Source organism: Cornus florida, unplaced genomic scaffold (genome assembly GCF_030987335.1).
Source record: "Cornus florida cultivar Cherokee Brave unplaced genomic scaffold, ASM3098733v1 CherokeeBrave_3.0.0_Hap2_Chr09, whole genome shotgun sequence".
Taxonomy (NCBI): domain Eukaryota; kingdom Viridiplantae; phylum Streptophyta; class Magnoliopsida; order Cornales; family Cornaceae; genus Cornus; species Cornus florida.
The window spans coordinates 33,107,094-33,179,182 of NW_026775579.1; the positions used below are offsets into that span (position 1 = coordinate 33,107,094).

The 72,089-nt window shown below is 36.4% G+C and overlaps 2 protein-coding genes and 1 pseudogene across 3 annotated transcripts in view; 2 read left to right on the forward strand and 1 right to left on the reverse strand.

Annotated features, from left to right (window-relative positions):
• Positions 1-10,811: 10,811 nt before the first annotated feature.
• LOC132272468 (rhomboid-like protein 14, mitochondrial) lies at positions 10,812-11,579 on the forward strand (annotated as a pseudogene).
• Positions 11,580-12,178: 599 nt separating this feature from the next.
• Positions 12,179-46,334, forward strand: LOC132273650 (DEAD-box ATP-dependent RNA helicase 50). 2 transcript variants are annotated; one of them, XM_059774634.1, is made up of 8 exons: positions 12,179-12,699; positions 14,091-14,707; positions 27,005-27,199; positions 37,951-38,138; positions 43,063-43,276; positions 45,128-45,289; positions 45,397-45,572; positions 45,764-46,334. In XM_059774634.1, the coding sequence occupies exons 1-8, from the start codon at positions 12,318-12,320 to the stop codon at positions 45,996-45,998; spliced, it is 2,169 nt and encodes a 722-aa protein (XP_059630617.1). In that variant the 5' UTR covers positions 12,179-12,317; the 3' UTR covers positions 45,999-46,334. The 2 variants fall into 2 exon arrangements, with proteins under 2 accessions (XP_059630617.1, XP_059630618.1); XM_059774635.1 differs by having other exon boundaries at positions 12,180-12,699; positions 45,158-45,289.
• Positions 46,335-72,070: 25,736 nt separating this feature from the next.
• The window catches only part of LOC132273651 (PHD finger protein EHD3-like), a 10,344-nt gene continuing 10,325 nt past the window's right edge, over positions 72,071-72,089 (reverse strand). Inside the window, exon 7 of the mRNA XM_059774636.1 lies at positions 72,071-72,089. This exon is cut by the window's right edge and continues 1,359 nt beyond it. The gene's annotated coding sequence lies outside the window, so the exon portion shown is untranslated.

The window sequence follows — 72,089 nt, forward strand, 5'->3', positions numbered from 1 at the left end:
TACACCCCAAGACCTTTCTCTCTCTTGTTTACCTCATATTATTTTATTTAGTTAAATTCAATTTAGGTTAATCAACCAACTAACCAATTGTGTGATCACTCGACCTACTAACCCTAATTACCATAGTTCACAATTCGATACACCATCAAATCCCTTGGGACGATCCCTACTCGCCCTATCTATATTTTATATAGAGAAAGGTAGTAGTGGCTTTTTATAAATGTAAAACTTGGCCACCTCCTAAACACACACAACTCTCAAGCTTTGTTGGTTGTGGCGACTCCATCAAGGAAACCGACAACAATAGTTATTATGAACGTGATTGTTTTGGACACTTGTTTAATACTAGGTTTGGGTGATATTTAAGTTAGGGTTTAATTTGTAGATAGATAAGTGGTAGCCGACATAATGAGTCGTGGAATTAGGATTAGGGTTTGATAGAGCCTATATATATAGAACAATTTATGTCTGCAAGGGTTTTGAGAAAACCCTATTCACGTTATATCTGGAGAGGGGAAAACAAAGGTTCTGGAATTTGTTTTGAGTATAAACAGATGGGGGGATTTAAGAGATGAAGTAAGGGAATTGCTCGTGGTGAGGCAAGAAGTAACAGAGGTAAAAGGCAATGACCAGAGGAGGTTGGGAAGGCCTTCAGTTTGCTGGAATTTGCAGACGGAGGTTGAAAGGTTTCAAACCGAAACCTAAAGGCAAGTTTCAGACTATCTCTTTCCTGTAAACTTGTGTTCTGTGCATTCTTTATAGTCTCTAGGGTTAATTCAACTTTAAAACTAATGGTTGATGCATGTGTAACAGACTGTAATTTGTTGTGTTTAAAAAACCGAAATCGGTTTTCTGCATACTGTGTTTGTGTATGAATTGAGAATTTTGTAAATTAATGTATAGTGGAAGGTGAAGAGTTTCTAGGACTTTAGGAACTTAGACGGAACCCTAGGAATGTAATTAAACTTTAAAACGAATATTTATGCATAATCAACCAAGCTGAAATCTGTTTTTACGTTTTTGTGTTTCTGAAATTGTTCTTTGCTTCAACTGTTGCGACAAGGATTTAAGCTTTTGTAAATCAAATCCTAAGGGGATGTGAGGAGGTTCTAGGACTGTGTGGATGTAAATTGAACTCTAGGAAGTTTAAAATTTTGTATCAAAGGTGGGACAGATGGCTGGAATGGCGCCGAAAGCGAAGACGAAGGTCAGAGACGAAGGAGCAGGCTCTCAAAGAGAGAAAGCCGGCTCCCTAAGTGAGGGAGCCAGCTCCCAAGCAAGTAGAGCCAGCTCTCCATGGGGGAGAGCGGGCTCTGGAATATAAAGAGCTGGCTCCCATTGGGGGGGAGCCGGCTCCCTTGAACAGATACCCCTTCGGGGGTATTTTCGGCATTTTGCTGCCTTTGGGGCCTTAAATGAAGTTTCTGGAAAGTAAAGGGGGTTCTAAATACTTAAAAATTTACCTATTGGAATCTTTAAACAGTTAGTTTATGCTAGGGTTTAATTCTAAGGGGCATCATGAACATAAACATTATTAATGTGTATGCCGTCCGGAAGAAAGGAAGGGAGACGGAAAGGCTAGTTGTTTCCGCAAATTCAATGAACTGATATAACGGATATTATTGGGATTTTATAGCAATGATATCTAGGATATATATGAGTCTCAAGAAGGTTGGTTGGGTTGTGGTTGTGGTTGACATGTAATTTAAAGTATATATAGTTGCATGGTGTAAGAAGTGGAGGAAGTTCTAACTACTGGGTTGTTTTCACCAGTTAAATGGGCTAGTATATTGTACCATTGGGGACTTCTATGAGGTATAGTTTGACTTCTCTGTGTTATACTATATCAAGCACAGGTTTTAAGTTAGAGGATTAAAAGGATGTCATACGATACAAACATAAATTTTTATACCGTCAGGGGGTTAAGGAGGTTTGCATCACTAGTCTTTGTTTTAATGATTGAAATGAACTAGTATGAGGGTATAGTTTTGGTTGAATGGTATATTGTGCTCAGTTCATAAGTCTGATAATCATTATACCCTGCTATGGTTGTTAATTGATGAACTGATTTAGTTTCTGTTTTGTCAATTGGATGGATGTGGATAATTTAAATTGTTTAACAGTACTATAACAATTTAACAGGAGCTTTATAATTATAATCATATACTGGATGCATAATAAGATCTTAATAATACCTGTTTTCTATTATGTTAGTTCATGGATATACTTGATGTTCTAATGAATGTGCATCACTGGTGGATCATTTGCATTATATGTACCGGTATGGGACGGTGACATATCAGGGATGGATTAGATCAAAAAGCTAAGTCCTACCCCTTCATACATACGGAATGGATTAACTAAAACAGTTAAATCCTACATGGATGCATGTCCTGTCAACTAAAACAGTTGAACGACATAACGGATGTTTGTTTTATCTTTCTGCATTGGGAAGGAATTTATATATATATTTATGGTACCGTGATACGAGCTTGAGTCTCCTGATCACAGTTAGGGTGCGTATATTACAAAGGTTGAGTAACTAGATATAGCTAATGTTCCCTGGTAGGTCTAGGTACTTGGCCGCTAAAAAGCGTGTTTTATATGTCACATTCTACCCAGGCTGGACTATGTTATAGGCTAGTGAGCATCCTATAGTATGTATATATATATGGACTATTTTAGATATTGTCGAGCTATCTAGGATGTATCTGCGTATCGGGTTTATGTACGGAATGTAGTAGGATAAAACTTGCATGTGGGCCTGACCCACCTTTATTTTTCAGGTATTCGCCAGTACCAGCTTAGAGTTTGATCGTGTTGATACAGATACAGACACTCACTCTTCCGGTTACATAGGATTTCCTTTCTATTATGGTTTTGGATTTTAATTCTGTAAATTTATCTAAAGATTTGGATTTAGGGGTCCACTAGGTGGATTCCCGAGTTGTACGGATTTAAATTATATTAAATTATTATTTAAGGTTTGAGGATTTTCATTTTAGTATTCTTTCTGTTTATTATTATTTAAATCTTATTTCAGTTTTATTCCTGCTTGTTTACATATTAATTGTCTGATATCCCTCGGATCTGTACTCGGACTTGATCACCCGTGGCTCTAGAATCGAGGGGTATCACACTCTTCCTCTTTGAGAGCCTCTAATCTGTTCTAGCTCCGTTTCTGACCGTCTGCTTTGACTCCGGCCTCTTCCAACCATTCTGTTTGTTTTTAAAACTAATCTTAAGAGTCCTAAGTGTGTCCAGTATCATCCCCACCCTTTGTTTATAACAGTGAGAACTAATTCAACAATTAAAACAGTACCAATTTATATGCTTTAAAACAGACGACGAACACCAAACTCGCAAGAATTGTTTCAAACAAATTTAAAATACATATAGATGATCAAGTTAACGTGTAATAAGCATGCAAGATTCCGTTAATGAACCATTAAAACCCTAGAGACTAAGTTTCCAGTAATTATTGAATACCATCAAGCCTCCTACTGCTCCGGCTCCAATTTACAATCAACCTCCTTGGTCCTCTCTGTTTTCCTCCTTGGTAGCCCTAACTGATGCCTCTGTTCTCTCAACCCTCTCTTTATGTGAATAGAACTACGTTTATGTTTTTAAAACCCTAAGCCACCGTAATGATATATTTATAGGCTTAAAAACATATAACCCTAATTCTAATTATGATCTGAGAAGGAAAAGATGACAATTAAATGTGTAAGCTAAGTTGGCTAAAGTGTGACCCCTAACTGACTAAAACTCTAATTAATTAACAATACTCATTTAATCCAATTAATTCCATTTAAATTAACTAACAAACCATTTAAAATAATTAAGACAAGTAACTTAATTAAAGAAAATAAAACAATTTAAACAAACAATCAAAGTAAAGAAATTAAATAATTAAAGTAAATAACAATTAATCAGTTAATTTAAAATACACAAGCACATAAATAATTAAATAAATACTAGAAAATAATTATTAAACAATTAAACAACCAAAAATACCCGAAAATAAATATTAAAATACCGGGACTTTCCTTTTAAAATTAGGGGTATTACAAGTTTTTCATATTAAATATATACTTGAGTAGATCTGCTTGGACGTTGCATAACTTGTTTTAATATGGTTTAGTATATTTGAAAATGTATGCTTGAATGTCATATAACATGCTTTAACATTGTTTAGTATACTTGAGCATGTATACTTGTATGTCATTGTTCATTTCAATTGCATGAGTAGCTTAGGATACTCCCTGAGTCTCATCTTGACATTGACGTTAGGTGGCATGAGCCCCTTTGACTTGTTTCACCTTAAGGTGATAATATTGTAAAATGCTAGGTCTATGCATGCTCATCTCCTACGAGTAGCTTTAGGTTACTTACCCTAAAGTTATCGAGGCATTGTTCAGGTACGAAGACTTGGTTCGTGATGTTCATCTTTGCTTGGATGATTGTGGGCTTGAAGGTTTTAGTTCTTGTAAAGGTTGGCTTGACATGCCACTTGTAGCCTTATTTGTCAAAATGTGTATATTTGATTCCATATATGTAATGTGTACATGAGTACACTCTTTATAATGTATTTGACATGTATGAGATGAGGTCGGAGGCCAATGACATGTATTTTGTATCCAATGTAACTTGACTTTATGAAATACGATGAAAATATTAAAAAAAAAAAAAAAATGCCAAGTTATTGTTTCACTATGTTTGCATCGGGTGTGGGAATTCCATTTTCATTCTTTCATAAGGTCTTATTAATCATGTATGAAGTGTGGCCAAGGGCCAAATGGTAATTTAGAACCATTTCATAATTTTGGATTTCAAAATTTCCATTTTAAGTTCATTTTCGCCTTTTTGGCCGTCGGGGGGTTGGATTTTGAATTGGCCATTTTTGAGAGCCACAGACCATTCCCGCGCGCTCAAAATCACTAGTTACGTCTGTGTGCATGATCATTTTCAAGAAAAACTCTTTCGTTGGTGAAATAAGCCTCCTATGGACTCATTTCACATTTTTGTTAAAAAATGTTGCTTAAGGGCATTTTGGGGATTTCTTTTGGGAAATAAATTCCAATTTTGACTTTGTCACATAGAAAATGTGATTTTGGGGGGAGTTTCTTCACGACATTTTTTAAAAAAATGTCATCTTGGTCTCGAAAATCGCGTTTCAAACTCATTTTTTGCATTTTTTACTGTTTCTGCTGCATTTGTTCAATTCTGGTCAACTTAAACCAGTTCAAGAATGTTGAAGCGGTTGAAGATGTGATTTTGGTCCAGCATGGGTGTACTGCCCATGTTGAACCGATTCAAGGAGGCTAAACCGGTTCAAGTCTTGCAGCACTATTTTGTAGGTTCAGCTTTGGTCTTCCAACTTTGATCTGACTTAACTTCTTTGTTTCAGCGCCGAACTGGTCCATTCTTAGTCTAAATTGACTACGTCGAAATAAGTTTTCCAATGGTACCAATTTCAATTTTAGATTCTTCTCCTACCTCAAGATATCTTTGTTTTAGTGAGAGGATGTCAGTTTTGATTCGAACCGGGATTGGGTTCATTTGGGATTGGATGTTTTTGATCTCATTTAACTTGTTGGAAGTCAACTTCCTTCCTCTTTGGGTAAAATGACCATTTTACCCTTGGTCCTTCTTTTGGTAGGGTTTTGATACCCTTATCTTCATTTTGCTTCGTTGAGTCTCAAAATTCCTCGAAGGGCCATTCTTGTGTCTTAGGGATGATGTACATCTCTAAGGACTTATTTTTGTTTTACTTCCACATTTTGGATTCGCTTTGGGTCATCACAAGACACACTAGGTTGAAAAATCTAGGGTCGTCACATGGAGAACTCTCTTTTAGATTAATGAAACTTTCCCCCAACCCGAAACTCATCACACATAGACGCTACAGTGTCAAAGACTTGGGCAAACCCAAAGCTCTTTGAAACGGTTAAGTTATGGTAGGCAACTTGTTTACGGTATTTTTCTGATGTTATAATTTTGTGGCAAATCACACATGAAAGGTTTTTTGCATTGTATTCTTGATTTGTATAAAATTATAGATATTTGGTTATTAGGAGAGTTGAAATTGTATCTTAGACATCATTCAGTTGGATTATTAAATTTACACAATATAGTTTGATTTGTAACTTTTTTCAAATTCATTTGTTTGAAATGTAATCAAATTAGTAGTCTATTAATAAGTAATTAAATATATTGTTTATATAGGCATGTAAGAAAGATTGCACTCTTAGAATGAATAGTCACATATAAAGAGTTATGTCAGTTGATAGAACCAACACATCTCTTCACGTATGAATTGAAACGGTCCCAACCCTCACTATATATATATATGCGTAATAGTCCTGGAGTCCATCATCCAGTTTTGCAAACATAAGAAAGGGTTGCAGATCATTTCCGTTGTAATATCTTCAAGCTGAGTTTCTACATCTGGTATGTCTCTTCTTATCAAGTTTATGCATTTGATCTATGAGTTCTATTTATGTTAGATATTTCTTACATGTGGCATCAGAGCCTACATGGACTCTAATGCATAAATTTATTTTACGCATGAAATTTCTCTGCAATATATATATGGAGTTTATTGGAGAAGACAGAGAGACTTATTAATTAGAACACTATTGTGTCTTCATGTTTTTACACACTGAAATTAGAATTTTTATACAAAGAAACTAGAGATAATTATATGTGTCCAATTTTAGTAAAAGTGTACGACATGCGCTTGTATATAATTGATCATTTTTTTTTTTTTTTTGTATATATGTTATATATTATAACCAAAGAGATAAGAAAACTTTTACAATTCTTTGAAATTCCTATTATATATTTGGTAATTGTGGTTGGTTATTTATTAACCGACATTTGGGATGCAATATATATAAATTCTTATTATATATTTGGTAATTGTGGTTGGTTATTTATTAAATGACATTTGGGATGCAATATATATATATAACCAAATATATAATAGGAATTTCAATATATCTATAAAGAAGAACACATAATCAATTACGATTTTCTCTGCGGTGTTGTTTTACGAATATACCCACTAATCACAACGTATCACGCTACATATAATATACGTGCATATGCATGTACTCAAATATGATATATATAAACCAATCTTTACAAGAATGTTTTAACGTGAATGTGTTGGACAACAACGTGATTGTCATTGTGTGTTCATGGGACAAAACAATTGTGGGTGTTTATGGGACAACAACAACGTAAATATTTTCCATTTTCCATGGACGGTTAACATGCTGATGGTTATGAAGGGTCATTTGTCAAAATTGCATGTTTAAGTAAATGGTTATTTTATAAAATCATATGCATGTGCGTTACACATGCAATTATTTATTACAACAAGTTTTCTGGGTTATTCAATTATATGGTTTCTAGGTTATTCAGTTATATGGTTTGATTGGTTATGTAATTATTAGTTCACGTGCTATTAGATTTGGTATTTGAAATAACAATTAGTCCATGTATGTAATGTTAGACAGTAACCTGAATGTTATGTGAATATAACTTCTATCACGTTACACAACAACATAAATATCTGACATTTATGTAGCAGTGTTATGTTGAATAATATACAGAAGTCATGATTGTTCATGATAGTTGGAAGTCAAACAATACCACCCATTCAACATACCATTGTATGCTTTTTGTTTGGGTTACAAATATTCTCAAAAGTCATAACTTTTGGAGTTTAAACCAACAAATCGACATGTCTTTTTGGATTTGAACCAATAGTCATGTCTCTATACAGAGTCATGTATACACCCGTAAGTAGGCTTTGTGGTCTCTGCACCAAGAGTTATGCATATGGTATCCTAAATGTCTTCGATTATAGACTCATAGCAAACTCAATTAGAGTGTGGGTGATTATTCTAAAAAATAATTACATGACTGATATAAGATTCATAATTCAATTTTAGTCCCAAGATTCTTTTTATAGCATGTATAAATTGTATAAAGTTTGAAATCTAATTTTGTGCCTTAGTAATCTTTCATAAATATTAATTAGTTATGTCATGCATCACTATTTAAATATTTTATATCTTTATTGATATACATGGCATAATTAATGATTAAATATTTAGTCTCATAGCATATATGAATTGTGAAATTACACATGTTATTGAAATTATATACATAATTATGCACGTGTCTCATGTTTCATATTATTGCATAATATGTATATAATATTTTGATTCATTCAGGAAAATTGAATCATTTTGCAATCCTAAGCACAAGTGTCATTAAGTTTGATCGAGTGTTTAGTCATCAAAGTGGCACACTCATGAAAATTTTAATGATATTTGTAACTAGTGACAAAATTATTATTTTGTTAAAGTTAAAAGATTGTGTTGGCGTTTAGCAGAGACGAGCAGTGATCAAGCCCAAAGGTGGGTCATTGAGTTTGTCTAACTAAACGAATTGAGGTAATTGGTATAGAAGACATAACTGATGACTCATTACGCCCAAAGGAGTATAAGTTGTTATTATGTTTTCTATAACTAATTAGTTTCAAAGGTGAAAGTTATTTCACCAGTAGGAGACTAATATATGATAATTTTGGCCCAAAGGAAAGATTATTATATGCTATGTTGATCCCATTTAGAGTTAATTGTTTTGACATATTATTTAATTAACTCTGGAGAGTTTAGTAGACATTCCCATCAATTAAACTGTAAATGTGTGGCCTTAGTTATTCTCAAAGTCAGTGGGAGTAAAATTAATCTTTAGTGTTAAATATGTGGATGACAGTGACATTATTGTACATGAGATTAAACAACTTAACTTTTCAAATATTTGAGATGAAGGTGTTGGTGAAACCTCTTTATTGGCATTAAGTTTCACCTAAATGAATCTTGTGAAATTCTTGGATTGTCACAAAGAACATACTTAGATAGAGTTCTAAAAGTACTTGACATAAAACACTATAAAGGTGAAATTGCACTAATTGTAAATGTGAGAATTTGTTATTCCAATGGTCGAAAAATACCTAAAACAAAATTAGATAAAAACAAAAAAGGCATTTCCTATGCCTTTGGGAACCTAATGTATGCTCAGGTTTTGTATATGGTGAGCTATAATATAGCATTCACTAGGCAGATATCACATTGATCCTGGTTTGGATCTATAGTGAGCGGCAAAGAAATTTATAAGGTATGTGCAAAGGATTAAGAACCATATATTTTATAATAAGACCGATATGTTTAGAGTAGTGGAAAAACTGACTTTGCTTGTTGTCATGACAGTATAAAATTCACTTTAAGTATTGTTTTACTATTATGATAAGTGATAGAAGCGGATTTTATTTGCATGTTATAAGGCCACGTTTCATGCATTATAAAATATCAGTTTTGGACTTCAGGTCAATAATTCCGCTACAGTCTAGTAGTTAAAGAAACAACAAGAGTTCAAGTTAGTCTAACATATGACCGTTAATACCTTGTTATGAAATAGAGGAATCAGAACCAGCTACTGTTTGATTTAGCACACTGATACACAACAAAATATTGTTGATCCCATGACTAAGGGTTTGCCACTAATGTTGTACAGTAAGCATGCATATTTCTTTTTGACAACTAATTTTCTTAGTTAGTGGGAGGTTGTATTTGGCTCAGGTAAAGACAGTTTTATTTTGTGATCACATTTTTTTATCCCTATTTAAGTACTAGATTTTCCATATTAGTGCACGTGTACGGAAAATTTGTGACTTAAGTGTCCAGTTTTGAGACACGGTGTGTCCTTAATGAGACACGGTTGGACCGATGCATGACATAAATATGCGGTATATATGTGACTTTAGAGTTGAGTTTGTTAATATCAGTGACCATTAGTGTCTTATATTATTAATGATATAATGACGCCCTTGATCCCATATTAGTAAACTCGAAGGTACTCCAAATTGATGGTAGAGGTGTTTCTTATAAATATACGGATTAACTTCTGTAGTACACTCAATGATCATTTTGATATAGAAGTGATTGTAATTAATTATTGTTAGACTAAGTGGGAGAATGTAAGAAAATTAGTAGTCTATTAATAATTAATTAAATATATTGTTTATATACGCATATAAGAAGGGTTGCACCCTTAGAATGAATAGTCACATATAAAGAGTTGTATCGGTTGATGGAACCAACACATCTCTTCACGTATGAATTGAAACGGTCCCAACCCTCACTATATATATGCGTAATAGTTCTGGAGTCCATCATCTAGTTTTGCAAACATAGAAAAGGGTTGAAGATCGTTTCCGCTGTAATATCTTCAAACTGAGTTTCTATATCTGGTATGTCTCTTCTTATCAAGTTTATGCATTTGATCCCTCAGTTCTATTTATGTTAGATATTTCTTACATGAAATTGTGGCTGTTAGGTAGATTCGGTGAGAAGGGTTTAACACAAGCTTATGATTAACAAGAAATCATGGGTGGACCTTCTGCAAGTTTTAGGATACTGCATCTTTTCTCCTGCGATGCTGTTGCCACCATAGCCTATAGTCTATAGACTTTGGCTTTGTTATTGCATGTCATCACTACATTGTTATTGTTTTCATTTTTTACTACTTTTATAGAAAATCAAGGAATGAGTTGGTTTTAGCATATACACAAGTAACACAACCATATTAGCAGACCACAACAGATGATAATATGAGATGACATAACTTGGTTTTGCATAGTTAAATGTTGAACAACTTTCTGAGGTGATATCATATATAATTTTTATTCCATTTCCTAATACCCTTTTGCCATTGGTTGAGCAGCACAGGACCTCAAGTGTTTCTTTCTGTCGGCATTCTATCACGTAGATAAATCTCACCTGTTCTACAACATGATGTCACTTTTATGGAAGGGATCCAATTGGAGACCTTGAGGGGGAGTTTTAAATTTGCTTCTATAGTTGTTGCACTTCTTGGTATGTCCCAGGGCATAACACTGATACTGGCCAAATCCCTTATGTTTTTTGATTTTGGGAGAGCTTATTACCAGGAATATGTTGTTGGATTTTTTGGTGTCCTCTTTGCCGTGAAAGTTGTACTCAATTCCCAGTCAGAGAACTACACTTACATCCATGGACTAATGATACCCTCACGTTATGCTGCATGGGCCGAATTGATTCTCATCCAAATGCTTGTTCTTGGTGTCTTTTTCCTGGGCCACGATGGTGGAATACTTGCTGGTATTCTCTATCTCCGGGTTAAGGCTTTATATTTAGGCGGGGATCCACTAACAATTATCCTTGGAGGTTTTTCCATTTGTATTAAACTGGCCTCTGAGGCTCTTGCGGAACTTGTGTGCAGTGGCAAATTTCTAGTAGGAGACCATAGGTGGGAGGCAGATGAATACACCGAGCATTTGGACATGCCGAGCTTGTATGTTCGATAATTCCAGTTGGTTAAGTGTGTGTGAGATGTGTGCCACTAATCGTGACAATGAGCTGAGAGATTTGGTAGATGATTCTTCAAGTCAATTTGGACAGATGTCTCTGAACAATAGAAGATCAAAAACCTCCAAAATGCTCGTCTCATTCTTAGAATGAATAGCAGTGGTGATAGCCCTGGTTGCGGTCAGGTTACCTTGCTTACTCGGGGCTAGACCCGAACACCTTTCGAGTCGCGCATACGACGTGATACCGGATTAAGAATTGGGTCTGACTCTGATACCAATTGTAAACTTAAGCTGTTGGGTAATGCTGTATACCCATCCATTTATACACACTTTAACTCCATCCAAATCCGACGTGGAATTCCACTTGAAACACAAGAGTACCTCAAGATAATTGAAGTTATAAAAAAAAATTTAGGAATGCATAAAAAGTTGATAAATCAAATTGGTCGGCTTGGCTTAGTGGAGATTTTAAAATTTTCAATTTTTATTTTTTATTTTTACATACTCGTAAATGATTCCATTTTGGTTTCGAATTTTATAGAATCAAATTGAACTAAACAGTTCTTTCATGACTCGGCTCCATGAATTTCAGAGTTTGATTTTAATTTTATTTTTAAAACTCTTAGGTTTCATTTTATTTTTATTTTTAAGTGTTAGGCTCCATCAAATTTCAAAATACTAATAATTTGGTCCTATTCGGCCTCAGAAAAATTAATTATATCAACAATTTAGCATCGTGAGTGGGGATGAGGCCCTGAGGGTATTATCCGATATATTTATAGCCAGCCAGCGGTAGCAGCAGTATAGTAGCTCTTTCTTCATGGTCAGCTCCTCTGCTAAACTCTTTTGAGTGAATGTGTGTGCTTTAATTGTGTGAACGATAATCAAAATGCCGCTGCTGGCTAAGGCTCCTCCTATAAACTTGTCAGAACGCCTCAATCTCACCTGCTGCTGCTATTCGCCTCCTCCTCCTCCTCTTCCCTTCCACAGTTTCTGCTCAAGAAATGGAAATGGAAAAGGAAACCTTTTCATCTCTCAGTTTCCGCAGAGACGGACTAGAGTTGGAGTTGTGATCAGAGCTGGTTATAGTCGGAGGCCCATGGATACTCCAGGAGCTTATCAGCTCATCGACGACGAGACAGGTGAAAAGGTCATCGTTTGGGGAGGAATCGACAACGCTCATGATCAATCTCCTATTCCTTCCAAGGAGGTTCTCTCATGGAGTAGGAGATCAACCACCACCAACGACAACAACACCACCACCAACCCAGGTTATTTCAATTTTCTTCTTCTTTTGTTTTGAAATTGAAATTGAAATTGAAATTGGAATTTTTATTTTTTATTTTTCATGTTAGGAATTGATGTCAAATTGCAATTTTTTAGTATATGAGGGAGATAGATACACACCTCCCACTCCTTTCCTTTGTTCAGGAATATAGATTGTTTTAATTTCACCTTATATTGGAAAGCCCTCAGTGACTTCTGTTTAGATGCACAGGGGGTGCATGAGCACACACAGGTAGGTTATGATAGGATCATATGTCCTTCATAATCCACCTACATTTTTGATAATGTTATTGGGGTTGGACAGACACATGAATTTTGTTTCATCACACTCTGCTTAAATCATATTTTTCTTCAATTTCTCAATCAAACTTAAATTTCGTCTTCCCTTCCCCCTAACGTTATCCTCGATGTGATCACTATACCATTCTTTACTCTCTGTAGTTATTGAATATTGCTGCATATGGCCAAACCATATACTAGTTGTTTGTTTGTTTATATTTTTTTCCTTGTTTAATTTCCCATGGGGACTACTTTAACCTGTTTCATAAATGTAACTATTTCTGAAAAAAAATAAAAAAATTCGACCACATATCCATCTTAACATTGCATTTACACTACACTTATCTTATAAACACGTTATTTCTTAATCACTCAATATTTGGTTTCAAAATGTAGTAGTTTTTATATGCTTATCATCGTATATTTAACAAACCTATATTAGCTTTGAGAAGGACTAGATAGGCAGCCGGTGTCACTTAAATAATTAATATATGTACTGTAACTTCTTGCTGACACTTAAAATACTTGTTAAGTAACTATTGATATTGACTGTCAAACTTGTTGGCAAAACTCAGACTACTTGCTAAGCAACTACTAATTACTAACATTGACTGTTATACACATAACAATTATTCAAATAATTTAAACATGCCCTCCATTTACATGATAGTTGTCAAAATCCAAACAAATCCAGTTTGCCACTTTTTCACCTAGATGCTTTACATCATTAATTTTAAACCATTGAGCCTAGCCATAATCTTGAAAAGGGTGATTAGGAGGACTGGTCTACCACAGTCCTTGCCAAGGTCCTCAAAGTGAACGCCTAAGTTATTGATCTGGTAACCTTTCATTCAACTAGGATTCAGTTGTTTTTCAGATCCACATAAATGCTAAAACACTGATTTAAACCAATGATATGCATTTCATTTTTCTCATTTAATCCTGGAGCCAGATAGTTTATTTCCAAATGGAACTTCTTCTAAAGAGTTTTAGAAAGTAAAACTTTCAGGTGCATTTATCTTAGCATCACATATCAGTCTTTGAACTTCGATTATTCTATGCTACACACTGTTCTAAAGTTCTTTCGTTTTGACAGCATTTAACAGGGGATTAACAGGAAGTTTTGGAAGACTAAAAGCTCAGAGAGTAAGAGATCTTGTCAAACGAACTTATCGGACGAAGCAAGGTGTCAACAAGCTTGATTCTGATGGACTTATTGTAGAAGATGCTGCTTCTCACAGATCTATCGATTCACACTCAGAACCTGAATTCTTGGAGAAACATAAGAGATTAGATGTTCCTAAAGATGGAAAAAATGTTTTAAGAGCCTCCCTATTGCAAGAAACCAAAGATATGATGCAAAAAGTCATGACAGGAAAAGAGTTGGACCACTCCAAGATATCTATAAAACATGGAGTTGAACAATTGTCGAATTATCAAACTACAGCAACAGAATCTCAAGAGTTTGATAATCAAATGATAGAAGCAGATGCTTCTGTTTCAAGAGTTTCTGCGGCTTCCTTAAGAGGATGGGGTAATGGAGAGTCAATAAAGAACCTAAGGTCTAAGCAAATGGACAATTTAAGCCAAGGGCAGAAATTGACAGCTGACAATGATTTTTTTAGTAGAAAGTCCTTTAGAGATCTGGGGTGCAGTGACTACATGATTGAATCTCTAAGGGGTCAGCTTTTCTTGCACCCTTCGCGTATTCAGGTACGTAACACAATATCTCAATAGAGCATCACCATCGTGATTAACATTAATAGTGTTTTGAATGGATAAAAAAGAAAGATCGATTCCATAGCTCGTGGGGTAGAATTGTATTGGTCCATATTATAGAACTTGTCTGGTCCATAAAATATTCAAATATGTACTAGTATGCACTTTGCACATGTGGGGGAGGGGAAAACACAGAGGGGTTGGAGCTATCCACTTCCAACACTTTCCACTCTCGACATACTTGTAAATCTTTTTTTATTTACTTTTTATTTTTTATAGACCATACTTTGTGATCCAAATCATGTACTTTGTTTTGCTGATAGTCCGATCTTTGAGTTGGTTAGCTTTAATAAAGTGTATAGGATTATATGTGATGATTTGTTGGCTATGTTTGATGTCTCTGTTGATTATAATATTGCATTACCGATCTTGGGATGTTGCTGTGTGTCAGATATTGTGCATCCATGCTTACTATCAGTTACCCATGTGATGTACGGAAAAGTAACAAAAAGATTTGTTGCATAAGTGATTGTAGCCTTTACCATACAGTGCACTTTGGTTTTAACCAATTTATTGCATTCAAATAGCTCAGAATGTAGTATTATGTTGAAGGATTAACTTTTACATTCTAGACTTTCAGATTATACATAAATTTGATTCAATGTTCAAATATTCTTAAATTACAATTTTTGGACCTTTATATCCATTGAAATAAGGAAAATGTCGTGACACTATTAGAATCTAATTAGTTCCACTTCCCCATGACTATTAAAAACATGACTATCAAAGTTCGAAGTGTTAGAATGCTTTCGTTTTGTCAAATTTTTATTTGTTCAAAATTTGAAGATTTAGAAAAAAATTTATTTAAAGCTTTTTTTTTTTTTTGAGACATATAATTCACTTCATTATTTTAGTATAATTTTCATTCTTATTACTTATCAAGTATTCCATTTTATGTATCTTCTTCTTTGAAAGCAAAAGAAGAATTAATGTGTCCCTCCTTTTTTACTACACAAGCAATGATAAATTTTAGTATTTTAGGAGAATAAAAAACTTTACGAACTAATTCTTTTTTATTTTATTTTATAAGGTAATATGTATTAGGACTTCTTTAGTTTTTCAATCTTAGTGTTTGAGGTAAGAGGGCGTACTCGATTAATCAACAAATCCTAAACCACTCTCATATCCTATAGGTGTGTAGTTATCCTTCCATTATCTAATTTTTCAGTTCCGTTCATGAAATTTCAAATAGAGTCTTTCGATTTTGCTAAATCAATTACAAGTTTTCAATTTTAAATTGTTGGAAATCATATCCATAAGTTGACTCAATGATTGTAGCAGATTTATTGGGTCTTCAATATAGGATAATATTTAGGGATTTTATTTTTATTCTAATTTGATTTTATTCTCTTTATTCTGATTTGATTTTATTCTCTTTCCATATTTGTAATTTTCCTCTTGTATATAATGATAGTCAGACTCTCAAATTGAGTATGCCAATTTTACCAAGTTACTTTTTGGTATCAGAGCCTTAAACCTTCGCCTCCCCCCTCTCTCTCTTTCACCGCCTCTTTTAATTTCTTTCTCTATCTCGTCACAGCCCATTCCCTATTTCTTTTTTGTCCTTTTCTTCACAGACCCTCTCTCTTTTTTAGGCCGCTGTTGCGACAGTCCTAGGGAGAGCCAATCTCCTCTAGGTTCGACCCCTGTAGGGGTATTCTCTTAATCTTTTTCATGCACTAAGGGTCAGAAGACATGTTTGTAATTTTTTGGGGCTGCCGGGATATTCGGCAGCATTTTCGAATCAGACCGCCGTGTCTCTGGCTTCTTGGTTTGATCAAAATCAGGTTTATTCCTCCTTTATTTGAAATTATTGGTAATCTGTTGAATAGTTCTATTTAATATTATGGCTGTATCAAGTAATAATAAAGAAACTCTCTTTTTGGCGCAACACACACCAGCTCAACGAGTTACTAGTGTGCTGTTGAATGGCTGTAATTTTGCATCCTTGGCTCGTTCCCTCCGCCTCTATGTTGGTGGAAAAGGCAAATCAGGGTGGATTTTGGGTACTGAAAAGATGCCAGATATTAAAGATCCTAAATATGCTCAGTGGGATATGGACAATTGCACCATTTTAGGATGGATGTTTAATTCTATGGAGGAACGCATTTATAATATATTCATGTTTTATAACTCTGTTAATGACTTGTGGACTGCTTTGAATCAAATGTATGCTCATTCTAGGAATGATGCTTGTATTTTTGAATTATACCAAGATATTGCTTAGGCCTCGCAGGAAGGCCTGAATTTGTTTGTAGCTGATTATTTTGAGTATTTGAGATCTCGCTGGGAGGAACTAGCTCAATATGAGCCTCTCAGTGAATTTCCTTCCGAGGGAGCCTCTCTTCTTGTCAAACGTCTTGATCGTCAGCATACCTATCAGTTTTTGATGGGATTACGCTCAGAATTTGAACCACTAAAGTCTCAAATCTTGAATGCATCACCAATGCCATCCCTGTTGGAAGCCTTTGCTACTGTTGATGCAAAGCATGCAGGCACCGTTTAATTCAGCCCTCACTTGTTCCTCTACCAGTGTCTGAGCCTGCTGGGGATAGTATTGCTTTTGCAGCCAACTTTGGATCACGAGTTTCTGGAGGTCAGATTATTTGTCACCATTGTGGAGGGGTTGGACATGTTAAGGCTCGTTGCTTCAAACTTCATCCTGAACTGAAGCAAAAATTTTCTAGGAACCGTTTATCTGGAACTGGTTCTTCTCGTACTGCGGTTGTTCCAGAAACTCCTATTATTACTGGTGGATCTATTGTATTTCCTAAACTGAGCCAGCTTCAGTCTTAGATTGGGCAGATCCAGGACCAGCTTGGCTCCTTTGCTTCTAGTGTTAGAGCTCCTTCAGCTGCTTCCACTGCCACTATTGCTACAGGTACTCCTACTGCATTTCATGTTAAGGCCAAGCAGCTGGTTCTGGATTCTGGGGCTAATGATCACATGACTAGTGAGTTATCAGTTTTTTCTTCTAATGTCATACCTGTTACCCAATCTGTGTATCTTGCGGATGGCTCTACATCTTACATTCACAGTAAGGGTGATGTTTGTCTATCTCCTGATATTATTCTTTCATCTGTCCTTCATGTACCTAAACTTGCCTTTAACCTTTTATCTGTTAGCCGGCTTGCAAATAACCTCCAATGTGCAGTTATATTCTTACCAGATCACTGTTTGTTGCAGGACCTTTGTTCGAAGAGGATTTTTGGCAGGGGTTATGAGCGTGATGAGCTTTACTACTTTGGGGAACCACCAGGAACGAGTTTTCAAGCTTCTGTCCTACCTACTTCTAGTGTTTATGATGTTTCTTTTCGCACCTTTAGTCTGTGGCATGCACATTTGGGGCATGTAAACTTTCAGTATCTATGTCTATTGTTTCCTTCGTTAAATAAAGCATGTAAGGACCATAAGTTTCAATGTGAAGTTTGTGAGCTTTCTAAACATACTAGAACTAGCTATATTTCTCATATAAGTCGTGCTCCTAGTATGTTTGATCTTATTCATTCTGATGTCTGGGGCCCTTCCCCAGTTATTACTTTCTCTGGACATCGATATTATGTGACATTTATTGATGATTGTTCTCGTTGTACTTGGGTTTATTTATTGAAAAAGAAATCTGATGTGTTTCTTTTATTTACCCAGTTTCTTTAAATGATCAAAATCTAGTATAACACTGTTGTCCGTAATATTTGTTCTGATAATGGATGAGAATATGTTTCGAATGAGTTCCGGATTGAACTTAATAAAAAGGGGATTTTACATCAACTCACTTGCCCCTATACTCCTGAGCAAAATGGCGTGGCTGAACACAAAAACCGTCATCTTATGTCTGTGGTCCGATGTCTTCTGAGTGGTATGCATGTGCCTAAATTCTATTGGCACATGGCTGTTCTTACAGCTGCTTTTCTGATTAATCGTACTCCAAGTCGAGTTTTGGGTGGTAAGGCCCCACTTCAAATTCTCCAGCCTGATTATACATTGTTTCACCTTCTGCCTCGTGTTTTCGACTGCACTTGTTTTGTTCATAACCGTAGTCCTTCTTGTCATAAACTTGACGATTAATCTATTAGGTGTATTTTCTTGGGGTATTCTGCTATGTCAAAGGGTTATCGTTGTTATGATCCTGTGACCAAACATATGTATCATTCTCTTGATGTGACATTTCATGAAACTGTTCCTTTTTATAGTACTAATTCTGTGGTACATGATTCTCTCTCTTTTGATTTGGAGAAGGAGATTTCTCCTATTGCCCGTCCTGTTCCTCTTTTTAAAAATCACACTGTCCTGGAATCTCCTTCTCCATCCATACAGGGTTCCCCTCCACCTTTGCAGGTCTACTCTCGTCGCCATCGCACTCAACCTCCCCTGCCAGAATCATCTTCAGAACCAGGTCCAGGTAACTCTCCTTCTCCTATGGCTCCTACCATTCCTGAGCATACCTCCCGTTATCCTACCTGTGATCATCACCCTCCTAATTGGTATGGTTTTTCTAGTAGCACTAACCACCCTATTTCCCAGTATGTCTCCTATGATGGTCTTTCAGGTGCATATAAATCATCCCTGGGCAAGATTGGGACCGTTTCTATTCCTCGATCCATGTCAGAGGCCCTCCAGGATCCCAATTGGGTGTCTGCCATGACAACAGAAATGGATGCTTTACAACATAATAATACATGGGAACTTGTTGCTTTACCTGCTAGGGAGAAAACGGTTGGCTGTAAATGGGTCTTTAATGTGAAGTACTTAACCGATGGTTCTATTGATCGGAACAAGGCTCGGTTGGTGGCAAAAGGCTTTGCTCAAATTCCGGGCAAAGACTTTAGTGCTACCTTTGCTCCTGTGGCAAAGTTGACGTCTGTGCGACTGCTTATCTCCTTGTCTGTTGCCCATTCTTGGCCTCTGCATCAGTTAGGTGTCAAGAATGCATTTCTTAATGGAGACTTACTTGAGACTATATATATGGATCCACCTCCTCGATTTCAGGCTGAGGGGGAGTATGCTGGGAAAGTTTGTAGGCTGCGGAAGTCTCTTTATGGTCTGAAGCAATCTCCTAGAGCTTGGTTTAGTCGTTTCAGCGATGTTCTATCCATGGGCTTTGTGCGCTGCCACTCAGACCATACTTGCTTTATTCAACGTCGCTCTGATGGTCGTTGCATTATGTTATTGGTATATGTGGATGATATCATTATCACAGGTGATCATGCTTCAGGGATTGCTCAGGCGAAACTTCATCTTCAAAAGTCCTTTAATGTGAAGGACTTAGGTCCTCTTCGATATTTTCTTGGAATTGAGGTTGCTAGATCTCATCGTGGAATTTCTTTATCTCAAAGGAAATATGTTTTGGATCTTCTTCAAGATACTGGCATGCTTGGGTGTCGACCCGCTTCCACTCCTATGGACCCCAATCTCAAACTCTCTGTTGAGTCAAGGGAATTACTTTCAGATCCATCCATGTATCAACGTTTAGTAGGTCGTCTTATCTACTTGACTAACACAAGGCCCGATTTGACATTTGCTATTAGTGTGGTTAGTCAATCCATGCATGCCCCTCGCTCAACTCATATGGATGCAGTCTACCATATTTTGAGGTATCTTAAGTCGTGCCCTGGTCTTGGTTTGTTCTATGCCACAGGAAATCAGTCTGGACTCTCATGCTTTACTGATGCAGACTATGTTGGATGTAAGACAGATAGACGTTCTACCTCTGGCTTCTGTACTTTCTATGGTAATCATCTTATATCATGGAAGAGTAAGAAGCAAGCTGTTGTCTCTAGATCCTCTGCTGAAGCTGAATACCAAGCTATGGCTTAAGGTACTTGTGAGCTCCTTTGGCTTCAATCAATTTTAGGAGAGTTGGGTCTTGTAAAAAAAGGTTCTTTAAGGCTGTTTTGTGACAATAAATCAGCCATTATGCTTGCTTCCGATTCTGTTTTACATGAAAGGTCGAAACATATTGAGGTATACATTCACTTTATTCGAGAGAAGGTTCGATCAGGTATCATTAATCCTATTTTTGTTCCCTCTTTAGAACAGACTGCAGATGTGTTCACAAAGTCTATTCGGCCTTCTCTTCTCCAGTCTTCCATAGTCAAGCTGGGCTTGGTCAACATATTTGCTCCAGTTTAAGGGGGAGTGTTGGAAATCATATCCATAAGTTGACTCAATGATTGTGGCAGATTTATTGGGTCTTCAATACAGGATAATATTTAGGGATTTTATTCTCTTTATTCTGATTTGATTTTATTCTCTTTATTCTGATTTGATTTTATTCTCTTTTCATATTTGTAATTTTCCTCTTGTATATAATGATAGTCAGGCTCTCAAATTGAGTGCGTCAATTTTACCAAGTTACTTTTTAAATTATAGAAACTTTATAAATATGTAACTTGATCGAGATTGGTTTCCAAAAACTTCACTTTATTTAGAACAGATTCATTCTCAATTTTAAATTCTACATTTAGGGGAATTATTTCAAATGCAAGTTTAAAACTATTACATTTTAATTCAATACCTATAAGTGTTTCTGTTTCTAACTTGAAGACATCATTTATTCATTATCATTAGCAACATATCTTTCAACTTCTAATTTGTGTTAATTTCCGAAAAAAAAACTTCTAATTTAAGTTTATCTCTCTCTATTTCGACCATCTTAAGTTTTGTAAACTTTTTATTTTTCTTTTTCTATTTAAGAAAACAATGATTTTTTGTCTCACATTCGTCAAGTTTTGAATCACAATCACATTTAGACTAGTATTTGACCATTTACAAGATTTTGAACTAACGATTCAGACTTAATTACATTAGCAAAAGCTGTGAGATTAAAAAGTTCTATATCAGATTTTTATTTTTATCTTTTTTGATAAGTAAAGATTGTATAAAAAGCCTTCAAAAGGGGAATGCATTCCTCAAAAGCTACACAAGGCTAAATAGGGCCTCTAAACCCTCAAAGACTCAAAAAAATCTACAAGCTTCTCCAAGGATTTACAATTTCTCCCTAGAACCCAACAAAAAAGAGTACTAATAATGGAGAACTTCAATGTCCCAATAGGATTCTCTTTTCCTTCAAAGGATTTCTTGTTTATTTTAAGCCAAACACCCCACCAGACACTAAAGGTGTAACCCTCCAGAAATCACGAACTTGGACCCCCACTATACAACCTCTCCAAGCCGCAACCAAGTCTCTAGAAGATCATGGCATAACCCACTGAATCCCAAACAAACCCAACATCAAAATCCAGCAATCCTGAGCCACAGGACAATGCAAAAGAAGATAATCAACTGTTTCCATGTCATTCTTACACATATAACACCAATTGACCATAATCGGATTTCACCTCTTAAGGTTCTAAAGAGTCAATATCTTCCCCAAGATAGAGGTCCACACAAAGAAAGTCACTTTGAGAGGGGCCTTCGAACACCAAATAGCCTTCCACTAGGGTAGACTCAGAACATCCGAAAGGCACCTATAAAAAGACCGAACCTCAAAGTGACCCCGATGAAACGGAACCTATACACAAAATTTGGAAACCTCCCCCACAATGTCCTGGCAATAAAGCAACTCAAAAAACCAATGGCATCCTCAAACTCCCAATCTTGGAAATGCCTCAAGAAACGAACACCCCAAACTGTACGCCCACTATCGAAACGATAATAGTCCACCACCAAGGCATATCTATTTGTAGCAATTTGAAAAAGTCTTAGGAAGATGAGAGCGAGAGGACGATCACCACACCAAGTGTCCTCCCAAAAACGGATACACTTACCATCCTTAGGGTTTGGATTAAAGAAGTTAAAAAAGAAGTAATGGAACAAAACAAAAAAGGAAGGAGAGAAATAAGAAAACGAAAAGGAAAGAAGGGAAAGATGAAATAGAAGAAGGCCCAATTTGCCCTTTTTCAACTTTTTTCAGACTTCCCTTCCTCCTTTTTTTTTTTTTTTTTTTCTCGGTTTGGTTTGGTTTATAGTTGGTAAGTTAGCATTAAGCTCACTACAAGGGATCGCGTGAAAATCAACTTTAGAAGATTCGCGCCCTATTCATGATGTCATATTAACTTGATCCGACTATGACTTGGAATCAAACTTGACCAGCCAGTGTCATTCGTTTTTACTTTTTCTTGATTTTTTTTTTTTTTTGAAAAAAATCAAATTTATATGTTTAAGAAAATACTTTTACATTGTTAATCAAAAAAAATTTTTATACTTTTACATTTAATGAACATCTTCTGTGGTAAACTTGTAGTCTAGTTGGTCAGGCTACTCAGCTCTCACCCGAGAGACCCGGGTTCAAGACCCGGAGCAATGGAAATATTCTCCCATTAGGGTTTCAATTTCGAAAGTTCTTCTCCACTCAATGGAAAAAATTTCAAGTCCCGGCAACGGAAATATTTTTGAGCTCTGCCTTTCTTATGCTCTAATTAAGGGTTTCAATTTCAAAAGTTCTTCTTCTTCACTCAACGGAAAAAATTTCAAGTCCCAGCAATGGAAATATTTTTGAACTCTGCCTTTCTTAAGCTCTAATTAAGGGTTTCAATTTTGGAAACCTCATCTTCATCACGCGCACAGTTGAAACTCATCTTTCCTATCCTCCAATTAGGGTCGACTCTGCCTTTCTTACGCTCTAATTAAGGGTTTCAATTTCGGAAACCTCATCTTCATCACCGGCACGGTTGAAAGTCGCCTTTCCTATCCTCCAATTAGGATTTCAATTTCCAAAGATCTGAGGTAATTTCTTCTTCTTCTTCTTCTTCTTCTTCACTCACCCACATATGTGCATGCAATCACCCTCTTCCATAGTCTTTGCCTTTCAACCCCAAATCTTTAAAGCCATTTACCCAGAAGAGCCTTATTGAAAGGCACCTGTCTTCTTTCGATTCCCAAACTTCCCTTCCGGATTGGAGTACAAACCTGCTCCCAACTAACCAAATGAAACTTGAACTCCTCCCCCATGCCACCCCACAAGAAAGTCTGCTGCAATCTTTCAATAATCTCAGCCACTGAAGAGGGAATCCGGGAAATAGAGAGAAAATAAGTAGGAAGACACGACATAGTGCTCTTCATAAGAGTGACCCTCCCTTTCTTTGGCCAGCCTCTTCTCATATCTCTCAATCAGTGGATCCCAATAACCGACTCTTCTAGAAGGAGCTCCAAGAGGCAAACCCAAATAAGAAATGGGAAGAGAGCCAACATTGCAACCCAATATATGAGCTAAGGTGGAAATGTTCGGAACCTTCCCAACCAGAGCCAGGACACTCTTTCCCACATTTACCTTCAAGCCAGAAACAACTTGAAACCAAGTCAAAACACATCTCAGGTATCTTATTTGAGACACATCCGCATTACAGAAAACTAAAGTGTTATATGCAAACATCAAATGAGATATCTCCAACTCACAAGCAACCTCGTTGCCCACCCTGAAGCCCACCTTGAAGCCTCTAACAGAACCCAAGTCCACTGCCCTTGACATCATTGTGCTGAGAGCCTCCATCACAATGAGGGACAAAAAAGGGGGAGGGCAGATCCCCATCTTAACCCCCTCGAACTGGCAAAGACACCCGTCTGAGCTCCATTGACAAGGACTGAGAGACGAGCACTAGTAATATAGAACTCAATCCATTTCCTCCATCTCTCTCCAAATCCCATCCTATCAAGAATATAGAGGAGGAAACTCGAGCTCACATAATCATATGCCTTCTCAATATCCAACTTGCATAGAATCCCTAGAACCCCGCCACTCAGTCTAGAGTCGACACACTCACCAACAATAAGTGCATAATCTAAAATCTGACGACCTCCCACAAAGGCATTTTGAGAGTCCGAAATGACCCCATCCAAAACGTCCCTCAATCTCATAGCCATAACCTTAGCAATTAATTTATAAAATATCCCACCAAACTAATAGGTCTAAAGTCTTTAACATTAGTCGTTCCCCCCTTTTTGGGAATGAGAGCAATAAATGTAGCATTCAGGCTTCTCTCAAAGCACCCTTGGAAATGAAAAGCATGAAATGTACCCATCACCTCTCCGCTTACCACCTCCTAGCTCTTAAGAAGGAACCTCATAGAAAAACCATCAGGACCCAGAGCTTTATCCCCGTTGCAGCTCTTCATTGCCTTCAACTCTTCCTCTTTAGAAAAAAGCCTTTCCAACCCAACCCTATCTTCCCCCGAAATAGCATTAAAATGAAGTCCCCCAAGCAAAGGGCGCCAACTTTTCGTTTCTGTGAACAACTTCTCATAAAAAGAGGCAATCCCCCTATAGACCTTGATGCAGGCAGAATTTCATCAGACCTCCTCCTTAGACAAAAGCGACCCTTTCACCACAATCCTTCCAATATGGTTGCCCCTCCTTCTGTGAGCATTTGCGAACCGATGAAAGAATTTCTTATTTCTATCCCCCTCCTTGAGCCACAAAGCTCTGGATTTCTGTCTCCATGAAAAATGAACTACTTTTCGCAGATGCAGAAAAGTGAACTGAACAAATGGGATTACACAGAATAATATATTTAAATAAATAATAGTAGTTCAATTAGAATATCATCCAATCTTCATTTTCAAGTTCAATTCCATCAACTCATAAAAAGAGTCATCGAATAATTCATCCTGTATATGAAATCCGAGAAAATAACCAATTCCATAACCTGTCGATCAATGTGTACCCTTTAGGGACCTTTCCCCTGGGACTGCTGTTCCCATTCTTCGTCTTTAGGGGCTCGCACCCAGGCACCGTGAACACCCCCCTCATTAAATCCGGGCCATTTAGGGTCTTTCAATCCAAGAGAAACTCTTACCCTATCTATTTCATGCCAGAGACATACGCAGTTGAGACCAAATCAAAATTTAAAGTAGGAAACAATATTCAATTCTCATGACCAATCTGTTTTTCTCCACAGCCACAACTCATGTTCAGAAATTCACTAAAAATCTAATATTTCATATTTCTTGGTAAAATAAAATTTTGAAAAAAACTGCAAAGTGTCTATTTTCGCATCTCAATATTTCATTCTCAAAATCCAATGATAGATGTGAAATAAAATTAATTTAGGTATTGCCGTCCAAAACTTGTACAAATTTTCAGCCAAAACATGTTTTCCTTGCAAGTTCACTAATAATAGCATTCTAAGTCAATTTGTGTGAAACCTGGACAAAGCGAACAGACCATATGTTAATTTTAAATTGGATAGCAATTGGAGAGGGCTATCAATCTACAGCTATTGGAGAGGGTTCAATCAATCGACAACCTCAGTATCTCAAACTTTTTTCAGCTCGATCAATCGAATCGACCCGTCGATTGAGGCTTACTGTTTTTGTGTAAATTCTTGTATAATTATATTTATTCCAAAAAAAATTCATGCATTTAAAACATCTATTTCATGAATTAAATTGTGTATGCATAATGGCTTAAAATGAGAATGCATGATTATGAACCCTAATTGGTGAGTCAGTTATTCAATAAATGATTTTACTTTTTCTTTCCCCTTTGATGTAACTTCAAATTTTGATTATGCCCTTGGACATAGGTATCGTCACAAACTAACTGAAATAACTTTTGAAAATCTAATCAAAAGTTAAAAAAATAAAGACAGACTCCAGTTATTTTTACGAAATTTGGCAACACTAAGTTCTAATCTTAACATAAATAATTTGATATCTGCAAGAGTGTCAAAATATTCGCTTAGAAAATTCTAATTGTTGCATAATCCAATCTACATCAACACTTACTATTTATTTCTTCCAATGGGGTATAGTATTTTGTTTGGGCAATTATATTTATTGTTGTAGTCTATAATGGTATTTTAAAGGTCTATTTTGGTGAGGACAAATTAAAGGGAAATTGATACTAATTTTATATGGACATCAAGAGTAGCAAAATGAAGAATTTGCCAACAATTATAACTGCTAAACACTTGTTGCATGAATGGGTAGTTAATAAGTAAATCCTAGAGATATAATGCGATGGTTACCATTATTGATGCAAAAGCAACAAGAATCGCAAAGCAAGTCCCTTGCAATTACATACGGTGAGAGAGGGGGATCTGCTGAGCTAGAACTTTTCATATTCAAAAGTTGCTAATTTGATTAGAGTTTCTATAGTCTAGGACTTCTGCAATTTGGGTAAGTTGTTGGGTTGCAAATTCAGCCCATTAGTAGGTTAAGAACTTTCTATTTTGATGTCATATTGAGTATTATTCAGCTGGTTCTTATTTGTTGTAAGCATCTTCAATAACTGCAGGCTATGGCATTTGCACCTGTTATTGGGGGAAAGAGCTGTATTATAGCTGATCAAAGTGGATCTGGAAAAACTTTGGCATATCTTATACCAGTAATTCAGCGTCTTAGGCAAGAAGAGCTCCAAGGAATTGGCAAATCTTTATCACAAAATCCTCGAGTTGTTATATTGGTGCCAACTGCTGAGTTAGCTTCTCAGGTCAGTTGCGGCTCCGCTCTCTCTCTTTTGTTGTGTTTAATATTTTTACATGCTCTGTATATTTTTTCATTTTCTTGTGTTTTTGCCATACTTTTCGCAAGACAATAATTTTATAAATTTTCGCTCCTTCCATAGGCAGACATTATTATTATTATTATTTTTCTGTGCATGAAAGATGTATTACTGTCATTGATTTTCTCTTTCATAGACATCATATTACCTTACAAATTTGAAGTATTATCTATTATGGCACCCTTTTAGTTGCAGATATAGACAATTCTCTTTGACTGACCATACGTATTATAACTTTCTATGTTTAAGCATCAGTTGATCTGCAATAACATAATTCCTAGTCACATTACATCATCACTGTTCGGCCCATTTCTTTCCTATGATGAGTGTGATATTTCCAACCATTTTTAACTTTTAACTTTTATCTTGGTATATGATCTTGGTCTTGTCTATAGTAATGACTGTTGAAGGATTTATGTATTTAAGTTACACTCTCTCTAACAGCTTAAGCTTTTAGAGTAGATGGTTATTAACATGGTATCAGAGACAAAGGTCTCGAGTTCAAACCTCACAGTCACCCTAATTAAAAAATTGAAAAACACGTGTTGGACGAAAAGAAGGCCACACGTGAGGGGGCGTGTTGAAGGATTTGTATATTTAAGTTACACCCTACCTAACAACTTAAGCTTTTGGAGTAGATTGTTGTTAACAATGACCATTCTCATTTTCCATTTATGGATGGAATTAGCTATTTATCAGGTGAAAGATTATTTTCTACCATAAGCTCATTGCTGGTATTTCGATACTTAGACGTTGAGAGAGTATGCAGTAGAAACCATGATGAAGGAGAGTTCTTTTTTAAGGTTCGACTCCTCATGGGTGCAAACAATATCTTGGAGGGAGGGTATGTGAGTACCAATTAGGGAAAAAACCTAGGCCAAGCTCTTACCCACCTGAGCCAACCCTTTGGGGTTTGAAAGAGAATTCTTATCTCACTTGGGTAGGATAATACTTGTTTGCTTCTAAGAAATGATAATTTTGTTGGTTCTTTATATTTGCAGTCATGTGGATCAAGTTTTTGGGAGCTATTGTTGTCAGGGGCTTATTTGTTATTACTTATATAATGTTGGGGCTTATGTGTAATTTCTGAAACTTGTTAGTATAAATAGAATGTGGTGGAAGGATGAAAGAATTCTTTCATTCTTTTGCTCTTTTCCTATCTCTCTCTCTTTTTTTCTCATCCTCTTTCTTCACTTTTTTTCCTTCTTATACTTTACTCTTGATTTGATTATCTCTTAAAATCAACATGGTATCAAAGCATGGTTTGTAAAGCTCTAGGTGTGTAGTTGAAACCCTAGGGCAAGTTTGTGTAAAACCTAGTGGGTGTGAAGGGTTTTGAAGATATTCCAAGATGATATTTGTTTGCAAGGAAGTAGTGTTAATCACATCCACACGTTTTTTGGACCTATTTTTGATCCATTGCAGTCTTGATCGGCCTTTTTTACGTGTTCGCGTGGTTATGCAACAACGGTTTTTCTTCGTCGTTCGCGATTCTGCTATGGTCTACTTTGTTGCTTTCTAGGGTTTGTGTGGTGACTGTGTGGTCGCTTTTTTATGCATCTCAGAAGATGGTAATCTTTCTAGTTGAAGTTTGTGTGTTAGAGAGGTGGTTCTCTACGTATTTTGTTGCTGCTTTTGTTTCTGAGGATTGTATACCCAGAAACTGTTTGATAAAATGTCTGTCTCAAAGGTAACTTCAAAAGAAGCTAGGTCTTCTCCTAGTTTGACTCCAGTATTGGGAGGTAATAGTGATCACCACCCAAGCCTTTAAATTACGACTTCTAGGCTAGATGAGACGAACTATATGGAGTGGGCTTAATCTGCTCATATGCATATCACTGGTCGTAGGATGATCGACCATATCGAAGGGACTGTCACATATCCCTCCAAGAGTGATCATGCATTCAAAGAGTGGAGTGCAAATAATGCACTAGTTATGACGTGGTTGTTGTAGTCAATGAAGCCACAGATCAGCAAAGGGTTTCTGTTTCTGAAAAAAGCTAAAGAGCTATGGACGGCTGTGGATGAGACGTATTCCTCGGTCGGTAATTTTGCAAAACTGTATGAACTCTAACAGCAGATTTCAAGATTCAAGCAGGAAGACCAAACTCTTGCTACATATTACCACACTCTACTTGGTAAATGGGAAGGGTTAGGTCACTACCAAGACTACATACCTGTGTGTGCAGCTGATGTTAAAGCATTTCGTGCTATGGTAGGAAGGAATCGAATCTATGAGTTCTTGGGTGGTCTACATCCGAGATACGAGCATGCCAGGGTACAAGTTTTAGGCAGGTATCCGGCCCCTACTTCTGTTAGAGATGTGATTTTGTATATCCAAGCTTAGAAGAGTAGAATGAAGGCTATGTCTACACTTGTATAAGCCTAAGCTAGAAGTACCATTGTCTGAGAGGTATGCTTTTGCCACACAACAATGGAACAAGCCCAATCCTCCAAAAAGAGGGGAAGCAGGATGATAAGAGCAAGTTAAGGTGTGATCATTGTGGGCGTACGCGCCACACTAGGGAAACATGATGGAATCTACATTGTCGCCATACTCCAGCTCCTTTTTATGCTAATGATAGGCCAAGGCCTGGTCCATTTAGGGGGTTATCTATAGCATTACTGCAGAGCATGAGATTGCTTCTATTGGTCATGCCTCATTAGGGCCACTGAGTTCTTTGTCCGGGGCTGAAATTGATACTCTTGATTCTTTTCCCAATAGCATTGCTGTTGATCTTGATGTCCCTATTGCCTATCGTAAGGGTGTTTGTAGTTGTACAAAACATTGTATATCTTAGTTTGTATCCTATGATGCCTTATCTCCAACATATTGTGCTTTCACTTCATGTATCTCCTCTGTATCTGTTCCTTGTAGTGTTTCAGATGCTCTCAGTCAACCTCCATGGAAGGAAGCCATGCCTGAAGAGAGAAGGCCTTGAGAAGAATGGTACTTGGGATATTTTTCCATTGCCTTGGGGTAAGAAACCAGTAGGCTGCAAATAGGCCTATAGACTCTACACAATAGAGTATCATGTAGACAGAGCAATTGAGAGATATAAAACCCGGTTAGTTACAAAGGGCTTCACTCAAACCTATGGGATTGATTATCTAGAAACATTTGCTCTAGTTGCCAAGATGAACTCTATACATGTCATTTCTTTGGCAGCTAATTTGAATTAGCCTTTACATCAGCTGGATGTAAAGAATGCTTTCCTTCACGGTGACTTGGAGGAAGAGGTGTATATGACTATGCCACTGGGGTTTAAGCTGGCCAATGGTCAGAATTTAGTGTGCAAGCTAAATAAAGCCTTGTATGTTAAAGCAATCACCATGTGCTTGGTTTGAGAGGTTCAATATTGCTGTGAAAAGAATAAGGTACACACAGAGTCAAGCAGATGATACTCTCTTCATCAAGAAGCACCAGGGCTGCACCACTTCCCTTATTGGATATTGGTGGGGCAGCGGAAGCGCGCGAATAAATAAGATCCAACAAAAGCCAACAAAGAAATCGCACACAAACACAAGATATACATGGTTCAGCCAAAATCGGCCTACGTCCATGGATGAGAAGAGATTCCACTATGATTCGTAGAGATATTACAACAATAGAGCACAAACACCACATACATGTCATTTGACCATATACCACTCCACGAGCCTATCTCCTCGTTAACAGTGTCATCGGTGTTTTTCCTACTCTATTAACCTATAAACTACCTCTACCCATCAACTCTCTTATGAGATTACATCTCTCTCATTCTCATAAGTCTCAACCTAAAGCCTACGTGTCTATTTATAGAGTTCCAAACCCAATTCCTTGTTGGACAAGGATTACAATTTCTTATAGGCCAAGACTTGCCAAATAAGAAATTACCTAATAGAATACAACTCTAAAAGAGAATACTAATTAGAGTAGGAATTTGAGACACAATTTCCAACAATCTCCACCTTGGCTTAAATTTAATCTAGCCAATCATCGCTTCCATGGCATTGATCAGGACAATTCTTTTGCAGCTTCAATCTTGACGATACTCCTGCAAAATTGCGATTGTCCACATTATACATTGCTCGATCAATTAAACCTCTAAGGCTCCACCTTGACTACTCGAGCTCCATGCCATGTAACCAAGCCGATTAACTCCACCTACAATTGAAGTTGTTACAGCACATGTTGAGACTTCTTGTGTTTTCTGGATCTCCTTCACCTTTGGTTCTGATACCAATCTTTGACTCTGTTACCAATTTGTTGGGGCAGTGGGAGCATGCGAACAATAAGGATCCAATAAAAGCCAACAAAGCAATCACACACAAATATAAGATATACATGGTTCAGCCAAAATCGGCCTACGTCCATGGATGAGAAGAGATTCCACTATGATTTGTAGAGATATTACAACAATAGAGTACCAACACCACGTACATGTCTTTTCACTATGTACCACTCCACGAGTCTATTTCCTCACTACCAGCGTCACCGGTGTTTTTCCTACTCTATTAACCCATAAACTACCTCGACCCATCAACTCTCTCATGAGATTACATCTCTCTCAATCTCTTAAGTTTCAACCCACAACATATGTACCTATTTATAGAGTTGCAAACATAATTCCTTGTTGGACAAGGATTACAATTCCTTAGAGGCCAAGACTTGCCAAATAAGAAATTACCTAATATAATACAACACTAAAATAGAATCTTAATTAGAATAGGAATTTGAGACGCAATTTCCAAGAATCTTTTAATCTCCAATTTTACAAGATTACTATTTGGCAAGTCTTTGCTTATAAGAAATTGTAATCCTTGTCCAACAAGGAATTGGGTTTGGAACTCTATAGATACATAGGCTTTGGGTTGAGACTTATGAGAATGAGAGAGATGTAATCTCATGAGAGAGTTGATGGGTAGAGTTAGTTTATGGGTTAATAGAGTAAGAAAAACACCGGTCACACTGTTAGCGAGGAGATAGGCTCGTGGAGTGGTACATGGTAAAACAACATGTACGTGGTGTTGGTGCTCTATTGTTGTAATATCTCTACAAATCATAGTGGAATCTCTTCTAATCCTTGGACTTAGGCCGATTTTGGCTGAACCATGTATATCTTATATTTGTATGTGATTGCTTTGTTGGCTTTTATTGGATCCTCATTGTTCGCGTGCTTTCGCTGCCCCAACAAATTGGTATCAGAGCTTTCGGTTCGAAGCAGGGATGTCGTCTAAGTTTCTGGAAATCGAGAAGTTTAACGGCAGAAATGATTTCAACCTATAGCGGGTTAGGATGCAAGCTTTGTTGGTTCAACAATGGTTATCCAAGGCGCTAAAGGGGAAGAATGCACTGCCAGAAAAGATTAAGGACAAAGTGAGGTTATGGTGAAAGCACACAGTACGATTTTGTTGTGCTTGAGTAACGAGGTTCTGCGAGAGGTTGCTGGAGAGACTACGACGGATGGGCTGTGGGAGAAGTTGGAGTCCCGGTATATGATGAAATCTCTTGCGAATTGCTTGTATCTAAAGAAGCGGTTGTTCACTCTTCAGATGCACGAAGGGTCGTCTCTAAAAGACCATCTTGACGAGGTAAATAATATCATCATGGATTTGAATAATATTGATGTCATAATAGAGGATGAAGATCAGGCTATTATTTTGTTGTGTTCTCTACCACCCTCGTATAAGAACTTCGTTGATACAATGATGTATGGCAGAACTGCCTTGTCCATGGAAGACGTGAAGGCAGCTCTGAATTCTAAGGAGTTGCAGAAAAGGGCGTTTGAGGGCAATTCTGAAAGTTCGGCAGGGGGGTTATTTGTTAGAGGGAGAACGAATCAGAAGGGAGGGTCTAGCAGTAAAGGTCGTTCTAAGTCTAAGAACAAAACGAAGTTGTTGGGATGCTTCATCTGTCACAAGGTAGTGCACTTCAAAAAGGATTGTCCGGAGCGTAAAAAGCGATAGGTAAAATCCTCTGAAGTTGAAAGTGTGGTTGTTGCAGAGGGTAATGATTCAGATGGTGGTAATGTCCTCACAATTTCAGTTGGCAGCTCTTGCGATGAGTGGATTCTTGATTCGGGTTGCTTGTTTCATGCTTGTCCAAACAGGGACTGGTTTACCTCTTATCGATCTATTGATGGAGGGGAAGTTCTGATGGGGAATGATGCAGCGTGCAAGGTTGTAGGTATCGGTACAGTTCAAATCAAGATGTATGATGGCATAGTAAGAACACTGATTGATGTCAGGTATGTACCAGAACTAAGAAAGAATTTGATTTCCCTGGGTACACTGGATTCCATCGGGTGCATTTATAAGGCTGGAGGTGGAGTCATTCGAGTTTCAAGGGTGCTCTTGTGGTGATGAAGGGACTGGAGAAGCATGGTTTATATGCTATGCAGGGAAGCACAATCACGGGTTCAGTTGTTGTATCGTCCTTGGATCCGGTTTCAAATACTACCAGATTGTGGCATATGCGGCTTGGGCATACGAGTGAGAGGGGGATGGATGTTCTGAGTAAGCAGGGTTTGCTTGGTGGTTAGAAAACTAGGAAGCTGGATTTTTGTGAGCATTGTGTCTTTGGGAAGCAGTGCAGAGTAAAGTTCAGTACAGGAATTCACAAGACCAAAGGTACGGTGGATTATATTCATTATGATCTTTGGGGGCCCTCTCAGGTTACTTCACATGGTGGTGGTAGATATATGATGACGCTGATTGATGACTTTTCTTGGAAAGTTTCGGTTTATATTCTGAAGCACAAGAATGAGGCTTTTGTTACATTCAAGCAGTGGAAGACCTTGATTGAGAAGCAAACAGGAAAACAGGTTAAGCGCTTGAGGACCGACAATGGCTTGGAATTTTGTGATCGAGAATTTAATGAGTTCTGCAAGACTCACGGGATTGTGAGACACCCACATAGTGAGGAAGACTCCGCAGCAGAATGGAGTTGCAGAACAGATGAACATAACGCTATTAGAGAGGGCACAGTGTATGTTGTCCAATGCAGGGTTAGACAAAGCATTTTGGGCTAAAGCTGTTTCTACAGCTAGTTACTTGGTGAACCGGTCTCCATCGACTGCTATCGATTGTAAGACTCCAGAGGAGGTATGGTCTGGTTCTCTTGCAAGTTACAGTAATCTGAGAATATTTGGGTGTCCAGCGTATGTTCATGTGAATGAGGGGAAGCTTGAATTGAGGGCTAAGAAATGCATAATTCTTGGTTATCAGCCTGAGGTCAAGGGATACAAATTATGGTGCCCAGAGGCTTCGGGAAAGAAGATACTTGTTAGCAGGGATGTGACCTTTCTTAAGTCTGCGATGCTTACTCCGCAAAAGGAGGTACTTGACTTAAGGAAAGCTCGGGGTGTCAGTGAGCAGGTGGAGCATGTAGAGGTTCAGTTAGAGGATAGTCCTGTTCGGTCGACACGCAAACAGGTGCAATTTCGGGCCGAGGGAGATGCACAATTGCAACTGTATAGTGTGGCTAGAGACAGGCTTAGGGGGGATATTAGGCCATGTGAAAAGTACGGGTTTTCACATGTTGATTCGTTTGTTTATGCACTTAGTGTGGCGAAGGCTATTGATGAGCCATGTACTTATCATGAGACCATCATAGGTGGAGAGTCAGCACAGTATTCTGTCGCTATGAGTGAGAGAATTGAGTCTCTTCATAAGAATCAGACTTGGGAGCTAGTTAAGAAGTCTAAGGGCCAGAAGATTGTGGGTTGTAAATGGGTCTTCAAGAAGAAGGAAGGAATTCCAAGGGTGGAAAATGCGAGGTACAAGGCACGCTTGGTGGCGAAGGGGAAGGGGTGGACTTCATTAAAGTGTTCTCCTGTGGTGAAACATAGCTCAATCCGGGTGTTACTTGCTATGGTTGCTTTGTATGACTTGGAACTTGATGTCAAGACTGCTTTCTTGCATGGTGAGTTGGAAGAGCAGATTTAGATGCATCAGCTTGAGGGGTTTGAGATTCTGGGAAAGGAAGATCATGTTTGCCTACTGAAGAAGTCCTTGTATGGGTTGAAGCAATCTTCTAGACAGTGGTACAAGCGATTTGACACCTTTATGGTTGGCAATGGCTACTATATAAGTTTGACAATTGTGTGTATCACAAGAAGCTCTCAGATTGTTCGTATTTGTATTTGTTGCTATATGTTGATGACATGTTGATAACTTGCAAGAACATGTCTGAAATCAACATGTTGAAGGCTCAGCTTAGTGGTGAATTTGAGATGAAGGATCTTGGTGTTGCAAAGAGGATATTGGGAATGGAAATTCACAGGGACAGAGAAGCGGGTAGATTATATTTGTCACTGAAGAAATACATTGAGAAGGTGCTGGAACGCTTCAGTATGCAGGCATCAAAATCTGTGAATACTCCATTGGCTGCCCATTTTAGACTTTCAGCACGATTGTCACCATAGACCGAGGAGGTGAAGCACGTCTCGTGTTCCCTATGCTAGTGCAGTTGGTAGCCTTATGTATGCTATGTTGTGCACTAGGCCAAACATTTCACATGCAGTTAGTGTAGTGAGTAGATACATGGATAGACCTAGGAAGCTCCATTGGCAGGCTATGAAGTGGATATTACGATACTTGCGAGGCACTGCAGATGTTGGGTTAGTCTATAACAGAGACAGCGACAGCGACACGTGTGGGAGTGTTGTTGGATATGTTGATTCGGATTATGCTAGAGATCTTGATAGGAGGAGGTCCTTGGCAAGGTATGCTTTCACTCTTTGTGGGAGTGTGATCAGTTGGAAGGCGACTTTGCAGCCCGTAGTTGCATTGTCTACTACTGAGGCTGAGCACATGGTAGTTACAGAGGCAGTGAAGGAAGCTATATGGTTGAGAGGCTTGGTTGGTGATTTGGGCTTGCAACAGGATGATTTGACTGTGTTTTGCGACAGCTAGAGTGCCATACATTTGATTAAAAATCAGATGTTCCATGAGAGGACCAAGGACATCGATGCAGGTTTCATTTCATCAGAGATGTGGTTGCACAGGGTGCTATTGCAATGAGGAAGATTGGGACAGCAGAGAATCCGGCAGATATGATGACTAAGGTCATTCCTACACTCAAGTTCAGATATTGTCTGGACTTGATTGATACATGCAGTTGCTGAGGCCCTTAGGGGTGTATATGGAGGCGGCGAAAGGAGTAACTGGATGGAATTTGAGCCAAGGTGGAGATTGTTGGAAATTGTGTCTCAAATTCCTATTCTAATTAGAATTCTATTTTAAAGTTGTATTTTATTAGGTAATTTCTTATTTGGCAAGTCTTGGCCTCTAAGGATTTGTAATCCTTGTCCAACAGGGAATTATGTTTGTAACTCTATAAATAGGTACATATGTTGTGGGTTGAGACTTAAGAGATTAAGGGAGAGAGACTTTAGAATTCGTACAGAAATAGAGTGGGGCTGAAATATTGTAATCTCCGATTTTACACATAGTGCTTCTGCTGCCCCAACAGATATGTTGATGATATTGTTATTACTAGAAATGATCCAGAAGAGATTCATCGAATGAAGTCATTCTTAGGGACAGAGTTCGAGGTTAAAGGCCTCGGATCATTGACATACTTTCTTGGCATCGAGGTGTGTATATTGAAGAAAGGGGTGTTCATTTCTCAACGAAAATGTGTGTTAGATTTGTTGGCTGAAATAGGTAGGCTTGGAGCTATACCTAATGATATTCCCATTGAGCAGAACCATAGGCTTAATGATGTAGATGGAGAGACCCATTAGATGATGTGGGAAGATTTCAGCGATTGGTTGAGAGACTGATTAACCTGTCTTTTGTGTGCCCGGATATTGTTTACGCTATTAGTGTGATTTGTCAGTTTATGCATGCTTCACGTGCACCTCACCTTAAAGCAGCTTATTATGTTCTTCGTTACCTTAAGGGTTCACCTGGTAAGGGGATATTGTTTGGCCGTCATGGCCACTTGCGTGTTGAAGCCTATACTGATGTTGATTAGGCAAGGTCTGTGACAGATCGACGATTTACTTCAGGATATTGCACATTTGTTTGAGGTAATCTTGTTTCATGGCACAACAAGAAACAATATGTAGTAGTTAGCTCTTGTGCATAGGCTGAGTTCAGATCCATGGATTATGGAGTTTGTGAGTTGATATGGCTACGAACGATGTTGGGTGAGTTGGCTTATCCTGTTCGCAAGTCAATGAGGTTGTATTATGACAACAAGGCTGCTATTAGCATTGCCCACAATCTAGTTCAACATGACAGGACAAAGCACATTGAAGTCGATTGACACTTCATCAAGGAAAAGCTTCGCCTTGGGCTGATTTGTACTCCATATGTCAACGCACATGATCAGGTTGTTGCTGATATTTTGACTAAGGGTGTGAGCAAGACTTGCTTGCAAAATATGTTAGTCATGCTGGGCATGATAGATATCTTTGCACCAGCTTGAAAGGGAGTGTTGTTAGGGGTTTATTTGTTATTACTTATTTAATGTTGGGGCTTATGTGTAATTTCTGAAACTTGTTAGTATAAATAGAATGTGGTGGAAGGATGAAAGAATTCTTTCATTCTTTATCTCTTTCCCCATCTCTCTCTTTTTCTCTCATCCTCTTTCTTCTGTTTTTTTTCTTCTTCTTATACTTTACTCTTGATTTGATTATCTCTTAAAGTCAATAGTTATTCCTTTAAAAACAGTGTAACTTTTGCAGGTTCTAAGAAATTGTCGATTATTGTCAAAGTTTGGTGTCCCATTCCGCTCTATGGTTGCAACTGGTGGTTTTCGACAGAAGACTCAATTGGAGAATCTTCGGCAGCAATTAGATGTTTTAATAGCTACACCTGGTCGTTTTAAGTTCCTAATTAAAGAAGGCTTCTTGCAGTTAACAAATCTTAGATGGTAATTACTTTTTTCTTTCAGCATTTGCCAATGAGGAATAACTGATTATTTTAAATTTGATAGCACCCAATTAATTAGATTTTCGGTATTCTTCCTGTATCAGAGTGTCCATGTGGTTTTATTTAGTTTTGTTCATATTTTTACTTGCCTTTTCCTTTTTCTTTTTCTTTTTTTCTTTTTTCTTTGTTAATTTTTTTTCCCCTTGTTATTTTAAAGGGGAAAGAAAAGCAGCTACAAATTCATTCTCATACTTTGTGGTCATTATCATCATATAATTGATATTGTAACAGCATTGATTGTTAAGGCTATATCTATCCTTTCTCATTGTTCAATACCTGAAAGGCCTAGTTGTAATTAAATGTAAAGAATCAACACATTATCCTAAAGCCTGTCCTTGGTTTATTTCCATGATTTCTGATTTTCCTGTTGGTTTATTTCTGATTTTTAAACAGCTTACAAAGTCAACCTGAATCCTACCCAGTTGTTAAACAGCTTAAAAAGTGCTAACCTAAACCCTTCCATTTAAAAATATATCTGTTAGCATATTAAAACTTGGTGTTGGCAAATTTACTTAACAAAAGTAGATGTCTGTTTTAAAAAATTGGTTTGATTTGCTAGGATTATAATTTTCCTAAGCACTATGTACGCCAAAGACAGTATTCAGGATCAAAAGGTTATAAAAGGTAAATACACCAATTGAATTACTAAGTCACCTATAAGGGTTCTTAATTTAAGCATCCCTATTATTAAACATGCTTGGATTTGAAATTGCATCTTTTGATCTATAAAATTGTGTATTAAAATGAATTAAACTATTTCAGAAACTAAAATCTTAATTGGACTAGGAAAGGGAGTTTGATAACTCGAAGGATCGTTTGAGAGTCAAGACCATTGGACTAGGTTCGATTGATAACCTAAGTCTCGATTGATCAGTGTGGGATTTCATTTCATTTTCTTATTCCAACTCTAATATCTTAATTCGTTTGGACTGAAACACTATATAAACATTAAACACCCCTAACCCTCTCAAATTCATGTGAAAAATATATACAAGGAAGAATTTTAAAGACCGTAACTAAGGGCTTTAATGTAGAGAGTATGCTAGAATGGATCTAGACCTAGGGGGGTTGAATAGGTCTTAAACCTTAAAGTAATGAACTATAAAAGAAGTTGAAACTAAACTACTAATAACTGAATTTCAAATTTTAATGGAAAATGTATATAAAATTCAGTTCATGTGGTAAATATGAAAAGCACAGAGCATAGAAATAAAGTAAATCAAACCACACATGAACACAAGGATTTTTTTACTTTGGAAGCCCAAGGGAAAAAAAAATAACTATGAGACTTTGTTTGGTGAAACCGAGAATTAGGTATTAGAAAATTGAAGTGAAAGTTTTTTAAAGTGTTGATTAAAATTTGAGAATTTTTTTGTATATTTTTGAATTTCAAGTGTTGAGCATTTGATGATAGTGATAAGTGAAGTCGCTGTCATTTAATATTTTACAATTTTAAGTGTAACTTACTTTTTAAAGTGATTTTCAAATTACATTAGTAAACACACTTAATTTGATAAGCATTTAATCCATTCAAAAATAAGTTCTGAATTGGGTTATGAAACAACACCTTAGTCTAATCAAATCAAATCCACTAAGAGAAAGATTTTACAACTAGATTAACTTATCAAAAAAAAGAAAAAAAAAAAAAAAAAAAGGATTTTACAACTAGATTAACCAAATCCTCAAATCTTCACTGAGCTCTTTCATTGTCAATCAACAGATCCACTCCTCATACACTACTTCAACTTTAGCTCTTTGATTTCCATGACTAGTAACAATGCAGCTTTGTGCTCGTTTTGTGGTATACTTGAGGGTTGAAATCTCCTTGTAGTATTAGAACTTGACGCTCAACTCTCACGGCTTGAACCCCTGACCTCCTTTTGGAGAGTAAGGGCCTGATATCGCTAGGCCACTGGCCCATTGGTAAATCTAGCAATAAATTGCTAAAATGCTCTATTTGTTCTATGTATGCTATGGAATAGTTTAATATTGCTTGCATAAGTTTTTGAACCTATGGTTTCTATATCGAGTTAAGAGGCTAAAAGAGATTAGGTTTGCAGTGTTTCAAATTATTTGGAACAAAACATGTCCGGTGGCCTTTGATGGATTCCTCGATCGGTCAAAGAGCCTTATTCAGCTTGGACTAGGAAATTTAGGAAAGAAACTTTCAAAAACACTTTATAAGCATTCTAAAATAGATTTTAATATATCAAACATGTATTCTAAATGCCTAACTATGTGAATGCACTGAACACAAACCCTACTATTTTGATGAGTGGCATAGAGAGTTGCAATTACCTTTTCACCCTTTGATGTAGCTTCGAATTTTGCTTTTTCCCTTGGACTAAGGTGACACAACTAATCTAACTTTTGAAAATTCTACATAAAATCTTAATTAAACAATACATGCTCCAAGTTTTGTTAAAAAATTAGCCAACCTAATTCTTGTTGACCTAACAATAAAAAATTGTTAAATTGGCTTCATAAAATTCATGACAAAATGTGTGTGCACGTGTTTGAGAGAGAGAGAGAGAGAGAGAGAGATGTTGGTGGTGGCTCTCAACGAGGTCTAATAGAGGGAGAGGAGATAGTGAAGGGAGAGAACCCAAAGAGAGAGAGAGAGATAGAGAGGAAGTCTAGGGAATAGATAAGAAGGAGGGACAAAGAAGGTAGAATGGGGCATTTTGGTTCTATCATACTGATGCTTTTAGATTTTATTTTTCCTTTTTATCATGGTTATAGTAAATAATAAATGAATGGTAAATTGGTAAATGAACATAAGATGTTATGGGTCGTTTTTCCTATTTACTCAGACAGAGGTGTCAGAGTTAATTTATTGCTCAAGTTCTATGTGCGGGTTTCAACTCTATACCTCAGAGAGTCTAACCTTCCCCAGACCCTGCAATGGCTGGAGCCTCGTGCACTTGGTTTTCGCTTTATTATTATTATTTGGTGTGAACATGTATATGGCACTTCTCAAGTACTCCGTGAAGCATGTGCAACAAGTTTCAAAAGTTGAGATCTAGCAATTTTGGTATTGCATTAGAGTATAATTGTTGGGAGATTAGTAACTATTGAAGATTTTCCTTCACTGATTCCTCCATTAAATATGATTGCTCCATTAAATCTTCAATAGTAACAATAATTTCAAATACTTTGGCTATCTCTTGAAGAAGAAGAATTGAAATACAATGATAGTAAAACAGTAATGAGTTCAGTCTCAGGTCCATGCTTATGCAACATGACCCTTTGTTTCTCCTGTGAAATTTCATTATTACAAGATTAAAGCTTTGTTCAATTGATAAATTCAACAAGAAATGATTTGTATGAAATAATCTACATTTATGAATTATGCGTCATCGCATACAGATGTGAAAATATGCACACACACATTTTAATAATAATATATATATATATATATATATATATATATATATATATATATATATATATTGATAAGTATTCAAGTATAATACATACGCACACATGGTAGTGTCCTTCCTACCGTATTTATGCCCTATGTTTTCATAATTTGTTGTATCGGCTTATATCTGTATCATTTGAGTTACTGGTCTATTGCTTTTCACTTTGAGATTATGTAGCTTTTTGATAACTCCTTTGATTTGATTTTGTGGTTTGATGGAAGGTTGTTTGAGAAGACGCATGAAAGGATTACAAATTCTTAAGGAAGTTAAATTTGGAATATTTTTAAAGGAGAGGTGTTGGAAGATCACAAATTCATTTAACAGTTAAATTCATTCAGCATCAAAATGTGAATGAGTGCTTCCTTTGGGGCTTGAGGGAAGTTCATTTAAAGGGTTTAAGGACATCAGGATTATTCATCATCCTGAACAATTGGATCTACTTTCAGATGAGCTTAGAACTTATTTTACTGAAAAAACTTTTTAGATAGGATGGAAGTTGGAGTCAGACATTGAGTGTTGTACTGATTAAAGAGGGTGATTGTAGTTTTGAGTTGTTATAAGAGTAGCCTAGGGAAGGACGAAGATTTTAATTAAGAATTTGGTAGTAGGCCAGAGAATTTTAGTGGATAGTGGCTAGCTGTTGAGATTTTAAAATTTTTTATTTTTATTTATACTTGTTGGAGACTGTCTTTATGAAGAGAGATGTTTTTAGTAGGAGGAAATTAGAAATGCCATTTTTACTTCTGTAGGGATAAAGCTATTGTCAGGTGGTTCCATTCTGGTGATCTATTAGGATTGTTGGAAGATAATGAAAGGAGACGTTTGACAATCTCTTGAGGAATCTCAATTTAGAGGTACTGTAAGTGGCACAACAACTTGACTACTGCATACATGATCAAAGAATAAAATATCTAGAAGAACATCTATCTTTATTTATGCTGTGGTCGCCACAATTTTTTTTATTTTTTTATATTCTGGCAAGAACTCAAACACCCACATTGTCCCTTTAGGGTCTTGAAACCTTGATTTGGATGGTGGGGAAGTACCACTGGCCTACAGCCCTTGGTGTTGCCAGTAGTTTGTTTTTTCTCAGGCAGATTTATGAGGTTGAATTGAACCAATGATTCTAACCACGTGGTATAGAAAATTAATTCTCTATATTGCTGATGCAAATTCTGCCTGCATCATTTGCATTAAGCTTTTGGATCACTGTTATTCTTAAAATCACATTTTGGTTGTAGAAAGCTCAAGTTGTGACTCGTGTCCAACTGGATGACGATCTCAACCTCTCTCTCTCTATATATATATATAAATATACACATATAGATCTTGGCTGCATGCACAGTCGAGCACAAAGACAGCACATCATTTTTTTCTGAAGCTAGATGACTTTTTCGAGGTTTTTGTTTTTGCTAATGTATTTAAAACCTTGCGTTTCAGTGCTATTTTGGATGAAGTTGATATACTCTTCAATGATGATGAATTTGAGCCAGCATTACAATGTTTAATGAACTCTTCGCCTGTTACCACACAATATCTTTTTGTGACTGCAACTTTACCTGTAGACATATACAACAAGCTAGTTGAAGGTTTTCCTGATTGTGAAGTAATCATGGGACCTGGTGTGCACCGTACAAGCTCAGGCCTTGAGGAGGTATGTTTTTTTCACCGTGATGTCAAGTCATTTTTTAGCAATTTGTGCTGCTTTTGCATTGAGAACATGGATTATCATGATTTTGTTGTTCTGTTAAATTATCAGGTTGTACAGAGGCCTTCTTTAAGGTCTCATGAAATCATTTTCTTTTAAACTTGCGGCAAGATGAGGGTTCACGCTTAATTGCTAATATTTGAACTTGGTACTGTGACATTGATCCATGTCGACAAATTTATTTTAACTAAGTCTATGACTCATGGGCAATTTCAGCATTATTAGTGGAGAAATAAGAGTACTTTATTTAGAACCAGTCAGATATTTCAATGCTCCATCAGTTTTTGCCGGCATCTTCATCCCTGAACCTCCCTTATAATCGAGTTGGGCAGCACAATCTCTGCCATAAACAATGACATCAGTCAAATCATTTTCAGGACTTGTAAGTAGTTAATAGACAGGACAGCATAAGAAAATCATGAATAAACTCTTTAAAGCTTTAGGTTCTCAGTTGTATATTTTTGTCTTTGAAAGTTTAAGAAGCACGGATATGAACATAGGACACGGACACGGACACGATATAAAACGGATACTTTGACACATCAAATTCTAAAAAAAAGTAGGAAATGGACATGGTGTGGACACGGCTAATATAAATATAGATTTTCATTTATATATCTATTGAATGAGACCATTATATAACTTTAATTAATTTATAAATTTTATACTAAAGTTGCGTAAGTTAGAGGATGACACTATTAGAATATAAAAAAGAATATTTTATACTACATGTAATATTATTATCATGTCTTGTCATTATAGTTATGTTTTGTTCCTTAGTGGTTGAACACTTTGATGAATGTTTATAATGTTGTTTTTCAGGACTGTCGTGTGTTTGTTTTATATAAGGCAAATAGTGTAGGATGTGTTGATTGAGTGCCCGGAATGTGTTGACCAAATGTCAAATAATAAAATTTATTTTTACATAATAGACACGGCCATGAAAGGTTGGACACATGTCTAGGAGTGTCTATGGAGTGTCAGTGTCCGTGTCAGACACGGCACCTCATAAAAGTGTCCGTGGTTAGTTGAAAGTACTTGCACTGATTTAAAAAGTGGATTTAACTTCCAAATTTGTACAGATTCATGCACAGAGAGCTTGTTTTAAAAGAATGTACTGACGCCCACTTCAATTTCCATGGACATGTCCAGATGAATAATATGGTATATTGACTTAATTCGTATATGCTTATTAGAATAGAGAAAACAATGAAGATGTTGGAACCATGTTTTTAGTTGAAAAAAGCAGGTTTTTTTGTAGAACCAAAATTGTGGGAGAATATTTCTATTTTTTCACTTTCTAATCACTAGACTAGCTAGAAACTATGCTCTGGTGATCCCTTGTTTCCTCTGTCTATTCTCCATTTTGTGATTTCATGGCAAAACAGCTGTGCTGCTCCCACTTTAGATGGTCAGATGACTAAGTTACTTGACATTACGGGTAATTCTATGCAACCCAAATAGTGTTTCCAACATTTGGCTAATCCAGTGGCTTCCCAACCCTGTGTCTCAGTTCAAAGGCATCATGACCCCATATGTCAATGTGTGAACTTCTCCCACAACACTGCACAGGTTCTTCTTACCGAAATTTTCTGTTGCAGATGCTCCAAAAGCACTTGTCCTCGGTTTTAGCTTGCGATAAAGAGAATCTACTGCTATTAAACATTTAGAGCTGTGAATGAGTTATGTGTTGAAGTGGGGTGGATTGAAGCAGTCCACTGCTGCACTACTTGCTAACCTTTGACATATTTAAACTCTTAGAATTGTTCAAGATTATTCTTTTTTCTTCTTTTTCAGTTGAAATTAATAATCAGGCTGCATGTCCAGATTCTTGTAGATTGCAGCGGAGATGATGGAACAGAAAGAACTCCTGATACAGCATTTCTCAACAAGAAGTCCGCTCTTCTGCAGCTCCTGGAGGAAAGTGCTGTCGCCAAAACAATTGTTTTCTGTAACAAGGTAAGTTTTATTATAGTATATCTAGATCACATCTTATCATTTCTTCTATGCTTATGATAAAACTTATTGTTCTTAGTTTTGGGCCTTTTGGCATATGCCATTTGCAGATTGAGACTTGCAGAAAAGTTGAAAATGCATTGAAAAGGTTTGATAGAAAAGGTCTTCATATGAGAATTTTACCATTCCATGCTGCTGTGGCACAAGAATCACGGATTGCAAATATTGAGGAATTCCACAGTTCTAAGCGGAGGGACAGCTCCTTGTTTCTGGTGTGCACTGATAGGTACCATGGTTCTTTTGCCTTTTCTTTTCATTATATTTTCATTGCTACTTTTAATATTAATTGTACTGGGCTATGCGTGCTTTAGAGATTGCTGTGATTATTATTTTTTCCCCCTAGTTTTGGTCTGATTATTTTCCTTTCCTCTCAAGAAATGAAAATAGCAACTTGATGCTTCTGAATATCTTTTGCAGGGCATCCCGGGGAATTGATTTCAGAGGCGTGGATCATGTTGTACTGTTTGACTTTCCTCGTGATCCAAGTGAATACGTACGCCGTGTTGGAAGAACTGCCAGAGGTGCCGGAGGAAAGGGAAAGGCATTTGTTTTTGTTGTTGGTAAGCAAGTTTCTCTTGCACGGAGGATAATCGAAAGAAATAAAAAAGGTCACCCATTGCATGATGTGCCATCTTCCTATGAATGGATTTGAGTTTTGCTTTGCATCTTTTAGATGGGAACAAGGTAATATGGGGACTGAAGTATCCATCATGTTGAAGGATTTCAATGAGTAGAAGGTTATCATGTAGCTTTTTGATTCAGTAGCTGTATCTTTTTAGCTGTCATTGCTCCTTAGTTGCTCTTGAAGATGGAAATTCATGGCTCTCTACATGTGGTTTTTACCAACGAAAAAAAAAAATCAGTGGCTCTAAGGGAATTATAATATAAAATTCAGTGAAAAGTTCATTTTTAGTGGAGGAATTTATATGAAGCATCATTTTTTGCTGTGCTTATTCTGTATAATAAAGGTAAGTTGTTCGGGGTTGCAGCTGGTTGATTACCCATTTGTGTCTCTGCACATGAGCAGCTCAGAGCATTTGTTTTTTGGTTTTGCTTCCAGTTATTTAAATTTAATGCTATGTTTGGAAGCACCAAGGCACCGATTCGGTGCTTCCAAACGCAAAATAAACTGCTACTGAGTTATTGTTTGTATGATGGTATATTTTGGACATGCTATCTCATAGAAAATGGTTCTCCACACAAGCAACGTGAACTTAGGTTTGGGAGTGTATGTAGCGTATGATTTATACACTTATTCTAGACAGAAGAAAGCAGTATTAGACAACTCCTTTCAATCTTTAGGTTTTATTACAAGAAGTGATTGAATAGCTACAATAGGTAGATAACTCCATGCATATGAGAATTAGTGGCAATCTACAATAGCTATTTGAATAAAATTAAGTCTGCAGAAAGAAGAGTGGAATCCACTGAAGCTTGGTCAGTTTGGCCAATGATAGATAGATGAACTCCCAAAAGCCATTGATTAACCATTGCCTATCCCTCGAATTAATGGTCGTAGATAAATGTCATGTATGAAAAAGCTTAGCAAGAGAAGCATTTCATAAATACAAGCATATTGTAGACACACCCTTTCAACACACCAACCTTTCAAACCTTGAGAAGGAACGATATTTTCATCTCCCGAGATCATTTTTTCGGCTGGGCCCCCCTACGATAGAAAATTGAAAACAACTCGACCGTCCGATTGGATATTGGACTTCACTGTCACACTAATGGCATCACATAATGACACAAAACGATTCGATCGATCACATCACACTCTTCACGACACATGATTACCAATTCCTTGAAAAGGATAAAATTGAGATTTTGCACTATAGACCTATGATCCGATTGTCAGAATGACAACAGACTTCATTATTGAGTCCAGAACACCCAAAAACCTTAAGGTACACCTCTCCTCGAGGTCTCCACCATTCTCTATCACCCACTTGGACCAAAACCCTTTCAAGTTTGATTTTTTAGAGTGATGGTCAAACTCACCCACGGACTTTACTATTGTGCTTAGAAGGTCCAAAAACCCTAAAACGTATTGTATTATTGCCTACCTTCTAACCTAGCTCACCTTTGATCAAATCTTTACGGCAAGGACTAATCGGTCAATTCCAAGGTTTGACTTTTCCTTTGACAAGTCAAATGGACAATACCATTGGATTCAGAGGGTCCAAAAAAGACTCTAGAAACTATTATAATATTGGCCATGTTTCGATCTGGGGCCACTTTGACCTAATTTCCATTCTCAGGGGCAAAACAGATAAATCTGCATTGTGCAGGAATTTCCAACAATTGCAAAAGGAGAAAATATGCCACATCAGTTGTGTGAGGTCAAAATTCCCAAAAAATGATCATAAATTCGAAAATAGCATGAAAATGCAATTTTTGAAGCAAAAAAAAAAAAAAATGGGGGCAAAAAAGGGAATTACCGAGGAGAGAGAAAGATGAAAAGTTGATAAAGCAAGCACTTTAGACGTGTGAATTCACACGCCTAAACCTTGCTTTTCAACTCTTCATCTCCTCCCTCCACTTGTCCCATCTTTTCTTACTTTCCCTTTCCATCTTTGGATGATCTTATACTCTTTTGAAAATTGCAAACAAGTCCAAGGAAATTGCATCTTTGGTCCTCTGAAAATTATTTTTGAGTCCTTGAAAAAATGACATTTGGTCCCCTTTGCCCTATAAATAGGACACACATTCCCACAAATTAGAGGTCCCTTTTCTAGAAATAATTTTCCATTTTTAGAAATATTGTAATGTTTCCGATTTTTTCCATTTTCTAGAAATTTTTATTTTATATTTTTCTAGATTATTTTAATCTGTCTTGTTTTGCGTGCTGGACGCCGTGGGGTGTGCCGAGTGTGTTTCCAGGGTTGGTTGGAGCAGTTCAGGACTCTTGGAAATGCATTAGTTGCCATGTCAACATTTTTCTATTTTTCGGGCCGAGAGGTCCCAGGTGGGACCGGCTACTAGGATTGTTGAGCACGGGGACTGTGTTTTGGGTTTATTGCATTTCACACATCATTATTTTGTGCATATTTACCTGATTGTGTGATTATTTGTGTGGTGGTAAAATGATTATTATATATACATATATATAATGTTGTAAAAGGAGAAATTTTTATAAACTTTGTGGGACTTGCCATTGAGTCATTCCTTATAATGACCCATGGGGTCATTACAGACCCAATTCTCCTTCTCTCTCTCTCTCTCGCCAGCATCTCTTTCTCTATTTCTTTCTTTTCTTATTATTTTTTTCTTTTCTCATCAAATTTCAAGCTCAAATCTTGAGTTTACTATTGAAAATTTGATCTTGCCATTTAAGGCAAAGTTGACAAGAGCATCGAGACCTTCGTTTTGATCTGAGCAATTTCTTGTTTGGAGCACTTTTGAAATTTTGAATTTTGGGGCTTTTTTTCTGATTAAGGAACGGGTGCTCTAATCTATACACTCTTTGATTTTTGTGATTCATTCCCCTATATTTGATGTATTTTATGTTTAATTGTGATTATTTCTTGAAAAATTTCTATGATGTTATATATATGGATTTTATTTCCATGTGAGTTTCATGTTTAAGTGATATGTGTGTATATGATTTGTTGATTTGAGATGATAAGCATGCTATGATTTTGTTCTTGTCCTAAGTGATTAATTGCTGAAAATTTGGGAATAATAAGCATGCTATAATTTTGCGAGAATATTTTTTAATTGGCATGTAATATTGTTAAGGTTGAATTGCATGAGATTTTGGTAATTTGGGAAGCATGAAGCATTCATGCATTCCATTGGGAAAGAAAAGGGAAAATGTTTTGAAAAGCAAATAGAAATTATTTGAGGGAAAATGTTTCGAAAAGTGTTTGCGAAAACCCGGGTGCCTAAGAGTTGCCTAGTGGTCTGTGGCGTTAGTGTGGTTTAGAGGGGACTAGGGAGAGACCCTAGCGTGGTTGAGCTACCTAGGCCCTTTAACGACGCCTTGGAGTTGCCATGTGGTCGGGGATAATTGGCCAATCATACTCCCTTGACGCCATGGAGTTGTCATGGGTCGAATTGCACTAACGGTTTGAGAAGGTGAAACGGTACTATTTCTGAAACAGAGAGCGACATTGCATGACATTGCACTTCATTGGCATATGTTCCATATTTGGTGGTCAGATGACTTGTATACATTCTTATTGTAGTTGTTATTGCTTTGCTTATTTCCTGAGGCATAATCTCGTTTACTTTTACCCTATGCTTTGTGTGGATTCACGGAGTCATTAAGAGGTGTGTCTTAGACACCTCCTACTGAGCGGTTGGCTCACCCAATTATATTAATATATTTTCAGGTCATGAGAAGGAAGTGGCGACCGACGTAGCCTTATTCACCTGCATTGTGAGTTTTCTGTGATATTAGAAATATAATGCCTTAGATCTAGAAGCCACAAGGGAAAAGGAAGTGAAACGGTGCCTCCCTGGCCCGCGTCTCACTCCACCAGACAAGAACTGCGATTCTACACTCACATGAGCCTTACTCGCATCGATTGACAGAATAGACAAGAAGGTTCCCTACATGGGACCTTACGGAATGAATTTCTCCTATCCAAGGAAGAAACTTGTGAAACAAGAAGGCATCCAAGGGATACGACAGATCCTAAGAGACACTGTCAAAACCAGACATAAAAGTAAACAGCTAGCATGCAACATAGCATTGGACTATCTACTCAAGGTGCAATATAAGCAAACAGACATGTTGTCAACTCAAAATATGTTATCAAAAAGCACGTAAGTACATGATATAACAATACACGTGAATGGAAAGCATAAGGTGTGCGTGACATACGGTCATGCTAACACAAGCACATAGACATGATATAAACACAGACATGATAGCTACACAGACCATGTTATTAAGAAGCATATATACACATAAAACATGCTTAACAAATAATAATAGGCGTCTCATAACACCTAAGCATGTGAACATGTTACCATATAAGACATATTATCAACTAAACATGTTATCAAACAAAACATGTTATCAAACAAGGCATGTTATCAAGAAGCATTTAAACACGTAAAGCATGGCAACACATGCATGATATGCACCCCAAACCCGTCGTCCAAGGTATTCGAACCCGGATGCTCTGATACCACTTGTGACGGCACAAGTTTTTCAATCCGGTGCGTCAGTTATGAACCGAAAGATGATCAGATAACGGATCCAAAATGCAAAAGCAAAAGACAAACAATGGTCTCTAGAGATACAACATGACTCTAAGACACCAATGTGACCCTCAACGAGGTTACGGAACCCAAAGGAAACAAATGCGGAAGCAACGTTTCAAAATTGAACAAGAATGAACCTAGGGGAAAAAATGTCATTTCCAGCTTAAAAGTGGGTGCCACCAAGCACATCATTGGAAAGACAACAAAAAATCAAGCAAGATGGACTCAAGAATCGCATGATTCGGAGTCCGGACGAAGAAGGCATGGTCAATGGAAGAAACGGGGGTAAAATAGTCAAAATAGTCAACCCTAGAACATCTAACTGGTTAAATGACCTATCTAACCGGTTAGAAGGCCAAAAAACTCGATCAAAACACTGCCCACACTAATCTAACTAGTTACGAAACCCATCTAACCGTTTAGATGTAAAGGAGGCAGAATGGGCAGCAAGAAACCCTAGCAGCAGGGGGTTTTTCGAAAAAAAAAAAAAAAAAAAAAAAAAAAAAAAAAAAAAAAAAAAAAAAAAAAAAAAAGGATTTTGAAGCCCTAGATGACATTTTCTGGAAAAACACAAAGAAGAAACCCCCTTCAAAATTGAGTTTTCTACGTGAATAAAGATATAATTAAAAAAAAAATACAATATAAAATGTCCAAAATGCCCCTCCATGAAATCTGGTCATGGAGGTGCAAAAAGCAGCTAAATTGAAAATTTGAGAGCTGAACTTCGTAAGCGATTTCTGATACCAAGACGACATTTTCTGGAAAAATATGAAAAAGAAACCCCCTCTAAAATCATGTTTTGTATTCAACCATGTTGAAAGAAATAAATAAAACCATAGTAAAAAGTCTATAATGCCCCTAAATCAGAATATGAAACAAAAGTGCAAAATGAGTCCGTAGAAGGCTCAAAACACAAACGATGAGGTTTTGCCTGGAAACGACCATGCACGTAAATGTAACTTACATATTTAGATGTGCTACAATGGTCCATGGCTTAAAAATACCGCTGATGCAAAATCCGACCCCCCAACGGCCGAAAAGGCAAAAATAGACTTGGAATGGAAAACATGGAATCCAAAAATATAAAATGGAGTCAAATGACCGTTTGGCCCTTGGACACACTTCATACAAGATTAAAAAGACCCTATGAAAGAATGAGAATAGAATTCCCACACCCGATGCAACCATGGTGAAGCAATGACTTGCGATTTTCAAGATTTTCATAATATTTCATGAAGTTAAAAAGTACATAGAATACAATATAATGGTCATTGGCCTCCGGCCTCATCTCATACATGTCAAATACATTGTAAAGAGTGTACTTAAGTACACATTACATACATAGAATCAAAGAATACAAGTTTTACATGTAAGGCTAAAAAATGACATTTCATGCTAACATTTGCATGAAATGGAAACTTGAAAGCTACACGACTTCTAAGGAATGCTAAGCATCCCGAACCAAGTCTTCGTACCTGAAATATGCCCCAGTAACTTTGGGGTGAGCAACATAAAGCTACTCGTAGGAAATGAGCATGTATCGACCTAGCATTTTACAAATTTATCACCTTAAGGTGAAACTTGTTAAAGGGGCTCATGCTATCAAACGTCTATGTCAAAGTGAGACTCAGGGAGCATCCTAAGCTACCTTAGAGTCGAAGCAATAAGAATCATGATATACATACATATATAAAACGAATCATGGTTGGGATAATCCAAAGAACACGACAAGAAGAATGATTGAACATAGATTAATATGAATTGCATTTTCAATACAATTAAGCAAGATTTAGAATAATCCATACAACATGACAAGAAGAAACTAGAATACATGGATCACATAAAGTAATGCAATTTATAGTATTGGAACATACCAATTAATACGATAGGGATACTACGCGAAATCAAGAACATGGCACAATATCTATGCAATTAACAAGATTAGTACATTCTGATTAACACGATAAGAGTTATACAGGGATTCAAGAACAAAGCATAATATCTATGCATTTAAACATGGGTAGAACCTACCACATAACACGAAAAGAGTCTTAAATTTTCAAGGAATACAACACTTGAAATTTAAGGAGTTAAATCACGAATGAAGCATAAAATCTATGCAATGAGACAAGATTGCATTTCACATACACGACAAGTTTAAATCTTCAAGGAATAGCAACTTGAAATTTAAGAGTGAAATCAACCAATGTGGAAACTTGAATATCGCCCGAATTAAAACCGTACTCTTGAGATCACTTTAGGGCTACTAACCCATGAGTACCTTTCCCCTAGTGCGCACTATAGTTGTAGAGGGACATTTCCCCGTACTTGAACCAAGTCATAGCCATGTCAATTCTTGATTGATATCCCAAGTTCCAAAATCAACAAGTTGTATAAGCATCAATCTCATGCTAGATAACAAGAATATAACCTAGAACACCCCTTACCTCAATTTGAGATGAAGACCTCAAATCCCCACTGAAAAAAAAAAAGTGTCCCAAATCCGCCGAAATCGGAAGGTTTTGTCGGGGACAACATGATCTACATGAATCCGAAGGAAGCCCCATGAAAATCACAACTTGACCTCAAACCTAAACTCAAGAAATGGTCGGAAATGAATTCTAATGAGGGGGAATGATAGAACACGTCGAAGGGAACAATAAATGTAAAGACCGAAGGATTTCTACCAAGGAAATCAAGTGGAGGAGAAGGAGAAGGGGTGGCTGCCAAGAAGCTCCCATGGTTGCCGGCTAAGAGGTGGAAAAGATGAGTGAAAATCTGAATTTTCACTTTAGGGCATCCTATTTATAGTAAGTCTAAAAAACTACCCCGAAAGGGCCCTGCCGGGTCTGAAAAATTGGATTTTGAGCAAACGCACTCAAACAACAAAACTCCATGAACGAAAAAGATTCACAATGAGAAAATATGAACAACGAAAGAAACAGCATCAACAACCGAGTTTCGAGCAGAGAGTTATGCTCCGAACAAGTTCGGCGGCAACCGGGTCCAAAAACTCTGAAACTGGAGAAAAATGACTAGAACGGAATTCCAAGAGTAAGTATATCTCTTTGTATTATTAGATATCCTATGTAAAAATGGCTCAAAATCCTTATATAGGTAGCTCAAGTGTCACACCCAATGGTCTGGACTCGTGCACAAGGACTCCTCTCAATGATTGCACCATGAGCCAACTTTTAATGAGCTGGAACTTATTTTTTTTCGGACTTGAGGAAGTTCGATCGATCGAACTATGGTGAGATCGATCGAACTTAGGTGAGATCCATTGAATGCTGTAGAGATCGATCATCCTTGGCGGCGCCTTTTTGAATAAAGAAAAATCTCTGAGATATTTTGAGATATTTTGGGAAAGAGACAAAAGTGGTAGGTGTGGATAAGATCGAATCATCTCAATCGATCGAAGAAATGTTAGATCGATCGGCCTTGGTGGATTCTTTTGGATAAAAACAAAGGCTTGGATCCATCTTGATGTGTCCATATCAATTAACTCCAGATCGATCGAAGGATTGCTGAGATCGATCGAACATGCTGAATCTCCATACTTTGCTTCATTTTGCTTCCACTTTGCTCCTTTCTTCCATCCAGCTTGAGTTAGCTTCTTTAATGCTCTTATTTGGCTGAATTAACTTATTTTTGGGATAAGTGTCTGAAAAGGGCAATAACATGAAATTAATCTAAAACGGGAAAGTAAGATAGATAAAGGTCCTAAAATACCTAAGCTTAAGGGGTTTAATTGCACACTTTTCAGCACTCATCACTGACTTAAACACAAATAACAAATAATCTAGTTAGTCACTCAGCTTACTCAGTTGATTTGACTTAAATATAAGTAGGACTAAATTTTATAATTCATTCCCTTATTCTAGAGTAGGTAGGACTTAACATTTTGAGCAAAACCATCCCTAATATGCCACCATCCCATACTGGTGCATACAATCCATAACATACATATAATTAACAGAACATCATTTAATGGTTCATCAATTAACATCCAGAATAACATCCATGTAATTGACAATTTAAATAATTTAATTAAACTTCAATTAATCCACAAAACAGTCCAATAATTGACAAAGTAGTAATCAATAAAACGTCAATTAAAATCCAGGGAATGATATAATATAAATCAGATAACCAACTAAGCATATTATATTCAATTACAGATGGGTATAATTATACAAATCCAATTAACTTGCTTGAACAACAACAAGTAAGTAAATATTCTATATCTACTGACATCATGCAAATAAATAATTAAATTTCATGATGTCCAGTAATATTAGCATATTAGCATATACTAACTGTTTTAGGATTTTAACAAGTTGATTTAAATCATTTAAAACCCCTCTTTAAAACCCAGAATTCCATTTCAGCCCCTTAAGTTCCAAAAACCACCAAAAATACACTTACTGGTGTATTTAATCAAGAGAGCCGTAAACTGATTCAGTTGTTTCCTTCGTACAGAACCCTCTGTAATGTCTAATACAGTTCCTAGGGTTCAATTTATGTCCCAAAATTACTCAGAAAACATCTAAACTCCAGTATGCATTATTAACAGAAATTTAGAACACATATTTGAAATAATTAATACGAAGAACAGATTAAATTTACAACACATATACAGATTAATTCTGATTTAATAAGCATACAAGATTAATTTAATGTACGATTAAAATCCTAGAGATCATCTAGGCATGCACAGAACACAGGTCAAGGGGAGAGAGTAAGAATAAAACTTGCCTTGGAGATTTCAGTTTTGAAACCTTAACGTCCTCTTCCTAAGTTTTCCGACAACTTTCATTCACTTTCAACCTCCTACTGCTCTGGTTTAAATCCACAAGCAATACCTTCCCTCCTCCTTGGTCCGTCCTTTAATCTACAACCGAAACCCTACTGGTTCTTTCTGTTCTCTCAAACCTCGCTGCTCTTTCTCTCTGCCTCCATTGTTACTAGAATAGGGTTCTAAACCCTTGGCAAACCACTAATGATGTATTTATAGGCCAACTTAGGGTAACCTAATTCTAATTACACTTAGGGAATGAAAAGAAAAGAAAACACAAGTCGACTAACCCGTGAAAAATATAAAACCCTAGAATTATATAATACATTTAATTCATATTTAAACTAAGTCTACCTAAGCATAAATGTAAATAAAACAAATAAATCAAATAATCAATTAAATAAACAATTAACCAATTAATTCAATTAAATAAACAATTAAACAATTAATTCAATTAAACAAAATAATTAAACAATTAATTAAAATAAATAAAAACAATTAAACAAATCAACAAATAAGTAAATAAGCAAATAAAAAATGCAATAAAATAATTAATAAAATACCAAAACTATCCTTTTAAAATTAGGGGTATTACATTATTCAATTAGAAGACCTGGAATCGCCACTAGCAAAGTTAGATGAACTGAAGGCAAAAATTCAAGATTTGTTGTAAGTAAACCTAGGCACTGATGACCGTTCTCGGGCAACTTATGTGAGTGCATTACTAGAACCAGACTTTTAGGACGAGTTGATTGCATTATTGAAACAATTCAGGGACTTTTTCACGTAGATTTTTTATGAGATGCCAGGTCTGTCGAGGGAGTTGGTTGAACATCAGTTGCCAATCAAGGATGGGTTCAAACCATATAAACTGCCTCCTCGGCGAATGTCTTAGGGAGTGGATGATAAAATAAAACTGCAAATTGAAAGGCTATTAAATGCTGGTTTTATCCGTACAGCAAGGTATGTATAGTGGTTGTCAAATGTAGTACCAATTGTTAAGAAGAATGTAAAATTATGCGTTTGCGTCGATTTTCGTAATCTCAACACAGCAATTCCTAACGATGAATATCCCATGCCGGTAGCCGATTGGCTCATTCACGCAATAATAAAGCACAAAATCATGTCTTTTATGGATGGACACTCTGGCTATAACCATATTTATATAGCTGAGGAGGATATTTCAAAAACAGTATTCAGGTGATCCAAGATCGATTAGAACCTTTGAATGGGTGGTAATGTCGTTTGGACTCAAAAATGCTGAAGCCACTTATCAACGAGCCATGAATTCCATTTTTCATGACATGCTTGGTAAGTTTATGGATTTATATATTGATGATGTGATGGTAAAGTCTTTGGCAAAGGCACAACACTTAGTTCATCTCAGAACATCTTTTGAAATGATAAGGGCTCATAAGCTAAAGATGAATCCCATCAAATGTGATTTTGGGGTATCAGCAGGCAATATTCTGGGTTTTCTAATACTCAGAGAGGTATTGAGATCGACAGAAACAAAGCAAATGCCATAATTACTATAGAGTCAACAAAGAGTAAGAAACAGTAGCAAAGGCTGCTCGGCCAAATGGGCTATCTTAGATGGTTCATTACCAACACTACTCGTAAGTTACAGGTATTTTCTCTTTTATTGAAATTAAAATCAGGTAAAGAGTTCAGATGGGAAGAAACACACCAAAAAAAAATTGAAAGAATTTATCTAACCCTTTGGTGTTTATGCCTCAAAAAAATATATATATATATAAAAATGACCAATGAAATTATACTTGTCAGCTGTAGAAGAGTCAATCGGTAGCATATTGGCACAGGAATGAAGTCGGAAAAGAGCAGGTTGTGTACTACCTCAGCCAAGTGTTGACCCCAATCTATGCAGATTGAAAAATTATGCTTAGCCTTGTATTTCTCTGCTATGAAATTAATAGTATATATGTTGTCTGTGTTAGTTTATGTTATTTGTCAAACAGATCTTATCAAATAAATAGTTCTACCCATATCGTGAATTTTCACTAGCAAAATACTGTAACTAGCCACGTCAGCACAATTGTTGACGTGGCTAGCAATCTACATATGAATTGCCAGCCGGTATAGCTATTGCACCGGCTACCCTAAGGATACCTCGATGAAAATTGAGAGATTTCCAAAAAGTGAACTTGAACATCTGTACCGTTTTCAATAGAAAACCAACTGCGATCGTATGAAGCCTTGAAAGATTAACCCAATCTGCTGCTAAGATCTGAACCAACATGTGCTTTCTTCTGTGATGACATTGGCGCCTCCGGGTTTCTACAAGAACTTAGAGGTTCTGCAGCAGCGAAGGAAACAACTTTATAGTCCTATGCAATGAGTGTAGTCTCTTCCACTACCAATTGATGAGTTAACAAAACCATCATGGTTGCAGACTTTTGAGGTGTTTTCGGGCAAGCAAAAAACTGACTTACGGCTTGAGGAGGGCTCATTTTTTCCGGCGGCCGATAATTAGGCATAGGCGAGTTCTCCGGTGAAGCACTTATAGCTGAACCCTTCACAAAACATAACCATCCTCGGGGACGGACAAAGAAAGGTTTATGAGTGGGGGCAACTTTTAATTAAAATAAATATTGTGAGGGCAATAGCAAAGTTTTTCTATAATTTCAAAGGGGGCAAAAGATAAAAATAGGAGCGAGAAGGTTAACAAATAAAGCTCCTCCAATTCCCGATCAAAAGTATAGATCTTCTGATCCTCTAAACTTTCATGTACTTTTTACCATCTTCGGAGCAATCATAATAGTAATCGGAATAGCAACATAAAATTTCTATAAAACAATTTTTTCCCAATAAAATTTATAGAAGATGTTGATGTGCATCCTGCATGTATTTTGAATGGTTTTTGTCAAATAAATTATACCATTTAGTAACAGAGGACAAAACATGAGAACTTGTCAGTTGATTCATAATACAAATTTTAAGAACAAATTGCTTGTGTTGAAATTGATCAAGAATAATTGAACGAAGTAATTAAAAACAAAAACAAAAATAAATTAATAAATAAAAAAACACAGACCCATTTTTTCATAGACATAAGTAGGGCTACAAATGAGCCGAGCCGAGCTTTACCTTGCTCGGGCTCGGCTCGCCAGCTTCAGGAGGGTGCTCGGGCTCAGGCTCGGCTCGGGCGAGCTTGGCCAACTAGGCTCGGGCTCGGCTCGCCAATATTTTGGCAAGCTCGGGCTCGGCTCGGCTCAAGCTTGCCTTCAAGCCAAAAAAAAAAAAAAAAAAAACAGCTTCAAATCTGGTACTATTTTGACGATGGATCAAAAGAGCTCTCCGATCATTCTTCTGATCTTCCCTACATTAAAATGGGATTGAGACGTCGAGACCCAAAAAGAGATTTTGAGAGAGAGATCTATTGGAAACCCTCCATGATGTTGCATTGATGTTGAAAGGGATAAGATTAGAGATGTTGAAAGCGATGGGATTAGATGAGTGATGTTGCAAGATTTGTTTAGGGTTTAATATTAGATATTACAGAGATTTTTTGGAGACAGTCGATGGCGTGTTAAAGAAGAGGAAACGATGTTGCGACGGCGTGATAGAGAGGAAGAAGTGATGTTGCGGCTGCTGTAAAGACGAACCCCTGATATAAAGATAGATAATATATATATATATATATATATATATAGTGTTCAATAACTCCCTGGGAGCAAGAAATTATATATTCGCTTTTAATTGTAGCCTTAGGATCTAATCCTACAATAATTACTTAATTGACTTTTATTTTCTTCATTTTAAGAAACTTACATTTTCTTTCCATATTCTTTCCATACCATTAACTATCATTAAAGAAAAATGATAGAATTAGACAATTTATTAAAGAAAATAGAAATAAAAAATTTCAGTAAAAAAACACTTCCCAATCACTACCAACAAGCAGCAACAGAAACCAAAAAAAGTTAATCAAAAGAGATAAATAAAATGGCCATTAAATAAAGATTGTTTGAGAAGTATTGATTATAATCAAAACTCAAATTTCAAGATTGATCCATATTTTATACTCAGCTTAATAAAATATTTTGAATTTGTTCAGCAACTAATTTAGAATTAGGAGACTACTATTGACTTCATAAATTTTTTAGAAAAATCATGCAAAACAACTCTTAATATATTATTATATATCCATCTAAATGTTCTCACTGTTTTTTTATTTTTTATATTTTTTTTGGTAAATTAAATGTTCAAAGTGTTGATCGGTAAAAGCATGCCAAAATATGTATAATATCATTACAAATCCTAAGTTTATTCATAATTTATTAATAGAATTGATAAAGTATGAAAAAAAAAAAAAAAAAAAAACTAAAAATGATGACTTTTAGTTTTCGATTAACTTTACTTCGTCTTAGTGGCTGCTTACGAATTTGGCAAAAAGTAGCCAAATTATTTTATTCTAGTTTCCTTTAATAAATTGTATAATTATGTCATTTTTCTTTTACGATATTTAATAGTATGAAAAGAAAATGTAAGTTTCTTAAAATAAATATAATAAAAGTAAATTAACTAATAGCCGTAGGATTAGATCCTAAGGCTACAATTAAACGTGAGTATATAATTTCTTGCTCCAGGGAGCAATTGAACACTACTATATATATATATATATATAATGATGATAATAGGGTAATAGGTTAAGTAGATTTGGGCTTAAGGTGAGTTGGGCTTAAGTTAAATGAAATTGGGCTAATGAATAGGTATTTAGATTGGCATTATATTAAATGGGCCACACAATTGTATATTAGTATAAAATAAAATAAAATAAAAATTAATCATTTTACTAAACAAGCCTATTCACGAACCTAACGAGCCGAGCTTAGAATTGCTCAAGCTTGGCTCGTTTACTAAACGAGCCTAAAAAATGTGTTCAAGCTCGACTCGTTTACTTCACGAACGAGCCCGAACCGAGCTTTTAACGAGCCTAGCTCGAGCTGTTCATAAACAACTCTATTCATTTGCAGCCCTAAACATAAACAAGCATGTCTATTTATGGCTTGATTAAAAATAAATTAAGGCTACATATGTCCAATCTTTCGCAAACTTCTCATACTCTGGGCTAGCAAGCCCTTTCTTTTATTTCTTTTTATGGTCACTTGAGCCTTGTGGTCTGTGGATTCATTTTCATTTATGTGACTTTGTTGTTAGTTTGATTTAATGGTCACAATGAAAAAATTTAAGCACAAAAAGTGGAAATTTTTTATTTTTATTTTTTTATCGTAGTTTAAAAAGTGGATTCTCTTTCAACCAAATTTATGCATTTCTTTTTTCTTCATTTGTGTGCATTTTCAGTTTTTACAGTTGGAAAATGCTACTGAAAAGTTTATGCGAATGCCTTTTTCTCTTTCTTTTTCTTTTTTTTTCTTTTGTTGTGCTTCTGTCTCCATCTTGTCTGTGTTATTTTAGGTTTGTGCCTTGATGAAAGTTACTTTTCTTTTTCATTTTTCTTTTCTTTTCTTTTTTTTTCTTTCTTTTTTTTTTTTGGCAATTGTGCATCCAAGTAATATTTTTATGGTTAATCCACATTTTTCCTTTATTTTTTCAATTTTTTTTTTTTTTAATTTTTTGCCTCTGAATTCATTTCTTCATGTGGTATTTATGCTTTTTTATTTTTCCTAGATCAAGTGGCCACGCTTTGGCATCTCAATATTTTTTTTTCTTATCTACCTCCTTTGGCCGCATTCACGGCTTCATAACAACCACAGAAACAGGAAATCAGACAAGTACGGAAAGAAATTGCATATATATATATATATATATATATAGAGAGAGAGAGAGAGGGGGGGGGGGGAAGAGAGAGACTTCATCAAAATACTATGTTTTTTTTCTTGCGGAATCATCAAAACACTAGTATTCATTAACAAGGACACTCATTTTTGTACGAGGACACTTACAATCAACAAAAGTGGTATACAAAGACACCCTATAGTTTAAATTAAAGAGGATCATAACCTTCCATTTATGCAACATATTTAACACCCACTGAACACACAGTGCAGAGTGCTTCATACCTCGAGCCACAACCATAGCACCCCTAGTGAGCTTCCACTGGCCATCACTGAAAGTGATGCAATACCCTTCATCATCAAGTTTACCTTCACATCTCTGAGAACTAACCTCGGACCATTATTCATCTTCAGATACACATCCCCAATTCCAATGACTTTAACCAAGCCATCGTTGCCCATCTTTACTGTTCCAAAATCACCAGATTTATAAGATGTAAAGAAATCCTTCCGAGATGTAGCATGAATGGAGGCACCACTATCAATCACCCAACTAGTCTCATGGTATGCAACACTTATCATCTCATCATCATAAACAATGAGGAAGTCTGCAGGAGTGGTGGTAGCAACTCTGTCATCACCATCTTTATCATCTCCATTCTTCGTTCCCTTCCCTTTCTCATTCTTATTTTCTTTCTTCAATTGCCTGCAATATTTCTTGATGTGTCCCTTTTTCCCACAATGATGACACTCAACATTTGCAAACTTGTTGAACTTGCTTCTGCTGTTATCTCTGTACTTCGGACCTCTGCTCTTACTTCTCCCCCTCTTTTCTGTAACCAAGATCTCTGACTGTGAAGAGGATCCCTGTGTTTTTCTTCTCATCTCTTCATTTAGCAAACAACTTTTGGCCATATCCATTATGATTACACCTTCTGGAGCGGAGTTAGACAATGAAGTTTTGAGCGTCTCCCACGAGTCCGGTAATGAACCAAGCAACCATAACCCTTGTATCTCATCATCAAACTTAATACCCATTCCAGCCAGCTGATTAATAATTCCTTGGAATGTATTTAGGTGATCAGATAAAGGAGTCCCGTCCTGGTATCTCAAAGCCATCATCTGCTTAATCAGAAACAATTTATTATTTCCAATCTGTCTAGCATATAGTTGTAGCTTACTCCATAGAGAACGTGCATGTGTCTCTCCACTAATATGGTTCAAAATATTATCATCTACCCACTACCTGATATACCCACACACCTGTCGATGTAACAAAGTCCATTCCACATCAGATTTGTTTTCTGATTTTTCAGCACTAAACACCGGTAGGTAATAATCTCTCACATAAAGAAGATCCTCTATTTTTCCTTTCCATATGTGATAATTTGAACCATTTAAATTAATCATTCTACTCGTATTTGCTTCCATAACTCAAACTGCCAACCTGGCAATCTGTCAACCTAGAGCTCTGATACCACTTTATTGGGAGAGATGACAATAAACAAACACAGCGGAATAATTCTTTTCCCTATATGCAAGCAAATATAGTATATCTTACTTTTATATGTGCTAAAAATAATAGAGAACAAATCAATCACACCAAGCCACAAGAACACAAGTAATTTTTTACGTGGAAAACTTCCCTAGTGTGAGGAAGTAAAACCACGGGACCTAGTCCAGTTAAAATCTCCACTATCAACCAAATAATGGGTACACAAATTCTTCTCTAATCGCAATTAGAGGCTACAAAACATCTCATCAAGATAGCAACAATCTTGGCAAAAAACAAAGAGAATTGGAAAGAAAAATACCAAAACCCGGTTACTGTTCACGGGCACGAATCACTGTTCCCGAGTTCAAAATCCAGTCTTCACCATTCAGATTTTAACTCATTGAGTCGTGAACCACTCTTCCAAATTTCAGCTCGATCGGACCACGGACGAAGCAGGATTGGACGTTTGATGAAATCTGGGCAGAATAGAAAAACCTGCGTTTTTCTACCAAAACCCAGTTACTGTTCATGGGCACGAATCACTGTTCCCGAGTTCAAAATCTGATCTTCACCGTTCATATTATACGTCACTGAGTCGTGAACCTCTCCTCCAAATTTCAGCTTGATCGGACCACAGACAAAGTAGGATCGGAGTTTGATCAAACCCGGGCAGAATGGAAAAAAACCTGCGTTTTTCTTCTCTTTGTTTTTCTACTTGCGGCTAACCTCTCTCTCTTTTTATACTAACTTCCTTAGGATTTTCTTTTCCCTGAAAGCTGGGCTTTGGGCTTTTAATAAAACCCACTTGGGCTTTCCTCCATATAAAAGGAAATAAACCCAACATCTCTCTCTCTGCAAATTTTGTGACAAGGAAATATCTCCACATCTTCCCATATAATAGATTTGGAAAGAGTTCATCTCTCATATCCTCAACATTTCAGTATAGGCACGCGCGCGTGCGCACACCCACAAAGTCAAATTCAATCAAATTAATATTTACCCATTCAATTTCTATCAAATTAATCTGAAGATATCAAAATGTTGCAGAAAAACAAATGAAAATTAAATGATTAATATGCATCTTATCAAGCTTATTCATTGACATAGTAGTTTTGTGACAAGAATGCTGTAACTTAGTATGTTCTTGGAAATCAATAGGAATGGCATATAGAACAGGTCTACACGGCTAGGAAAGATAAACATCAACGGTAGAAATATGAAGGAACATAAGAAAAAATCAACCCGATGCACTAGGTTCCTGGTGCATGCCACACAACTAGATTGAAGATGCAAAACAGAGGCTTAAAATTGAAGTCATTTCCAAGAAGTTGCTTCATCTTACTCTTACGCCTACCCATCAAATTGCGAGCAACCATCCGATCTCTGCCAAAATTTCATCATGTGATCTATCCGATCTCTACGCTAAAAAGTACACTTTTAAACCCCTTAAGCTTGAGTATTCTAGGACCCTTTATCGATCTTATTTTCCCGTTTTAGTACTTATTTGTGTTTTTGTCTATTTCAGGTCAATAATGTTAAAATGGGCTAAAAATGGTTTCTTAAGGCCTTTTTGGAGTCAAACTAAGTCTTGGTGAGAATCCGGAGCAAAAGGAGGCTAATTTGGAGCAAAAAGAAGTTAATCCTGAAAAGCTGCCAAGTGAGATCGATCATGAGATCGATCACAGAAAGTGAGATCGATCAAAGTTGGATCGATCGAAAATCAAAGTTGGATCGATCGAACTTTTCTTTGATCGAACAAACTTTTGCTGGCAGTGAGCTGTCTTATTCCCGTGCGCGCCCAAAAGTCCACCTACCACATAGTACGAGATTAGATATTTTTGGGGCTATATTCCTGACTTAGTGACTAAGAAAAGGACCTTCTATATAAAGGGAAGTGACCCATTTTGTAAATAAGCTTTTATCTTTTTATTTTTACATTGTAATTTTATTTTCTCTCTAGAAAGTTAGAGATTAGGGTTAGAAGAAAAGAGGGAAGTAAAGGCACATCTCAAGACCCATCTCTAGATCCACTCTCTCTCCATCTCTAGAGCTTCAAAGAAGAAGAAGAAGAAGAGGAAGAAAAAGATGGAGCCATGTTTGGAGCTTGATTCCATGACCACATCCACCTCCTCCATGATTGGCTAGATCTACACTTAGGGCTTCGATGAGCCCTAAGTCTTGTGTAATCTAAACCCTCGTGTTTTTATTTTTAGGGATTTATATATATATATTGTTGTGATTAGTGTTATAGCCTTGTGAATTTCATGAATCTTGGTCTATTTCTATTATTTCTATGGTTTACTTCTTCTTATTAATTCTCTAGTTTATTTATATGTTTATGTGTGATTAAATTGGGAATTATGTCTCACATGATTCATATAGATTAATTCTTTCTATTGATTCTTTATTTGATTACATGTTGTCTTATGTGTGATTATTTGCTAATTGATCTCTACACTAGTTTTTCTATATTAATTGCATGTCTATGTGTGGTTGATTGAGAATCTAGTGATGGTTAAACATGAATTTTCATTGAATGGGTTTGTCAATTAATTTGATGGTTTCTACTTATGCTTGATGGATTGTTCTACAATTTAATTCATGCTTGTAGGTAGGTAGACAATCTATGCTTGCTTAGATATTCCATGGCTTATTATTGCAAATTCCATGATTCTCTAGATTGATGTGTGCTACAATTGTTGCTACTTAGATGGGTCATGCTTAAAATTGATGGGTTGTGCTACACTTAGTTTAGATAGACAATTCATACATAAATTAGATGGTCCATGCTTAATATTGCAATTGGTAGTCGCATTTTGTTCACAATAATGTATTCCCCATTAATAGAAAGCAAGTGGTTAATTACACGAGCTTAGTGGTGATTCCAACACCCTAAGTCCTCTCTTCATATCTCTTAAATCCCTATCTCTAATTAGTTTTATTTCACTTTCATTTTAATTAATTGCTTTCTAAAGTAATCAACCAATCTCTATCTTTTGCAATCTTGTGATACACTAGAGTTGAAGTTAAATTCCAACACGTATAATCCCTTGGGACGATCCCTACTCACTCTTGCTACTTTAGTAGTAGTGTTGGTAGTAGTTTTTATAAATTTAAACTTGACCCAAAAGGCTTTTTTTGAACTGTACATTCACTACATTTTTTAGCGTATATCAAGCGACCTCGTCAGTTCCTATCTACCCCAAGGTAGTTAGGTTATTCTACTCTCATCTTGAAATGATAGTAGGGCAGAACACTTTCCTCTCCTTCGTTATAGGCACGCAGATTACTCTCTCTCTGTCAAGTATTTGTTGTATTCTCAACATTCCCAACGGTGATATCACCTATTACACTGCCTATGACTGGTATGATGGGGAAGGGTTTAACCCTCACCAAGCCGTTCAACAAATGAGTCAATTCCCCACCAATAATATCGACAAAATCTATGCAAGTCAATTGATAGTACAAGCTCGTCTCATTTACCATGTCATTATTCATAACATCCTTCCAAAATCCGGCGGTCGCTTGGATGTCTCATTCATGGAAGCCTTTCTTATTTGGTGCGTCCTGAACAGGAAGAAATTTAATCTAGCCTTCCTCATTTTTCATCACATGATAGATTGCGCTAAGAAAGAAAAAACTCACCTCTTCTATGCCATGCCGCTTACTCTAATCTTCAGAGCATACAAAATCCGAATAGAAGGTGAGGATAAAAAGGAACTTACTAATCTCTATAGGTTTGATCGAGATTTGCTAGGTCGAATGGGTCTCAAAAAATCCGAAGCCAACATTTGGTATGATCCTAAGTTTGGTATTCCTCAAAATGAAGGCCAAGATATGGCCATGGATGAGCAACAAGTGGGAGATGTTGATGGTGGTGGTGGTGGTGATAGAGAAGAAGAAACAGAGGTAGAGGAAGAAGAGGAAGAACAAGCACATATTCTTCCTTCTGAAGAAAGATCGCTACGAGAGCTTCTACTTGAAAATCTTGCTCTTTCGAAAGAGCAAATATCTCTTGAGAAGGACAATCGGGATCACATTCTCGCTTTGCGCGAAAGAGTTGAAGAGGTAGCAAACGAAGTTGATCTTGTCAAGCGTGATCTTTCTGAACTTCGGGCTACGGGACTTCCTCACTTTTGATGCTCTCCTACCCCCCTACCTTTTTAATGCATGACAAAGGGGGAGAATTGATGTTGATGTAGGTTGTTAGTGGTGTAGATGCTGATGTACGTTGTGGATGATAATGTTTTGATTATAGTTGTTGTTGAAACTATGAAACAATGGTTGTAGTTGACTGATTAGTAAGAATGATGATGTACCTTGACCTTGAATTCTTGAATCAATTGAGATACATGTTTTTGGCATTTATAATTTGCATGCTTTCAATTCTTTTATGTTATGTATGCCTTAAATATGTTATGCCTTCAATTCTAACAATAATTAAATGATTGCACAAGGAAAGGGGGAGATTTGTAAATCTCTTATTTGTAAACCCTAAATCTCAAATCTATGCACATTGAAAGGGGAAGAACTATTTACATTCTTATTCTCATTTGACAAACACATCAATGAATTGTCATCATCAAAAAGGGGGAGATTGTTGACCTTGAATCCAAGGCTTTTGATGATCATAATTCATTAATGATGTTCTATGTTCACTAATGTCTTCTTGAGTGAAATTACGGATCAAAGCTTTTATCAAAACAAGTCACTACAATACAAGAGCAAAACTGAAGTAGCATCACCAAGGCATAAGCAAAGGTTTAAGCAACCAAGAGTCAAAGACAAGTCATCATAACTCATCAAAATGGGGTTAGCTAGGTTGGTGAGTTCCTTAGGAAATCTTGTTAAAGTATATATGAACATCTTGAAGCTCAAACTCTCCAACATCATGCACATCAACTCATTCACAATGACTAAGGATCAAATGACTTAAGTAAATCTTCATCTGAACAAGTTCTTGAAAATGAAAGTCCATTTCGGTAGACCGAAATGGAAAGGCTTATTGTATCAGTCGACCGAAATGAACAAAGAGTTTGTCCCAAAACCTCTAGCTATTTCGGTCTACCGAAATAGAACCTCATTTCATTTCGGTCTACCGAAATAAAAGTTTTGAGACTGATGCTCAATCTTTAAAATCATTTCGGACGACCGAAACAACTGAGAGTTTCAGTTCGGTCTACCGAAATAAAAGTATTGAGAATGCTGAAATCATTTCGGTCGACCGAAACAAAAAGGGGCTTTACTTCGGTCTACCGAACCAAGAGTACTGAGAGGATGATGTCCATGCTTCAAACCATTTCAGGCGACCGAAACACAAGGGTGTTTCATTTCGGTCGACCGAAGCTGTGTTTTCAAAATTCAAACAAGCATTTTTCTTGAAGTGCGTGTCCAACAGCTATAACTCTTATCAGACAGTTCTGAAAGTCTATATAATGACCAGTAGTCTTCATTAAAGAGTGTTGCATTTATTGAGAAAGATCTACTAGCAATCAAAAAGCTTTTCATCATCATTTACACACATCATATATCATAAAAGAGAGTTAAGCTTCAAGTTATTCATATACACTTTATAGTAAGCTGAATCTTGTACTTTAGATATAAAAGAGATCACCTTGTACTTCATCAATCTTGTTAAAATCTTGTAAGGGCTGGTGTGGCCTAAGAAAGTCTAAGAGAAGATGTTTCTCTTAGCTTTTAGAAGCAAGGAAGAGCTTCTTGTAAAAGGTTTGCTCTCCACCCGCAAGGAGAAGCCATAGTAAATTGGAAAGTCTTAAGAGGGGTCTTGAGCCGAGGAGTAGGAGTTTCCGAACCTCGCTAAAATCGCTGAGTACATGTTTGCAACTTCTATCTTTATCTCTCATATTTATTGCTTCATGCATGTCTTGATATGCCTCTTCATAAATATTGACAATTAAAGCTTAAAATTCAATTTGCATCATTCAATATCTGTCAAAGAAATTAAGTTTAACTTTAGTTGGTAAATCAATATACAAAAATTGACCTTAGTTTGCTTAGACTCTATTTACCCCTCCCCCCAGAGTCTATACTTGGACAACAACATTGATTCAATTTCAGCAGTGTTCATAGCTTTTCATTCCAATTTAATTTCATTTCAATTTTATCCTTTTTTTATTGCAATTCGTTTTTCCTTTAAAGTCCTATTTTCATTCAAGGCAATTAGGAACCCAATTGAGAGTTATTTTTTTCTCTCTCTCATTCATCGCTTGGTCTACAACTTTTCTAAAAAAGAGACTAGATCTTTTTATTTGAACCAAACCATTGGTTCTGGCACGTCCGCACTAACCAATATATGAATCGACAGGCTATGCCGATTTAAGGGATCAACATTTTGGTACACCCGGTGAGATCCACAGGGTGAGTGAATTGCAAACATGCCGCCTAGGCAAAAGAATTCCAAAAACGTAGCCACGGCAGACAATGACAATGTGGAAGAAAATCAACGGATTCCTTCACTGAGGGTGAATCGGTCATGCAATCTGATGTTCCATTAGCCCAAAAAAACAAAGAGTCTGAATGTGTCCCTTTCGTCATTCACTTTTTGTGCTTGAATGTCTTTGTTTTCATGGTCAAAAAGAACCAAAAAAAATAAAAATAAAAAAGATTGATAGCTTTTTGTTGTCATTTTTAACCAAAATTTATGAAAAACATGCTTTGAATTTTATTATTTATTTCATTCTTGATCACTTTCAGTTCAAGCAGTTTGTTCTTATTAAATTTTGTATTCCGAATCAACTGATAAGTTCTAATGTTTTTGTCCTCTATTACTATAGTATAATTTATTTGACAAAACTATTCAAATTATATGCACGATGCACCATCAACATCTAGTATAAATTTTATCAAAAAATAAAATATATTTTATATATATTATATGTTACTGTTCAGATTTACTATTATGATTGCTTTGAAGATGGTAAAAACATACATGATAGTTTAGAGTATATAGTGTTCAAACACAGAAAACTTCATTCAAAGACATGGACATAAACTTGCTAGTTCAGATGTCTCTACTAAATATACCAAACACAACCTTTTTAACATGTTTGGTTTCCAAGGCACAAGTCTAAAAATTCACAGACAAAAGAAAAACAGAAGCACAAATTATCAAACAAATAAAAACATGAGTATGAACAATCAATGGGAATGACAAAAGGTGCACATTCAAGCACAAAAATATGTGTGAAACTTTCTTCTTCTTTTTTTCTTTTTGACCATGAAAGAAATCTACCAACAAAGACAAATTCATGTTTTGTATTCTGCTTCTGTCTCCCTTTTATCTCTGCTCTTTGCCTTGAAAACCCAACTTGATGAAAAGAAAAAACAAAAACCCAACTTGATGAAAGTTACTTTTCTTCTTCTTCTTTTTTTTCTTTTTTGTTTTTTGGCAATTGTGCGTCGAAGTAGTATTTTCATGGTTAAGTCTCTTTTGTCCTTTTTTTTTTTTTTTTTTTTGTAAAAAAATAATAATAATAATTACCATCATTCATGCTTTTCTATTTTTCCCAATTCAAGTGGTCACGCTTTGCCACCTCAATATTTATTTCCTTATTTACCTCTTTTGGCCGCATTTACGGCTTCATAACCACCACATAAACAGGAAATCAGACAAGTACGGAAAGAATATGCATAAATATATATATATATATATATATATATAGAGAGAGAGAGAGAGAGAGAGAGAGAGACTTCATCAAAATACTAATTTTGTTTACCCTGTATCATCAAAATACTATTTATTAACAAGGACTCATTTATGTCATACAGACAATCAACAATCAACAATCAACATAAGTGGTATACAAAGACATCCTATAGTTTAAATTAAAGAGGATCCTAAGCCATACCTATTTAACACCCACAGAACACACTTTGAATCAAGTCAACCTTTACATCTTCAATAGACACAAAACACCGACACTGAACAGAAACAAAAGGCCAAAAGAACATGTGGTTAAGCAGTAATATGCAAGACACAGGAACTTAGCCAGACTTAGTTCCCCTACTACTACTTTTTCCCACCAAAAGGATTAACAAAGTTGAACACCTTCTTCACAGCTTTAGTCAAAACCTTTCCTCGAGGCGGAGGAATTTTCTCATTCCCCATATTTTCACCCAGAAAATGAAGAAATGCGAAGCAAGAAAACAGAAATGTAAGATATGCAAAGCAAGAAAACAGACAATGTTGCAGATCCAGGTGACTCTAACGGCTGTATATGTATATATATGTATAGAGAGAGAGAGAGAGAGATTGCCTGGAAAGAACTGTGGAGGGCACCAATATTCATAGCAACTTTGCGTTCATTTCCTACTTAATTCATTCGATGGAACCCGTTTTTTTTTTTTGTTTTTTTTTTTTTTTTTTATAATTTGGCTAATTTACTTGCATTTTATTTCTTACCAACCAGTCTCTCTCTCCAGATCTCATATCCTCCCACACCCACACACAGTCAAATTCAATCAAATTAATATTTACCCGTTTAATTTCTATAAAATTATTCAGAAGATGTCAAAATGTTTCAGGAAAACAGATGTAAATAAAATTATTAGAATCCAAGCTCATTCAATTAACAATAGGAATGCTATAACTTAGTAAGTTCATGGAAATCAATAGGAATTGCATATAAAACAGGTCCACACGGCCAGGAAGGACGAAGATCTATATCTATAGTAGAAATAAAAGAAATTATAAACTAGCTTCCTGGAGCATGCCACACAACTAGACTGAAGATGCAAAAAACAGAGGCTTACAAGTTAGAAGTCATTTCCGTGAAGCTGCTCCAGCTTACTCTCACGCGTACGAATCAAATCATGAGAGACCGTCCGATCTCTGCATAATTTTCATCATGTGATCGTCACCCCATGTGATTGCATGTCCTCCGAATGGTCCGGATATGCAAACATCAAAAGTTCCAAAGTTTATGTATCATTTTTAGTAGAACTCCAACTAACTTCAGCATCAAAGAATTCCCAGACATGCCAAAAATATTTGTCTCATCCTCAAGTAGTCAAGATATTCAGATCATGTCATCTAAACCTCCAGAATGTACAAGCAAACAAACATACAGACATGCTTTCTTGAATGGATTGATCATGTGATGTCCCAGAAGATTTTATCCAAGAAAATTCCTATAAATCAACTTAGGAAGCTATAGTTCTTAGACGCAACATATTAAATATTTGGAATTAGGAGTTAAATTGCTGAAGTATCATGAAAATTTCACGAAATTTCATCATAAAGACATGATTGATCTCCATGTTAACACTTGCAACACAATTTGGCTCAGCCACAGAAGCGGAATTATTAAGGCTCGAGGTGTTTCTGCCAAACAGCCAACAAAATAAACTGTGACAAGGAAAATGCAAAAAGGAAAATCACACAAAAACTCGATATAAAGATATCCGGAGACCAAATTATATGAAAAAAAAAAAAAAAAAAAAGTACCTATC

What these genes read in the sequence shown, in the direction of transcription:
- LOC132273650 (XM_059774634.1), top strand. Translation starts at nt 12,318, where the DNA reads ATGCCGCTGCTGGCTAAGGCTCCTCCTATAAACTTGTCAGAACGCCTC. An exon ending in TGCACCCTTCGCGTATTCAG is followed by an intron (nt 14,708 to 27,004) that starts GTACGTAACACA and finishes CAATAACTGCAG; the next exon opens with GCTATGGCATTTGCACCTGT. An exon ending in CTGCTGAGTTAGCTTCTCAG is followed by an intron (nt 27,200 to 37,950) that starts GTCAGTTGCGGC and finishes TAACTTTTGCAG; the next exon opens with GTTCTAAGAAATTGTCGATT.